Below are 72,089 nucleotides of genomic sequence, written 5' to 3'. Positions count from 1 at the left end.
CTCTGATTCTATATACTGTAAATCCCTCGACTTCCCCTGTACCTTTCCAGCACTGCTTGGTCGATAACTTGCTTTTTCTTGTACCCAAGACTGTGAATCCGAGAAACCACCAAGGAGCCGACACTGATGCAAGCGCACAAGGGTTTATTTGCAAGCTAGAGTGGGTCCAAGTATACCCGACACAGTGGAGCAGGGACTTGGACCCCGAGGTTAAGAGGCGTAGCAGTTTTATAGGGGTCAATGGCCAATGAGATTGTAACACACAGAAAGTTGCAAAGTCATGTCAGTCCACACGCAGGTGGCCAGTTGAATTACAATTTACCCTATAGTGACGGTTTGAACTAGCCCATCACTGTGGTCAGAATTGGCGCGCAGGTTTGGTGGGCAAAAGGCGGGGTTTACATTCTTTGGCGGTTAGGGGTTCCGCATTCCTGTATGAGCCGATTTCCAGTAAGGGTGTGCTCAGCGACTTGACTAGGGTGGAGGAGTGCCTTAGGCAATAAGCAGATCATGTAGGGGTTATACATGAGATGGCAGGTGTAGCACAAAATGGAGTTAGTCCTGCTCTGTTTGTCCAGGGGTAAGGGATTTTTGTTAAATTCCTTGGGTCCAACACTTTTCCCCTGTCCTTCCAGCTGGTCTTCCGGGGCAGAGGCCTGCTGTGCTGATTCTCAGGTGTGTGTGTACCTGGGGGAGCTGCCCAAACCCCTGCCAGGTACACGGTTCAGTGGGAGCTGTTTATCCTGCAAGGCTCCTTCTCAGTCCCAGGTACAAGATGACACCAGGAGGAGGAACAACAGTGGTGGCAGGCAGCTCTCCAGCCGTGGAGTCAGCTCCCGCAGTAACTATCACAGCTCCCAGTGCGCAGGGGCCTGGATGCCCCAGGGGCGGGGGCACCGATCTGCACAGCTGGGGGCCGCAGGAGTGTTATTGCTGCCCTGTGTCCTCTCCGCCTCCACCTGTGCCGGGGGGAGCGCCGGATCCTGGGCTGTGTCCCCCAGCGCCCTGGGCTCCGGGGCCTGTGCCCCCTGGGCTGCTCCCGGGCCACGCAGCCCCCTCCGTGGGGAGCCACGGTTGGAGCTGCTCTCAGGCCCAGCGGCTTGTTGCAGCCTTTTAGGGAGCAGGCCACGGGGTGTGGCGCGCTCTCCCCAGGCGCAGGTCCTCTGTTAGTGCCCCTGGGAGCCGGAGGGCATCCCCGCCCTCCTGGAGTCCTGCCCGAGCTCCCTGCGAGTGCCTTTCCTCTGGGAAGATCGGTGAAGCTCCTGCTTCTCCGGGCCTGGGCTTTCCTGTCCTGGGGGGTCTCGCTACCTGGCCTTAGCCCGGCTTCTCGCGGCCCCGCCCCCCTTGGATGCTTTTTTATTTCTTTATTTTTTTTTTCCGTCTTCCTACCTTGATAGAAGCTCGAACTCTTCTCACTGTAGCATTCCAGCTATTCTCTCTTTAAATCTCAGGCCGAATTCGTAGGTTTTCAGGATGATTTGAAAGTTATCTAGGTAAGTTGGTGGGGACAGGTGATTTGGGGACCCTACTCTTCCGCCATCTTGCCCCACCCCCTCACTCACTTTTTTTTTTAAGATTTATTTATTTACCTATGACAGACATAGGAAGAGAGAGAGAGAGGCAGAGACACAGGCAGAGGGAAGCAGGCTCCATGCCAGGAGCCCGATGTGGGACTCGATCCCGGGACTCCAGGATGGCGCCCTGGGCCAAAGGCAGGCGCCAAACCGCTGAGCCACCCAGGGATCCACTCACTCACTTATTCTTTCACTTACCAGAAATTGTTGAGAGTCTCCAATATGCTTTGTACCATAATGGGCCTGGAGGATACATCAATGAATAAGACATTGCCTCTGACCCTAGCAACAGGCTAATTACCATGCAATGTAGTTATTTTGGGCTATAGTAGTGATCATCAACTCTATTAGGCCCAACATCCCTTTCTATGTTTTGTAATGCACCCTTTACTATCCTGAAATAAAAGCTGTAAGTAATATATCCTATCCATACATATACTTTTTTAAACATTAATATGCCCTAAATATAATTAACATAAAAGGAAAATAAAAAGGAGAAAACATATAATAAAAACAGATGCATCTTAATATGCAAATGTTCTAGCAAGACCACACTAGAAAATTTTATGAATAAATTAGATAGTTGCATATTTCTATCATACTCTTAGTACTAGGGACTGAATTGTGCACATACACACATACCTCCCCAAAATTTACATGTTGAAACTCTAATTGCAATGTGTCTGTATTTGGATTAAGGAAGTAATTAAGATTACATGAGATCATAAGGGTGGAGTTGTGACCTGATAGGACTAGTGTCCTTATAAGGAAAGACATCAGAGGGCTGGCTGTCACTCCTCTCCATCTTGTGAAGACACAGCAAAAAGGCAGTCATCTACAAGCCAGGAAGACAGCCCTGACCAGAAACCAAATCCTCTGGCACCTTGAATTTAGCCTTTCCAGCCTCTAGAACTGTGAGAAATAAATATGTGCATTTAAGCCACTCAGTCTATGGTATTTTTTTTATTGCACCCTGAGCTGACTAATACACTTAAAATCACCATGAAGGAAATAGCTACAAATGTAGACTTATTCAGGTATGTTGCATTTGCTTCAAAAACCATAAGCATCATTTTCTGAAATGAAGAAAAACTCTAAGGTAAGTTCCCCACAACGACAACAAAAAAACAGCATCATCTTCACTAGATTTATTTAAAAGCTACATTTCTAGAAAATTCAGTTTATTTCAATGGTGCAAAACTACATTGTGTTTATATGTAAAATGAGTCCTGTTTAGGTTAGGTACCTATAAATATTTTTTAACTATACAAATGTCCAGCAGGACATTCAAAATGCTTACAAATATAAGTCAACTCTTTATTATGTGAAACTGTCCTTTAAATTGCAAGACACCAGAGCCCTGGTGGCTTAGCGGTTTAGTGCCGCCTTCAGCCCAGGGCGTGACCCTGGAGACCCGGGATCAAGTCCCATGTCAGGCTCCTTGCATGGAGCCTGCTTCTCCCTCTGCCTGTGTCTCTGCCTCTCCTTCTGTGTCTCTCATGAATAAATAAATAAAATATTTTAAAAATAAATAAATTACAAGACACCAGCATACTGGTCCTGCTCACAAAATCCCAGTAACATCTCATCATGACAACCAAAACCAGCTCCATTAATTTCAAACTATCCTTCAGGTGGCAGTACTGCTCCCACTGAGAACCACTATTCCAAGGTTTAGTAAGGGGGCATTCAACACAGCCTCAGGGCCTTAAGAAAAGCTAATGGGGAAAGCTACATTTTAATTGAACCGCTAGGAAGTGAGGGTGATTGCACAGTGGTGAAAGGGATAAAGATGAAAGAGAGCACAGAATATCCAGGATACTACATATATTTCAGTATGGCTGTGACATTGTCACATTAATATTTACTCTGCTACTAAAAACCATGAAGAAAAAGAATCAGCCTAAAAATAAAGGTTTGAATGACACATAAAAAAGAATTTTCTGATTTCCTTCCAAAAGTTTACACACACTATTAAGCAGGCAACATTGTACAATCCTCAACTTAAAAATTTTATCAGAGAACATCAACAAGAAACTGACCTTTCAGGTCTAGAAATTATTTGAGTTTTTCATTGAATTAAACAGCAAAAAGTGGCAAGTCAAAGTTAATAGTAGTATCTTTCTTCCTATCTCAACTGGCATTAGATTCATCACTCTCTCACCTTTAAGGTGAGAGTTCTCTTCTCTTCTCATCAGAGCCGCTCTCTGAGCATCAGACTATAGACAACAGGTCACAAGCTGGCAGTTTGCCACATCTGACCAAGGATAGGTTTGATCTTCCCACAGTATTACTGCTTAAGCATATTTTTTAGATTTTAATTATTTCCCAACACATAAAAAAATCTGGATTTCTAGCTTCTCTGAGGATATCAGAAGAACTGGCAACTATGAGTCTGTATGTCCCCATGTCAATAGAGGAGGGGCTGGCCACTTTAGATAGGGCATGTGTGCTCTAGTCCTCCACTCCTCTCCTCCCTATTACCCAACATCTAAATTTGGTATCGGTTGTCATTTGTCATCTGATTGTATAGTGTTCTTCTTATATCTAATGTGGTGAGTTGAATGATAACCCCCAGAAAGATATTGTCCATGTCCTAATCCTCAGAACTTGTGCATCACCCTCTTTAGAAAAAGGGTCTTTGGGGTGCCTGGGTGGCTCAGTGGTTGAGCATCTGCCTTTGACTCAGGACATGATCCCGGAGTCCTATGCCTGAGTCCCACATCAGGCTTCCTGCATAGAGCCTGCTTCTCCCTCTGCCTAGGTCTCTGCCTCTCTCTGTGTCTCTCATGAATAAATAAATAAAATCTTAAAAAAAAAAAAAAAAGAAAGAAAGAAAGAAAAAGAAAAAGAAAGAGAAAAAGGGTCTTTGCAGATGTAATTTAAGTTAAAAATCTTGAGATGAAGAGATAACCTAGATTATCTATCTATTAGGTGGGCCCTAAATCCAATGGGATTGTCTCCCACACATAGAGGAGACAAACAGAAGAGGAGACACACAGAGAAGGCCGTGTGAAGACAGAGGCAGAGATTGTAATGATGTGGCCATAAGTTAAGTAAGCCAAGGAATGCTGACAACTACACGAAGTGGCAAGAGGCAAGGCTCTCCTCTGGAGCCTTCTAAGGGAGTGAAGCCCTGCTGACATCTTGATTTTGGACTTGTGGCCTCCAGAACTGTGAGACAGTACATTTTCATTTTTTTAAGCACTAAATTTCTGGTATATTGTTACGTCAGTTCTAAGATGTCTCATAGATAATGGAAAGAGTCATAGCTGGGGGGTCCCTCGGCACCGCAGCCATGTCTGTTATGTCCTATAATGGAGGGGCCATCATGGCCATGAAAGGGAAGAACTGCATGGCCATAGCTGCCGACAGGCGCTTCCAGATCCAGGCCCAGATGGTGACCACGGACTTCCAGAAGATCTTTCCCATGGGTGATCGGCTGTACATAGGCCTAGCCGGGCTCGCCACGCATGTCCAGACTGTTGCCCAGCGTCTCAAGTTCCAGCTAAACCTGTATGAGCTGAAGGAAGGCCGGCAGATGAAGCCCTACACACTCATGAGCACGGTGGCCAACCTCTTGTATGAGAAACGGTTTGGCCCCTACTACACAGAGCCAGTCATCGCTGGGTTGGACCCAAAGACCTTTAAGCCCTTCATCTGCTCTCTGGACCTCATCAGCTGCCCCATGGTGACTGATGACTTTGTGGTCAGTGGCACCTGCTCCAAACAAATGTATGGGATGTGCGAGTCCCTCTGGGAGCCCAACATGGACCCAGAACACCTGTTTGAAACCATCTCACAAGCCATGCTGAATGCTGTGGATCGGGATGCGGTGTCAGGCATGGGAGTCATTGTCCACATCATTGAGAAGGACAAAATCACCACCAGGACACTGAAGGCCCACATGGACTAACCCTCCGTTCCCAGAGGCTACTTTTTTTTTTTAATAAATAGTTTTTCTTTCAAAAAAGAAAAAAAGAGTCATAGCTAATGATAAAGAATGTGGGTTGCAACCACATAATTAAAGTAAAATTAAAGTAAAAAATATATTGTCTCCAAAAGAATAAGTTCAGTAAGAGAAAAGAGAAAAAAGGGAGAGATGAGAGCCAAGTATTAGGGGTAAGGAATACCTATTATTAGAAAGGATGGGAAGACAACAAGGATACATCCAAGGATTTGGGAAAAGAAGACCCTCACTTTTGTTGAGAGCTGACATGGTACAAAATGGGGATGAAAATAAGGTGTAAACGAAATCAAGCATATTTAATGGGTTCAAGATACATAAACCATTCATTTGAGGAGTTTGCCACCAAAGGAAGGAAAAAAACTTGACAGTGCCTGGAAATGGCAGTAGTTTCACAGGAATGAGTGGTATACTGGCTTTGGCTTGTTTTTGTTTTGGGCTTTCTTTTTCTTTTTCCCAAATATAAGAAAGGAAAAGTTTGGTTGAGGAAAAGGAAAAGTTTTCTTTCCTCTTTTCTATTTTATATTCTCAGAGTCTGGTACAAATATTGACTAATAATTGAATTGTGATCATTAAAATAATGGATTTTATCAAATCTTTCAAATTATTGGGATGTAGTTGGTACAGTTGGTAATTAAAGTTGGAAACAAAGTTAATATTAGAAACAAAAAGTAGAGGTGTCATTTACCAATCCAAGATTAGGTATTATTTGCCTATTATAATTAGTGAGGCAGTTAGTGAGTTGCATCATTTTTACTTACTATTTATAATTAGAGGGATACTCACATAGTACAAATAAAGACATAATGTCCTTTGTTCCTCAAAGGAGAAAACACAATGGAAGAATTTCAAAAGGACTATCATCTCTACCTAGTAATACAGTTATATAAGTACAAAAATTTTTTAATCATAGTTTAGTAATTATGTATATTAAATTTAACTTTGATAGCAATGCACAATGTCTATTTGAGATTAGTAATAGTAGCTAATATCTTTTAAGTGTATACTATGTGTTAGGCCTTATATAAATTAATTCATTCAACTCCTCATGATAATCCTGTTAGGTAGGTACAATTAATCATTCTCATTTTACAGATGAAGAGCAGATTTTACAGCTAATGCTGCTATATGATACATAGGAGACTTGTTAAGTGAGTAAATTCTAAGAGTTCTCATTACAGGGAGAATTTTTTTCTTTTTCTCTCTTTTTATTGTATCCATATGAAATTATGGATATTAACTAAACCTACTGTGGTAATCATTTCACAATATATGTAAGTCAAACCTTTAACCTAACCTGAAAATCATACAGTGATTTATGTCAATTATATCTCAATAAAATTTGGGGGGAAAATGTGTCAAATTATTTTGCAAGTTAAACTATATACCCCAATGCTTAGCAATGACTTTTCAGAATGTACTATACAATAGACATATCACTGTGCCTAAATCCACCCAAAAACACACACATAGAGATCTATGCTCTTGCATGATATATTATGATATAATATAATATAATATAATATAATATAATATAATATAATATATTTCTCATGGAATAAATATAATGAGCATAGAAAGTCTTCTGCTGTATTTGATGGGATTTAAATTTTTCCAGTGGACAGGTATTCACAGTTCAACAGACTCATACATTCAGCTATAGATGGAATTTGGCTCTCTATGTTAAATGCCATCCTGAGATATTATTGTCTTTGTACAGAATAAGAGCAATTTTAAGTTCATAATTCTCTAGCATGTGGTGATCCATTATTATCTTCTGAAAGCAGGCATGTGCTACATAGCTTTTAAGAGTTATAACAAAACTAATTACAAAACTGTGAACATTAATAGCTTTTATCAAGTATTAAAATAATTGCAATTACTAAGATTAATGACACAGCTAATAGCAATTAGCAATGAGATAAATATTAAAATGGAAAGCTTGGAGGAAATATCATAGTTTGTCACACCAATTAGTTGCCAAGTCCTGGTGATTCTGCCTTTATCACCTCTATCACACTCTTGCCTTTCTCTCGATTTCCTCTGCCACCTCTCTCTCTTGGGGTCCAGAGCCTCAAAACTGCCCCTCTGGAAAAGTGCACTAACCTCAACTGATTCTCCCAACATACTGCCTACAACCTTTCCCTGCTGCAATCCATTAATACATAACTCCCAGAGACCTTCCAGAGCCACACTGCTCCAAGTTTATCACTCCTCTACAGAGAACCCTACCATGACTTTGCATTGCCTGCAGAATGAATGCCATATTCTTCAGTCTATCATACAGGCACTCCATGGACTGGTCCTAATGGAAATCTCAACCTTGTTTTCCACATTTACCCTTCCCAAATCCTTCACTTAAAAAAACTTTCTCTTCTCCCCTGTGTCACTGAGTCACTATATAAAAGCTCCCTCTCCTTTCTCCTTTCCAGTCATTGGAACCATAGGAACCACTTGAATCAGAATGATCTCATCTTGAGATCCTTAACTAAATCACATCTACAAAGACCCTATTTCCAAGTAAGGTCACATTCACAGGTACCAGAGATTGAGACCCGGACATATCATTTGGAGGGACGCTAAATCACAAAAGGTATGAGGTATGAACAGGAAGAAAAGCATGGGCTATTAAGCCAGGTGTCAGGGGACAGTTGTCCCTATGTTGCCACATTCCACCAGGAACTGAAGAGTCTGAGAATTTGAAATTCAGATTTGATCTCTAGGTCATTATAAAGTTATATTTGTCAAGATAAAAGAAAGGAACACATTTTTTAAACAATCCATAATCTTGATTTATAACTTCTTAGTTATATGGTTTAGAGACCACCATTTTAATGCTTGCCCTGGGCCTCACAAAAGTTAGGAATGAGTCTGACACTGGAAAATATGAAGGTCATCAGTGACCTGAATAACAGAAATCTGACTGGAGTGTGTTGGTGAAAGGAGGTGAGGTGAGAAAGTATGGAGTGTGAGCAGAGACAAACTACTCTCTCAAGTAAGTTAACTGAAAAAAGGAGAGAGAGAAAGAGAGAGAGAGAGAGAAACAGGAAATTAGTGGGAACAAGGTGTGGAGAGCAGGGGTTTGTTTTAAGATGAGAAATATGTTTACATGTTTGTATATTGGTGGGGACAATCCAGTAGAGGGGGATAAATTAGCAACACAGGAGAGAAAAAGAGAGGGATTTAATCAGAGTTGGGAGTTTTGACAGGCAAATATGACAGAGGGAGAAGTGCCAAGGGAGTTGAGAGCTTTTAAGAAAGTGATTATAGTGATAGATCTCGGGATCTAGGCTGGACAAGGAGGCAAATGAGGCCATGAGAATGGAGTGGACAATGAGATGCAGATGGGGCCACAGAAGGGTGATGATGGGGTAAGAGTGGGAATCTACTAGTTCAACGCCAAAGTCATACAGGAATGGCTTAGCTGGTGATCAGAGTTTGATATTAAGCTTTTGTGATGAAATACCAATTATTGTTAGCACTTTATATCTTTAGACACTTTAGAGATATGATCTCATTATCATCTTCACCCAGCTAAGAGGAAGCAAAAACGGATAATGGGCATTGCAGAATTCCACTGTGCTCAAAAATCCACCAGTGGGTATCATATGGCTTCTGTAAAATCATGTTGTTTGGAGGTTGGCAGAAGAATGAAAGAAGAAACAGTGTGCAGTTACTTGCCCAGGAGAGCCTAGCTGAAGAGGTAAATGAAGACTGGACTCCAGTCCAAGTTCCATGCATCAAATCCTGCAGGGGGTATCCAGAAGGAAGGGCTAGCATGGTCAGGGGTAGCCTGACAACTGCAGCCTGTTAGAGATTCTTTGAATTTCTTATAGACTTTCTATCCAGCCCAAAGAGAAAAATGTAGTAACAAAAAATAATGCACCTGGACTTCAGCTACCAGCCTTTAACCCTCTAGACCCAGTAAAACTCACTTCTTGCAGGCTGATGAACTACGGAAGTTCAACCTTATGATATTTAGAAGACCCAGAAAAGTAGCACTTCTGAATGCCAGAGTTGACTTCCCTCCAGTCACCTCTCAATCCAGCTGAAGACATTCATATCCTTTATCAGCAATGTAAATGTTTATTTTACCAAATATCTATGTCTCAGAGCCTTAGTAATGGGAGATAGCTCATAACTCTTATAATGTTCCCTACAGGATTGAAGAGAGAGAATAAGAGAAATAAAAAATGAAACATTATAATGACCAGAGGGATATTGAGCATATTCCTTTTTTTAAAAGATTTTATTTATTTATTTGAGACACAGAGTGTGAGAGAGGGGGAGCACAAATAGAGGGGAGGGGTTGAAGGAGAAGGAGAAGCAGACACCCCACTGAACAGGGAGCTTGATGCAGGGCTAGATACCAGATTCTGGGATCATGACCTGAGCCAAAGGCAGACGCTTAACCGACTGAACCACCCAAGCATCTTGATCATATTTCAACTTTCTAAAAATATTTCACATTGTGGTTTTGATTTGTATTTCTCTGATGGCAAGCGATGCAGAGCATTTTCTCATGTGCGTGTTGGCCATGTCTATGTCTTCCTCTGTGAGATTTCTGTTCATGTCTTTTGCCCATTTCATGATTGGATTGTTTGTTTCTTTGGTGTTGAGTTTAATAAGTTCTTTATAGATCTTGGAATCAGGGAAATACAAATCAAAACCACAATGAGATACCTACCACCTCACACCAGTGAGAATGGGGAAAATTAACAAGGCAGGAAACCACAAATGTTGGAGAGGATGTGGAGAAAAGGGAACCCTCTTGCACTGTTGGTGGGAATGTGAACTGGTGCAGCCACTCTGGAAAACTGTGTGGAGGTTCCTCAAAGAGTTAAAAATAGACCTGCCCTACGACCCAGAAATTGCACTGCTGGGGATTTACCCCAAAGATGCAGATGCAATGAAACGCCGGGACACCTGCACCCCGATGTTTATAGCAGCAATGGCCACAATAGCCAAACTGTGGAAGGAGCCTCGGTGTCCATCGAAAGATGAATGGATAAAGAAGATGTGGTCTATGTATACAATGGAATATTACTCAGCCATTAGAAACGACAAATACCCACCATTTGCTTCAACGTGCATGGAACTGGAGGGTATTATGCTGAGTGAAATAAGTCATTCGGAGGACAAACAGTGTATGTTCTCATTCATTTGGGGAATATAAATAATAGTGGAAGGGAATAGAAGGTAAGGGAGAAGAAATGGGTAGGAAATATCAGAAAGGGAGACAGAACATAAAGACTCCTAACTCTGGGAAACAAACTAGGGGTGGTGGAAGGGGAGGAGGGCGGGGGGTGGGGGGGAATGGGTGATGGGCACTGAGGGGGGCACTTGACGGGATGAGCACTGGGTGTTTTTCTGTATGTTGGCAATTTGAAAAATATAAAAAATAAATTTATTATTAAAAAAAGAAAATAAATAAAAATATTTCACACTACTAGCCATCCAGGCAGTCATGAAATATATGTACTTAAACATACATCTGGTTTCCATTCATTTCCCCTCACCTTTTCTTGTGAATTCTCAGAGAAAAAAATAGTACTTCATAAGGCAAAAGAGAATTTGTCCAATAATTCCTGGAATAATCTGTGCTTTTAAATTTGGGCCAAGAACACTGGCATCTACTAACTTAGAAATTCCCTAGAGCCCTAATACCACACAGATGTGAAAAAGAAGGAAGTATGGGGGCTTAAGCTCCTCTGCCATTTTTCATAGGATTATGTACGCTTGGCACAGCCCAAGGGGTCACACTGGATCTTTTGCTGATATCAGTGTGAGTCAGATCACAGCCACATAGACTTATGTTTAAATTATTCCATGCAAAAAAATAAAAAATAAAAAAATAAATTATTCCATGCTTGCATATTCAAATTATCAATCAAAGCACTACTCTTACTTATATAAAATGAAATAATACAGGGAAGCCTGGGTGGCTCAGCGGTTGAGTGTCTGCCTTAGGCCCAGAGTGTGATCCTGTGGTCCTGGGATTGAGTCCCTGCATGGAGCCTGCTTCTCTCTCTGCCTATGTCTCTGTCTCTCTGTGTGTATGTCTCTCATAAATAAAATCTTTTTTAAAAAAAGTGAAATGGGGCAGCCCCGGTGGCGCAGCGGTTTAGCGCCGCCTGCAGCCCAGGGCGTGATCCTGGAGACCCGGGATCGAGTCCCACGTCAGGCTCTGCATGGAGCCTGCTTCTCCCTCTGCCTGTGTCTCTGCTTCTCTCTCTCTCTCTCTCTCTCTCTCTCTCTCTGCATCTCTATGAATAAATAAAAATCTTAAAAAAATAAAAAATAAAAAAATGAAATGATACTTGTACTGTGTTCTCTCTGTAAAATGCCACGTATGCACACTTGCCTTTTAGCAGTGTGTGAGAGATCCTGAATAAGAATTACATTTTGCCAAGGACTGGTGCCACTCCAAATCCATGACCTCGGATTGCCACTGAGCCCCTAGCTCCTGCTGTCTTTCTCATGTTACTTTTCAGCTTCCTCCTACACTTCTCTCAGCAGCTAATCCAAACCTCTACTTTTCCCAAACCTTCTTTCCCTTCACCCTCAGCCAATCGCTTCACTTTCTACACAGGAAAAGAAAAAAGAAAAAAAGAAATCCCATAAATATTTTCTCCAAGTCCCACTGTTATTTATTCTCACACCCACTTTTCCTTCTTTCTGATGCACTAGAAGTATCCCTCTTAGGCCTAAGTTGTTCTCACCTCCTTTGTTCTTGAGAATATTGACTCCTTCCAGGCTACGTAGAGCTAAAGAGAAAATGATGGGATAATTTTCATAATTCTCTCCTCCACTACATCTCCTACCTCTCCCTCTCTACTGGCTCTGTCCCTTCAGCAGATGAGTATATTCAAGTCTCCCACCTTCTCCCAATCCATTCAGGTATCTCCAATGGAAAAAGAAAATTCCTCCACTCCAGTTTGTAGACTAGGGTCTGAGGTTTTCAGAAGCTTTCTGAAATTGTATTTAATATTGTGTCATTGTATTATGCATGTTTTTTGCATTTTTATAGAAAGTGGATTGGTGATTTTCCTGAGTCTTAAATAAGCTGGTAACCCAAAAAAGGTAATGAGTCACTCTAGATCTCTCTAAAATGTAATCTGCTTGTGTCACTCCAATTAAAATGCTTCAATAGCACTCCATTAGCTTCAAGTTACAATTCAAACACTTTGACATAGTCTGATCTGACACCTGCTGTACTCTTTTGAGCATTTATGATGTGCATGGGTTTTATCACTAGTGAGCTGGAGACCAGAATTCATGCATCTCTTTGAATTCAAAACCCATTTCTTTTTTTTTTTTTTAATTTTTTTTTTTTAATTTATTCATGATAGTCACAGAGAGAGAGAGAGAGAGAGAGGCAGAGAGAGAAGCAGGCTCCATGCACCGGGAGCCCGACGTGGGATTCGATCCCAGGCCTCCAGGATTGCGCCCTGGGCCAAAGGCCGGCGCCAAACCACTGCGCCACCCAGGGATCCCCAAAACCCATTTCTTAAGTAAAGTGACTTACAGAAAATGGTTTACATTTGTTTAAAGTCATCCCCTTAATAGGACCAATTCTTCAGAAATTAATAAAAGGCATTTTCTCAGCCTTGTTTAGGATGGGGACTCTACTTTTAACTCTACTTTTGTCTTATCTCCAGGAAGGACAAGCAGGCTGTTTTGTGTCTCTAATGGATTTTCAAATTCTTTTTAATGAGTCCTCGAATTCTGTTGTAGGAAAAGATGGGGGATGAACCCCACGTTAAAGGATTAAAAGAAAAAATCTCTTGCATAGAACTAAATATGGAGACAAAGGAAGGGAGGGAATGGGGAAGGGATAGAAAAATGAATACAGAAAAAAAATAACTGGAGAAATCTGAGTAAAATCAGTGCAATGTATCAATGTCAATATCCTGGTTGTGATATTATACAGTAGTTTTATAAGAAGCTACCATTGGGGAAAACTGAAAAAATAGGACAAAAGATCTCCCTCTCTATATATTCCAACTATATATCCAATGTGAATCAATAATTACGTTAAAATAAAACATTTAATTTAAAAAAAAAAAACAGTGCCAACATCCAAGGTAGATCCCAAAGAATAAAAATGGAAATAATGTCTTCAGTTTCTTCACAGAACACAAACCTGCTCTCACACTGCACCTCTGATGTAGTGGAACCTCATCACTCTATGAGGTATCACTCTATGAGGTATCTGAAATGACTGGGCACCAAGAGATGTGGCCTTGGGCACCTGGGCATGAAGTCCCTGCACTACAGAGATTTACTTGGTTTTCCTGGTTTGAGGATATGTCTACTTGAAATATATTTTTTAAAGATTGTATTTATTTATTTGACAGAGAGAGAGAGCAGAAGCACGGAGAGCAGCAGGCAGAGGGAGAGATAGGCTCATCAGGGGGCCCAGTGTGGGGCTTGAGCCAAAGACCCAAGGATCATGACCTGAGCCTAAGGCAGATGCTTAAACCACTGAGCCACCCAGGCACACCGAGGATGTGTCTACTTCAGATTAAAAGCTGATATAAGAGTATTATCTATACAGGAATTCACTACACTATCTTTTTATAACAGGGATAATTGAATAGTGTCCCCCCTAAGAAATGTCTGTCAAAACTTCACAATATGAAGTTATTTGGAAATAGTCTTTGCAGATGTAATTAAATTAAGGATCCTGAGATAGGATTATTCTGGATTTAGAGTAGGCCTAAATCCAAGGACTGGTAAACTTTTTTTTTTTAATTTAAAGACTTTTTATTTATTAATAAGAGAGAGAGAGAGCCCGTGTGCACAAGCTGCAGGGAGGGGCAGAGAAAGAGGGAGAAGCAGACTCTCCACTGAGCAGAGAGTCTGATGCAGGGCTAGATCCCAGGACCCTGGGATCATGACTTGAGCTGAACGTAGATGCTTAACCCACTGAACCACTCAGGTGCCCTGGACTGGGATCCTTCTAAGAAGAAAGGAGTACATACAGAGACACAAAGAATAAGCATATGAAGGCATAGAGGCAGAGACTGAGTTACATAACCACAAATTAAGGAACACCAGGAGCCATTAGAAGCTGGAAAACGCAGGGCAGCCCCAGGTGGCTCAGCAGTTTAGTGCTGCCTTCGGTCCAGGGCGTGATCCTGGAGACCCAGGATCGAGTCCCACGTCAGGCTCCCTGCATAGAGCCTGCTTCTCCCTCTGCCTGTGTCTCTGCCTCTCTCTCTCTCTCTCTTTCTCTTTCTCTGTGTGTGTGTGTGTGTGTGTGTGTCAGAAAGAAAGAAGAAAGAAGAAAGAAAAGAAAGAAAGAAGAAAGAAAGAAAGAAAGAAAGAAAGAAAGAAAGAAAGAAAGAAAGAAAGAAAGAAAAAAGAAAAGAAAAGAAAAAAAGAAAAGAAGCTGGAAGAAGCAAAGAGGGATTTTCCCCTTGAGCCTTCAAGGGGGCAAGGCTCTGCTGACACCTTAATTTTGGACTTCTGGCCTCCAAACCTGTGAAAGATTAAATTTCTATTGCTGTAAGCCTCCAAGTTTATTGTAATTTGTTGCAGTATCTTAAGAAACAAATACAGCAACTCTTCCATAAATCTAAAATTATTATGAAATACAAAGTTTACTTTAAAAAAAAAACTGATATGAGGTCTGATACATCATCAGCAACATGGGGCCTACCCTGCAAAGAAAAAAAGGCAGAAGCAGAAGATATTTGACTATAGGGGTGGGGAGAAAATAAGACAGAGGCAGAAATTGACTTGAATATACAGCTCTCGAAAGAATATCTGAGGTGTCATAAGGACAGTGCTGCTCCCAGAAGCAGTGGAACTGAATCATTCAGGCCATTGGGACTGGTATCCAAGAGATTGCTAAGAATTCAGGAGGTAGAGGAGGTTTTGGCAGCAGGAGATGCTAACATTTATGTTACATCCATCCCGTGTAGAGTTCATACAGTTTACCTATGATATAGAAACATTCTGGAGGGTCTACAAGAATGCTATGCAGCCCTATAAGGGACTGATTGGAACTGGGGGTCTTTATGGTCCAGAAATAACCAAACTGAGCAGGGGTTCAGACAGAACTCCAAACAGATCATTTGTTTCCTTAAACAGTTGACATGGCAAAATCAGCAGAAAGGCAGTCATAGAATCAGGACCTATGAGGTGGGGAAGAGTGATGGGAATAAAGAAAAGAGTTTGGTAGTATGGGACTATACATTTCTTTAACAAATATTTACTCTTTTTTGTGTGTTTAGGATACAGAACTAAGTGAAATATGGGTCTTATCCTCAAGGATATTTCAGACATTTAGGGCTGCAGCTCAAGTCTCAGGGCTGTGAAGAGACACAGGACTTTTTACTACTTTCTGTAGTTTGGTCACTTCAAATGCAAATGCTCTGGTCCTTCTAACACAATTTTTCTTCATTGACAAAACAATTCCCTCACCTTGTTCATACTCTGTCTCAAGTGATGGAATAAGATTTTATAAATGAGAGAGAAGAAACAATTCTGTACCATTTGAAAGGAGCACTGTGTGAATTGCTCATTTTGCAATACTTATCTCTCTTCACACAATCAAAAATAATGTGTTATTAGTATAAATTGATAACATATTTATGGGGGATCCCTGGGTGGCTCAGCAGTTTCGCGCCTACCTTTGGCCTAGGGCGCAGTCCTGGAGTCCCAGGATCGAGTCCCATGTCGGGCTCCCAGCATGGAGCCTGCTTCTCCCTCTGCCTGTGTCTCTGCCTCTCTCTCTCTCTCTCTCTCTCTCTCTCTGTCATAAATAAATAAAAATTTTAAAAAATTAAAAATAAGATAACAAATTTACCTCATTTTTAAAATAACTGCAGAAGGAAAAGGAAACACTTCCAGAATTAACCTTACCCTGCTATAACCTAGGTTCTCTACTGAGGAGGTCATTTTCATTTGCAAATCTTCTCTATTTATGGGGTGTTCCCAATAAATAAATACATCATTTACTCCCTGGTGCTGATTCTGAACTCCTTGAAGCCAGAGTGAATCTTATTCATAATGACTAGATCCAGACAGACTCTTAAAGAGATCTATAAACCCCTGAAAGTGGAAGTGAATTTTTTAATAAATGTTCATATTTCCAGCAAGAGGGTCTGTAAGTTTTATCATATCCTCAAAGATTTTAAGCCAAACACTCAAGCAGCTTGGAATCACATACTACAAACTTAATTAATCTTTGCTGAACAAACTAATGACTTAATTTATTTATATATTCTGGCAATGCCCTCAGGTCAGAGAACCACCAGAAACAAACCTAAGGCTGAACAAGTTGGGTTTATTGCTTTATGCAGAGAGGGAGAGTATAACCCATTGGAGAATCATGAGGTATCTCAGTAAGAATGGTAGAAAGCACCAATTATAGGATATGGACTTTAACTAGGTGACATGGGGAAGAGTATATGATTGAGGATCTCAATCAATCTTATCAATCCTATCTAGCACAAAGATAAAGCTATAATTAGTAAAGAAATAGCGGGGGGGAAAAAAAAGAAATAGCGGCCACTCACTTTTTTCCTTTCTCAATTCCTAATAGTGGAAAGGTTTTCTGCAATGTAAAGTAACTCAGTAAGGTGTTGATAGAGCTTAAAGTTTTATTGAGTTAACTATTGTTGCTGGAATCTAAGGTAGAGAATTATATCTATGATAAAACATACATCAGTTTTCATATGCACTTACTGAATTTACATCCACACAAATAAGGCACCTTACTCAGTATTTTTTCTTGTGCATTTCACAAATAGTTTTCTATGGCAGGTGTACCAAGAATTAGTTTCACTTAAAGCTAAGAATTTTATGGGTTTGGGATTTTTAAAATTTTAAGGCCAAAGTAGGCATCTAATTATACATAACTTAAAAGTAATTCTTTTTTGGGGGGTGCCTAGGTGGCTCAGTCAGTGAAGCGTCTGCCTTCAGCTCAGGTCATGATCCCAGGGTCCTGGGATGGAGCCTCGCATCGGGCTCCCTGCTCAGTGGGGACTCTGCTTCTCCCTCTCCCTCTGCCACTCCCTGCTGCTTGTGCTCTCTCTCTCTCTCTCAAATAAATAAATAAAATCCTTTTTTAAAAAGTTATTTTTTCAAACTTTTTTAAAAAGTTATTTTTTCAAACTAATTTTTTTAAAACTATACTTTTTCAAACCAAATATATTCTGGGAAATCCATGAATTTATATGTTTATATTTTCATTTTGTTATAATTTAAAGAACAACAGTATAAACACATACGGGATAACTATCTCACCACCAAGTACTATACCAGGTGATGCCTGCCCATGTGTGTATGTCTATAAGTAGAATCTTCTTTGTTCCAGGTAATACCAAATGATATCACTGGATACTATGATAATGAACTAGTACTAGTTAAACCAGAGGAAAATGGTTGGGAGAACTGAGTTCATGACAAAGCACGTATGTACACAATAATTCAGGGGCAAGAGACTCAATAGAACCTGCATGTAGCACAGGGAATAGCAGACTGTAGGTACTTCACAAAATAAGAGATATTTACTAGGATGTGAATAGAGATGGTGTTGGGTGGTGGGACTAATTAAAGACTACTTTTTCAATTACTATCCTTTTTAACAGTCTGAAATGTTCTTTAATAATCATGTACTTTTGGGGGTACCTGGGTGGCTCAGTGGTTGAGTGCCTGCCTTTGGCTCAAGTCGTAATCCCAGGGTCCTGGGATCGAGTTCCAAATCAAGCTCCCCACAGGGAGCCTGCTTTTATCCCTCTGCTTGTCTCTGCCTCTCCCTGTGTCTCTCATGAATAAATATTTTTAAAAATGTTTTTTAAAAATAATCACATACTTTTTAAAATAAAACTGTATTTTTAAAAAATCTTTATATTGTTCAATACAATGCTATTAGTTAGTGATTTTTAAAATATTTGAGGTTCTTGATGCCCTTTCAATACTATGAATCTGGGTGGCTCAGTGGTTGAGCATCCGCCTTCCGCTCAGGTCCTGATCCTGGCATTCCGGAAGTATTCCAGGATCGAGTCCCACATCAGGCTCCCTGCAGGAAGTCCACTTCTCCCTCTGCCTATGTCTCTGCCTCTCTCTCTCTCTCTCTCTCTCTCTCTCTCTCTCTATGTGTGTGTGTGTGTGTCTCTCATGAATAAATAAATAAAGTCTAAAAAAAAACACTATGAGTCTTTCAGTTTCTAGTCTGACATATAAAGAGCTTGGACATTGTAACTTCCATTCTCACATCTGTAAAATGCTGAACAAACTAAAAATCAGCATCTTGTTTCATCCGAAAGACAACTGAGAGCAAATCATCATCCTGAAAACTGGAAAGACAGGAGAATACAAAGAATCACAACTTACTGCAGCAAAAGCCACTGTTAGAGACTGGAAGGAATATTTAAAAGATCATTTATTCATTTCTGTAGACTGCATCTGGGCTAGCTTGACAGACTGAAAACTCCTGGGGGTCCAGTTTCAGGAGGGTTTCACACTCTCCTCCCCCTCTCATAAAGGAAATAATTTTGAATAAGTTCAGAGGACTTTACTATCCTAAACAACTGCCTGTCCCCAAGGAAAACAAATATATGTCAGTTGCTTTCCTATATACCAGCAATGAAAAATTGGAATTTGAAAATAAAAACACATCATTTACTCTAGCACCAAAAAAGAAATACTTAAGTATAAATCTAATGAAATATGCACAAGATCTACATGAAAAAAATAACAAAACTGATGAATGAAACCCAAAAACATCCAAATAAATAGAGGGAGTACCTGGCTGGTTCAGTTGGTGGAGCATGCAATTTGCGACTGTTGATCTCAGGGCTGTGAATTCAAGCCCCTTGCTGGAGATAGAGATGGAAAGAAAGGGAAGAAAGGAAAGGAAGGAAGGAAGGAGAAAGAAAGAAAGAAAGAAAGAAAGAAAGAAAGAAAGAAAGAAAGAAAGAAAGAAGAAAGAAAGAAAGAAAGAAAGAAGAAAGAAAGAAAAAGGAAGAAAGAGAGAGAGAGAGAAAAGAAAGAAAGAGAAAGAAAGAAAAGAAAGAAAGAAAGAAAGAAAGAAAGAAAGAAAGAAAGAAAGAAAGAAGAAAGAAAAAGAAATTCCATATTCATGAATAGGAAAATTTAATGTTATTAAAATCTCAGCTCTTCCTATTTTGATGTTTAGATTCAATGCAACCCCAGCAAAGTCCCAGCTAGTTATTTTGTGCATACTGACAAAGTGATTCTAAAGTTTATATGGAAAAGCAAGACTCAGAATAGCCAACACAATACTGAAGAAGAACAAACTTGGAAGACTGATACTACCTGGCTCCATGACTTACCATAAAACTACTATAACCAAGACAGTATGATATTGGTTTAAAAAAACAGACAAGGGGGATCCCTGGGTGGCGCAGTGGTTTGGCGCCTGCCTTTGGCCCAGGGCACGATCCTGGAGACCCGGGATCGAATCCCACGTCAGGCTCCCAGTGCATGGAGCCTGCTTCTCCCTCTGCCTGTGTCTCTGCCTCTCTCTCTCTCTCTGTATGACTATCAAAAATTAAAAAAAAAAAAAAAAAAAAAAAAAAAAAAAAAACAGACAAGGGAATCCCTGGGTGGCTCAGCGGTTTAGCAATGCCTTTGGCAGAGGGTATGATCCTGGAGACCCCCGGATCGAGTCCCACGTCTGGCTCCCTGCATGGAGCCTGCTTCTCCCTCTGCCTGTGTCTCTGCCTCTGCCTCTCTCTCTACCTGTGTCTTTCATGAATAAATAAATAAAATTTTAAAAAAATAAGTACGCAAAATATCTGGGACAGACACCTCAATAAAGATATATAGAAGGCAGGGGCACCTGGGTGTCTCAGTTGGTTAAGCGTCTGCCTTGAGCTCAGGTCATGATCATCCTGGCATTGAGCTCCACATCGGGCTCCCTGCTCAGTGGGGAGCCTGCTTTTCCCTCTGCCTCTGATGCTACCCCTGCTTGTGTTCTCTCCCTTGCTCACCCTCTCTCAAATAAATAAAATCTTGTTTTAAAAAAAAAAAGATATACAGAAAGCAATTAAGCACAGGAAATGCACATGTCCTTGGGGAAATGAAAATTAAAACAATGAGAAATCACTATACACCTATTTGAATGGCTAAAATTTGAAAACAAAATCAAATGCTGGCAAGAATGTGGAGCAACATGAATGCTCCTTTTTTGCTGGTAGGAATGTAAAATGGTACAGAAACTTTGGAAGAAAATCCAATAGTTTCCTACAGAACTGTACATGCCTTAGCCATACAATCCAGCAATCATGCTCTTGGCTACTTACACAAATAAAATGAAGATGTATATCCACACAAAAAAAGTTTGCACACAAATATTTATAGCATCTTTATTCATAATTCCAAAACTTGGATACAACCAAGCTGTCCTTCAGTAGGTGAATGGTTTAAACAAACTGTGGCATATACATATCCTGGAATATAGCTGAGCAATATAAAGAAATGATCTATCAAGCCATGAAAAGACATGGAGGAGTCTAAAATGCATTTTCTAACTAAGTAGCCTATCTGAAAAGGCTAAACACTGTATGATTTTAGTTATTTGGTATTCTAGAAAAGGTAAAATTGTAGAGACAGTAAAAAGATCAGTGATTGCCAAAGGTTGTGGGAGGGGTGAATAGGTGGAGCACAGAAGATTCTTTAGGATAATGAACTATTCTATAAGACACTGTAATGCAAGATACATAACATTACCCATTTGTCAAAACCCATGGAACTATATATACAACATTACTATGAACTAAACTGTAACCTCCAAAATTCATATGTTGAAGCTCTAATCCCTAATGTGACTATTTTTGGAGATAGGGCACCTAAGGAGATAATTAGGGTTAAATGAAATCATATGGGTAGTATACTGATACACTAGGATTAGTGTCCTTATTAGAAGAGACACTAGGGGGCTCTGTGTGTGTGTGTGTCTGTCCCTTTATCTCTGTGTTTGTGCCTCTACCTATATATGTTTCTGTTTCTGTGCTTAAGCACAGAGGAAAGGCCATGTGGCCACAGAGCAAGAAGGTGACTATTTACAAACCAGGAAGGGAGCTCTCCCCAGAAACTGAATCTACTGGACATTGATCTTAGACTGGCAGCCTCCAGAACTGTGAGCAAATAAATTTCTGTTGTTTTAAACATCAAGTCATTCATCTGTCATAGTCTGTTAAAGCAACCCAAGCAGACTAATAAAAAAAAAAAAAAGAAAAAGAATAGTAAAAACTCATTGAGGGGTGGGGGATATATATTTTTTGTTCTATTTTTCTGTAAATCCAACAGCTACTGGTTAAAAAAAAAATCTATTAATTAAAAAACACTTTAACAGAGAACATTTGGGGCTTTCACGATACAGTATGTGTTTCATAAAGATTAGAATCTGACCATGCCGGGATGAGCACTGGGTGTTATGCTATATGTTGGCAAATTGAACTTAAATAAATAAATAAATAAATAAATAAATAAATTTGACCATGCCCTATAGCTATAAATATATCACCACAAATTGAGAGCTATTAGTTGTGTATGTTCATCAAAAGCTTTTATCTTTTTGGTCTTTAAGGAAAATATAACTTTGTTGACAAGGAAGAAACTGATAAAATATTTATATTTGGCCTTTTTTTCAAGTTTTTATTTAAATTCTAGTTAATATATAGTGTAATATTAATTTCAGGAGTAGAATTTAGTGATTCATCACTTACATGTAACACCCAGTGCTCAAAATGTTAGTAACAGTCAAGGTTCAATCTGAAAAGCAGAACCACAGCTCCTCTACTCCTACCCCATAACAAAAAACTATCCAGTCAAAAATCCTGCAAATTTCTTAATCTCCAAATGTAACATTTTTGGACCAGATAATTCTATGCGTATGTTGGGCACAGTGGGGCATGCTGACTTGCACACTGCAGGATACTTAGCCATATATCTGAAGTCTGCCAACAGGGTGCCAACAACTAACCTCTTGCCTGCACCACTATTCCTCCCACTCTCTCATTCCCATCAAGATAATCAAACCTGTCTCTAGGGATCACCAAATGTCCCATGGGGTTCAAAACTGCTCTCCATTGAGAACCACTTCTATGAAGGGATTTGATATAGGGACTGTAAGAGCTGGTTAAGCAGGCCCTATAAAGGCTAGTGTCCCCAAATCTGATGAAGGAACGTGAAGTCCCCAGGGCAAGCAGACAGGAAGGGAAGATGGGTGTATAGTGGGGACGAGCAAGAACAAAGTGAACACACATCTGGTGAAGAGTCAGAGAAACTGAAAAAGGACTTGGAGGGAAGGTGGAGTGGTTGCAGGTCCAACAATGTGAACCAGCATATAAGTGGCAAAGTGTATGAGCTACAAAATGGTTACTGCTTCATTCTCACTCTACTAAACTTGCACAAGAGTATCTCTTATGACCTACACTAACTGGAACTACATAGGAAAAGTAATTCTGGGAAATATAGTTCAACCTAGTCAACACATTACAAAGCCATCACAAAAATATTCTCACTTTAATACTATAAAATGAAAGTGTTCAAAGCTGATCAAGTAATCTCATCATAGATTTTATTTATTTTCAAATGATCTTCAAAGAAAAATATAGAAATACTCCAGTGAATCTGCAGGGACCTTCAACAAACTATACATTTTCTACAGAATATCAGTTTTGTCCAGTTGATAATCAAATTTTGTTCATATGTCACCTGCACTGTAGCCATATATAAATCAGACTTTTAAAATCAGTTAAAAACAATATAATACCTGTGGACTATTTACAATTTATGGTTGCAAAGGCTAGATGTTAATGACAAGGAGGACTAGTATCAAAACATAATCTAAATGAACCTCTCATTTTCTTCCACCCTTCCCCCTCTCTGCTGAGTATCTAACTTTATCTCTTCAAGGTAATTTTCAATGGCCCATTTTTACATAATGCATTTGCTATTGATTTTTTCATTGCCAGCTAATCAGTTTAGAATCCATCTGCCAGAGTCTGAAGGTGTCCTTGCTGGGGCTGGTTAGAGATTCTTCCTTGTGAATGATCACATATATTAGGGAAGATGAAGTGTGTCCTCTGATATATAAAATCTCAGTAATTTAGAAGTTTTCTCATAATGATCTATTTAGAATATTAAAAGATAAAACAACATCCCTGAAAAGAATAGCACAGTCTCTCTTGCTGCCCCTTTGTTATGGTTCCAAGATAATGGGGACTAAAGGGTAATTGGAAAACAACTTAGAAGATATTATCATATGGGTTCAATAAAGTCTTCATGAAGGTGTTCCTATCTGAATCAGACTTGGACTGGGGACTGCCTGATTCACATTGGGTGGACATCCATGGGGTTAAAAATGCCTCCTCTAAAATCCTATGAGCCCAGAAGGATGTGTGCTGACCTAGCAATATATTTTATAGTGATTAGGTCCATTTCTATCAAAATCATATCCTTTATCCATCTGCCAGTGAGACTGTAAACTTCCACATAAAAGTATAAAAAGAATTCCAAATGTACATGTCCTCATCTCCTTAACTGCTTGAAGGAAATCATTTCTCCTCAAGAATTTCCAGGAAGAATCAAGGGTGCTTTCACCAGCCAATGGGTCAGTCTTAATTTATGGTTAGCCACTACAAATGGCCATCCCAAGAACCCACAGCCTCAAGCCTCAATAGTCTCTCAGAGGCATCATTCTGAGATGGAACTCTTCTCCTAACACCAGTGCCCAAAACTAGTTAATCATTCTTTCTCTTTTTTTTTTTTTTTAAGATTTATTTATTTGAGAGAGAAAGAGCAGGAGGGAACGGCAGAGAGACTCTCAAGCAGACTCTGCACTGAGCACAGAGCCCAACAAAGGGCTCAATCTCACAACCCTGAGATCACGACCTGCACCAAAACCAAGAGTCAACCACTCAACCAACTGTGCCACCCAGGCACCCCAGTAACCATTCTATTGTGGGTAGAACCAAAACACCACGGCTCACAAGAGATGGCGCCAATGCTTATGCAACACATAGAAACCATTTTTTTCTGTATTACACTGATGTAAAGTATCTCACGATAAACTTACTTGAGTCTCAAAGTTACTGTTTCATTACAATTAGTAACACGGTAGCTCAGTAAGTGTGTTAGCAATTAGTAACACAACCACTTTCTCCTGGGATATACAAACCATGTTTTGACCTCTGCGTTGTTGCTGGAACCTGTTCACGATGTGTGTGCTGTTCCTGAGCATGACCTAACCTGTCAGACACCCTCCTCTCTTCTAATGAATTCTTTCTCAGAGTCTTGGTCATGCTCTCTATAATCTAAGATTCCCATGGTGGTCCACTCTTTTGACTTGAACAAAATATGTGTCTGAATTCTTACTGAATGGTGGAGTTTACATCTTTTCCCTAGAAGGAACTCAACTTTTATAAATGGTTTAGGGGTGAAGAGGCATGTGCCCTAATAGGGGTGAAGAAGCATGTGCCCTAATTTCATTCATCAGAGTCTATTTGAACCCCAGATAACATAACTTGTTACACTCCTTTTTATTTCTACCCTCTTCCTCAATAAATGCCAATAACAGAGATTCATAAATTGAATCTAGGTTACTGTTAAGGAATTATTTGTATCTAAAAGTAGATACAAAATTGTAATCTCATGATGTGACTTTTCCTGCCATTTTTCCATAAGCATAGGTAGAGATTTCTGTGGATTAAAAAATAAGGCAAATATGGCAAAATATGAACAAATTTTAAATCTAGATGATAGGTATATAAGTATTCCTTATATTATTACTTCATCTTTTCTATATAACTAATTTTTTTCATAATAAACAGTAGAGAAATGACAAAATTTAAAGTATATCTTATAGTTATTAAAATCTAGGGAAACCCAGGTGGCTCAGTGGTTTAGCACCACCTTCAGCCCAGGGCATGATCCTGGAGACCTGGGATCAAGTCCCACATTGGGCTCCCTGCATGGAGCCTGCTTCTCCCTCTGCCTGTGTCTCTGCCTCTCTCTCTCTCTCTCTCTCTCTCTCTCTCTCTCTCTCACACACACACACACACACACACACACTCTCTCTCGTGAGTAAATAAATAAACCTTTAAAAAAAAAAATCTAGACTAGGGTGCCAGGGTGGCTCAGTCAGTTAAGTGTCCAACTCTTGATTGTGGCTCAGGTCATGATCAGGTTGTGGGATCAATCTCCATCGAGCTCTGTGCTTAGTGGGGAGTCAGCTTGAGATTTCTCTCTCCCTTTCCCTCCCCCCCTTCTCTCCTTCCTCTCACTCTCAAATAAATAAATCTTTTTTAAAATCTAGACTAATACGGCTTTATTTTTTTTAAGATTTTTTTTTATTCATTCATGAGAGAGAGAGAGAGAGAGAGAGAGAGAAGCAGAGACACAGGCAGAGGGAGAAGCAGGCTCCATGCCAAGAGCCTGACACAGGACTCGAACCTGGGACTCCAGGATTGTGCCCTGGGCCAAAGGCAGGCGCCAAACCACTGAGCCACCCAGGGATCCCCAATATGGCTTTATTTTTTTTTTAAGATTTTATTTATTTATTTGAGGGAGAAGAGAGAGAGATCATGAGCTAGGGAAGGGGTAAACAGCGGGAGAGGAGAAGCAGAACCCACTGAGCATGGAGCCTGATGCAGGGCTCAATACCAGGACCCTGAGATCATGACCTGAGCAGAAGTCAGAAGCTTAACCAACAGAGCCACCCAGGTGCCCCAATATTTATGGCTTTTATATCTATAATGTTGTATATTGTTAATCAACATCATAAGAATAACCCTTATACACTGTAAAATCTTTATGTCTCCTGAATCATCAAAGATTAATGATATTTAAATGTTAAGAATAAAAGTAAAATAAATAAACAAGTTTGGGTATTGTAACATCATTCAAATAACAAAGAATTGGAAACCTCAAGTCAACAGAGAACAGGATAAATAAATGATGGTATATTGATAATATGAAATATTATACATTCTTCAAACAAGAATGAAGAAGCATTATATATGCTGATATGACAAGAATGCCAGGATATATTGTTAAGTGAAAAAAGAAAGGAATGGAACAGTGCATATGGAATACTGTTTGTCCAAAGAAAGGAAAGAAACATATATATGTATATATATATACACACATATAATTCTTACATGTATATTTAATAGCTAAGGAAGGATATCCTAGACGTGAGTAAATTGGAAGGAATTGGGAGACTGAGAAATAAAAGTGAGAGGAAGACTTAGGATATACTCTCTTGAAAACTTTTGAATTTTATGCTGTCATTATATCACTTATTTAAAAATAAATAAAGCAAACATTTTAAAATAAACATTTAAAATAAATAGAAAAAAGATAGGTGAGCAGCATATTTTAATCTATACTTGGGAAAGTTACAAAATTAACATGAAACTAATATGTTAAAAAAAAAAGAGGGGATCCCTGGGTGGCGCAGCAGTTTGGCGCCTGCCTTTGGCCCAGGGCGCGATCCTGGAGACCCGGGATCGAATCCCACATCAGGCTCCCGGTGCATGGAGCCTGCTTCTTCCTCCGCCTGTGTCTCTGCCTCTCTCTCTCTCTCTGTGACTATCATAAATAAATAAAAATTTAAAAAAAAAACTAATATGTAAATGATCGAGTATCAGAATACCACAAAATTGGCAAAATCCATCCATTCTTTTTGCATAAAGATGAGGAATTAACAGATCACTTTGTAATGAAAGCCTGGGAGAAAAACTAGAAGTCTGTTACTTAATAAAATCACCAAGATCCTTGCCCATTTTCAAGATCTCAGGAGGTTCTTTATATATATGGGTTTCCCTCAAGAGTACAGGAAACACCTCAGAGTGGTCATCTGACCTTTGCCTATTCCATATCAAACCATGGCCCAGGCTTGCCTTGGCCAGAGAACATGGAATCAAAAACCAGTTCCAGGGATCCCTGGGTGGCGCAGCGGTTTGGCACCTGCCTTTGGCCCAGGGCGCGATCCTGGAGACCCGGGATCGAATCCCACGTCGGGCTCCCGGTGCATGGAGCCTGCTTCTCCCTCTGCCTATGTCTCTGCCTCTCTCTCTTTCTCTCTCTGTGACTATCATAAATAAATAAATATATTAAAAAAAAAACAGTTCCAGTACCATCCAGTCCCACCATATTGTCAACTCCAAATCCAACATTTTTTTTTAAAGATTTATGTTTTGAGAGAAAAGAGCACTTGAGAGCATGCGTGAATAAGAGCGGCAGAGGTAGAGAATCTCAGGCAGACTCCCTGCTAAGCGGGGAGCCAAACTTGGGGCTCAATCTCACCCCCTATGACCTGAGCTAAAATCACAAGACCAATGCTTAACCAACTGAGCTAACCATGCACTCCTCCAAATCCAACATTTTAGGTTCCATTTTCTTTCAAATTTTAGCAAGTTTTCAATCATTTTTGCTATTTGCTTATGCCAGACACAATCTTTAATTAATAAAGAAATTTTTTCAAAACTTGAATACAAATTTGAATATTTGTTTTACTCAAGTCCTGCTTAAAATGTTGAGTATCACAACTCTGTCATGTCCAAATTCATCCACTGACAGAGTAATAATCCTGGGGAGATTTCTGTCTTTACATGGCTCATACTTATTTAGCTATGTAGTAGCAGCCCCTGTGCTGATTTCCAGTGACACTAATCTCTTGGTATTCATTCACACCCTGTGTAAGGGGATTCCCTCCCATTTAGTGTAGATGGATTTAGACTCATTTCTAATAAAAGATAGCAGAAGGATGTCACTTCAGAGATAGGTTATAAAAAAATTATGGTCTCCATCTTAAGGACGCTCTCTTTCTTACACGTACATCACTTGTTGAGGGAGAGGTCAATCGTCATGTTGTAAGTCTGCTCTATGGAGAGGACCAGATAAGTGAGTTTGGAAGCAAATGTTTCAGTCCCAATTGAACCTTGAGACGACGGCAATCTTGGCCAAGAGCTTGACTGCCATCTTGTGAGACACCCTGAGTAAAAGGCACCCTGCTAAGCTATTCCCAGATTCCTGACGCTCAGGAACTATGAGATAATAAACGATTGTTATTTTAAGCTACTAAATTTGGGGATAAATAGACAACAATAGATAACTAATACATACTAAAATTATTAAAGCTGCAATTTAAATAAACTGATGCAGCATCTGATACATTCTCTAAAATACAGTCAATCTTTTGTCCAAAGAAGTTAAATAACAAAGAGTAGATGCTTAAAGTGTTGAATGTGTGATAGATAACTGGAAACCTCATTTCAATAATTTGTAATTAATAAAATAATCAAATTTTAAAATAATGAAGACCTTGAAATGACTCATCAAAAAAATGAAATATTGTTTACCATGGCAAGTTTTGCATGTTTTTATACTCTGTGTAATACTAATGTATAATATTAATGTATTAAGAATCTCTGTATTTGCATAAGTGTAATCACTAATCCCCAGTTCTACCAGATAATAAACAGTTTACTAAACTTGAAATTCAGTTTGTAGGTTGAAATTTTATTTCAGTTATAATTCCTCTCGAATCAATGTCTGAAACAGTACTTGATATAAAGAATGGGGCATGAGTGCCCTCTTGTGATAGAATAGGCATTTAAATGCATGTGTAAATATTTTTCAATTGCATATGAAATAATTTGAACCAAATCATTTCACAAACACAAAATGCCCTTTAATGCTAAGCCAATTTGTATCAGTATTTTTCAATGTGGGGAGGACCAGTACCTGAAGAACTTGGTTAATGTTAATATGAATAAATCACACTAAATTCCATTCCTTCAATTGTTCTTACAGCTACAACAAAAGCTGAGAATGATAGATGCTCTTTCAACCAATCATCACTTAACTGCTCACAGATGCTCTCCATTCCTGCTTAGTAACTAGTCAGGCTCGCAGAACAAGAGTCTCAGGACCAAGCAAGTATGCTCCAGTAATGCCTCCACTCTCTAGCTCTCACTGGGTGAGGTGTTTACATTCTAAGGGTCATTGCTTGATCTTGAACCTATTTATGTCGACTGTACTTCTATTCAAATTATGTAATTAAACTATATTATGCAAAATAATGTTTTATTAAAAGGAAAGGAAGTGTTATTAGGTAAAATAATTAAGTTGGATGCTTTGTAATGACTTCAGAAAAAGCATTCAAGAAAAAATTTTGAAATTGTACACGAATAAGAAAACTATAAAAAAATTAAAAATAGGGGGCACCTGGGTGGCTCAGTGGTTGAGTGGCTGTCTTTGGCTCAGGTCATGATCCCAGGGTCCTGAGATCAAGTCCCACATCGGGCTCCCCATGCAGAGCCTGCTTCTCCCTCTGCCTGTCTCTGCCTCTTTCTCAGTATCTCTCATGAGCAAATAAATAAAATCTTTAGAAAAAAATTAAGAATGGAAGTCATGAAAACCTAAAGGAATTCTAAAATTAAAAAAAAAACTGTTAATAAAAGCTTTGGCCCCAAATCAAAAGACTGGTACAATATTCATTTTTATATTTTATACTAAAATGAAATATTTTAGCTACATATTACCTTTTTGAATGATTTTCTATTTTAACTAATTTGTTTATTTATTTATTTATCCACAAGAAACACAGAGAGAGAGAGAGGCAGAGACACAGGCAGAGGGAGAAGCAGGCTCCCTCTGGGGTGCCTGATGTGGAACTTGATGCCAGGGCACCGGGATGATGCCCTGAGCCAAAGGCAGATGCTCAACCACTGAGCCACACGGGTGTCCCTATTTTAACTAATTATTTTTAAAGATTCTATTTATTTATTCATGAGAGACACACACACACAGAGAGAGAGAGAGAGAGAGAGGCAGAGACACAGGCAGAGGGAGAAGCAGGCTCCATGCAGAGAGCCCGACATGGGACTCGATCCCGCGTCTCCGAGATAACACTCGGGCTGAAGTCAGCGCTAAACCGCTGACCCACCCGGGCTGCCCATTTTAACTAAATTTTTTGATCACTAAGTCTGAAGGATTTTTTCCCCAAATGCTTGTATTTTACATATATTTAGATAAAAAATTGTATAGGATATGGATTTGGCCAGATTTTAAAATGAATTGGGTCTGTGTGACCTGAAATACAGGAAATGTGCCTGCCATTAAATATTGCAAAATGAATGCCTTAAAAGGATCATTCACCATGATTAAATGAGATTTATCCATGGGATCCAAGGATGGTTCAACATATGCATAGCAATCAATATGATACATCACAGTAATAGAATGAAAGAAAATCATGATATCTCAATAGATGCAGAAAAATCATTTGGCAAAATTCAACACCAATCATAATACAAACTTTAAAAAATTAGGCATAGAAGGAATACATCTCAACATAAGAAAGGCCATATATGACAAGCCCATAGCTAACATCGTACTCAATGGTAAAAGAATGAAAACTCTAAGATCAGGAACAAGACAAAGATGCCCACTTTCACTGTACTATTCAACATAGTACTAGAAGCTCTAGCTAGAGCAGTCAGACAAGAAAAGATACCAGAATTAGAAAGGAAGAAGTAAAATTGCCTTGATTTGCAGATGACATACAATATAGAAAATCTTAAAGACTCGACCAAAACTCAAAAACTGGGCAGTTCTGGTGGCACAGCGGTTTAGCGCCGCCTGTAGCCGGGTGTGATCCTGGAGACCCAGGATCGAGACCCACGTCAGGCTTCCTGTATGGAGCCTGCTTCTCCCTCTACCTGTGTCTCTGCCCCTCTCTCCCTCTGTCTCTATGAATAAATAAAATCTTAAAAAAAAAAAAAAAACTCAAAAACTGTTAAACTTAATGAATTCAGTAAAGTTGCAAGATATAAAATTAACATACAATAAACATTGATGATTCTATACACTAAAATTCCATTTCTGAAAAAGAAATAAATCAATCCCATTTACAATAGTACGAAAACCAGCAAAATTCTTAGGAATAAATTTAAGTAAGGAGATAAAAGATCTCTATGCTGAAAACTACATGTCACTGATGAAGTAAATTGAAGAAAATACAAGTAAATGGACAGATATCCTGTGTTCTTGGATTGGAAGAATTAAGATTATTAAACTGTCAATACAACTGAAAGTTATCTGTAAATTCAGTGCAATCCCTATCAAGAATCCAATGGTATCTTTTACAGAAGTAAACAAAATGCTCCTAAAATTTATATGGAATCATAAAAGACCTGAAAAGCCAAAGAAATCGTAAGGAGCAAAGCCGGAAGTATCACTCTTCCTGATTTCAAGCTATCCTATAAAGCTATAGTCACCAAAACTGTACACTACTGGCATAAAACAGACCCAAAAGCCAATGTAACAGAATCGGGAACCCAGAGATAAACCCAAACATATGGCCAACTAATATTTGAAAAGGGAATCAAGAATGGAGAAAAGACAATTTCTTCAATAATGGTACTGGGATAATTAGATATTCACATGTAAAAGAATGGAACTAGAACCATATCTTGCACCACTTACAAAAATTAACTTGAAATGGATTAAACACTTAAATATAAGACCTGATATAATGAAATTCCTAGAGGAAAATATAGGGAAAAAAAGCTCCTTTACATGGGCGTGGTAGCGATTTTTTGGATGTAACACCTAGAGCATACGCAATAAAGCCAAAAATAAACAAATAAGACTAAACAAACTAGAAAGCTTCTGCACAGCAAAAGAAACCACCAACAAAGTGAAAATGCAACCTATGGAATGAGAAAAAATATTTTCAAACCATATATCTGGTAAGAGATTAATAACCAAAATATATAAAGAACTCATACAACTTACTAGCAAAAAATAAATAAATAATCCAATTGAAAAGTGGGCAAAGGACCCAAAAAGGCATTTTTCCAAAACAATATATGAAAGGCCAACAGGTATGAAAAAGTGCTCAACATTACTAGTCATTAGGGAAATAAAATTAAAACAACAATGAGATTTCACCTTATGCCTGTTAGAATAACCATCATTAAAAAGACAAGAAAAGAAAGGCTGGCAATAAAAAAAAGAAAGAAAGAAAGAAAGAAATGTCAAAGATGTGAAGAAAAGAGAAACCTTGTATGCTGATGTTGGGAATGTAAATTGATACAGCCACTATGGAAAACAGCATGGAGGATTTTCAAAAAATTAAAAATAGAACTACTGTATGATCCAGCAATTCCATTTCTGATAATATATCCAAAGGAAATGAAAACATTAATTTGAAAAGATATCTGCACTTCCATATTCATGGCAGCATTATTTACAACAGCCAAGATAAACAACCTAAGTATCCCTTGATGAGTGAATGGATAAAGTTATGGTATTTATATACAATAGAATATTATTCAGGGGATCCCTGGGTGGCACAGTGGTTTGGCGCCTGCCTTTGGCCCAGGGCACGATCCTGGAGACCCGGGATCGAATCCCACATCGGGCTCCCGGTGCATGGGGCCTGCTTCTCCCTCTGCCTATGTCTCTGCCTCTCTCGCTCTCACTCTGTGTGACTATCATAAATAAATAAATATATTGAAAAAAAAAAAAGAATATTATTCAGTCATTAAAAAAAGAGGAATCTTACCACTCGTGACAACATGGATGGACTTTGAAGGCATTATGATAAGTGAAATAAATCAGACAGATAAAGTCAAATACTGTATGATCTCATTTATATGTGAAACCTAAGGGGATCCTTGGGTGGCTCAGCAGTTTAGCGCCTGCCTTCCACCCAGGGCGGGATCCTGGGGTCCCAGGATTGAGTTGGGACTCAATCGGGCTCCCTGCATGGAGCCTGCTTCTCCCTCTGCCTGTGTCTCTGCCTCTCTCTGTGTGTGTGTCTCTCATGAATAAATAAATAAAATCCTTAAAAAAAAAAAAAAACTAAAACAAGTAAATTCATAGGAAAAGAGATTAGTCTTGTAGTTAAATAGAGGTGGGGGTGGGGAGTCCATGTTTTTCCTTTATTTTTCTTTTTTTGTGTGTGTGCGTCTATTTGAGAAGGCGGATGTTAGCTAAACCTATTATGATAATCATTTCACAATGTATGTAAACTAAACCATCATCCTGTGTACCTTAAACCTATACAGTGATGTATGCCAATTATTTCACAATAATACTGGGGGAAAAAATCAAACCATAACATTTGGCACTGACATCTGGGAATATTTGTATAAAGTTTTGACCCCTAAAACTACACTTTTACATTACTGGTATCAATATTTGGTATAAAATATTGATAAATATTGATAAAATATCTGCTTACACAGATAACAAATGTCTGGAATCCTCACCAAATCCTTAGCATTTACAAGTCTGAGCAGTTTTTTGTGGTGATATAACCAATTACAGCATCAGATAAAAGGACTTCTACCTCATTTTTAAAATTATTTTTTAATTACTCATGAAATTGTGAATATAACTAGCCCAAACTAATGTAAATGGCCAATATTTCTCTGTATTAACATTAATATTAAAATTTCTAAGCACCTACTATGAGCTCCTTCCGTTTTTTTTCCCCCCTGAACTTATACAGTAAGTTTACACACAGTAATCGTCACATTGATTAGCAGATTTTGATATACAGTTGTCCCACTTTGGAATCCATGAGAGAAAACAACAGCTAAAGTGCCATAAGACATGTATTCACATATCAGTTAATCAATAATTATTTAGTATCTGCTATGTGTGAGGCTCTGTTCTTAGCCAAAACAAGAATAAAACAGATAAAAATTCCTGACCTTGTAGTGCTCACATTTTTTAGATGGAATATAAGAAAACCAAAAAACATAAAAGTTAGATAATGTTCTAGAAAGTAATTTATGCTATAGAAGAAGAAGAAGAAATGAAAGAAGAAGAAGAAGAAGAAGAAGAAGAAGAAGAAGAAGAAGAAGAAGAAGAAGAAAGAAGAAGAAGAAGAAAGAAGAAGAAGAAGAAGAAAGAAGAAGAAGAAGAAGAAGAAGAAGAAGAAGAAGAAGAAGAAGAAGAAGAAGAAGAAGAAGAAGAAGAAGAAGAAGAAGAAGAAGAAGAAGAAGAAGAAAGAAGAAGAAGAAGAAGAAGAAGGAAGAAGAAGAAGAAAGAAGAAGAAGAAGAAGAAGAAGAAGAAGAAGAAGAAGAAGAAGAAGAAGAAGAAGAAGAAGAAGAAGAAGAAGAAGAAGAAGAAGAAGAAGAAGAAGAAGAAGAAGAAGAAGAAGGAAGAAGAAGAAGAAGAAGAAGAAGAAGAAGAAGAAGAAGAAGAAGAAGAAGAAGAAGAAGAAGAAGAAGAAGAAGGAGGAGGAGGAGGAGGAGGAGGAGGAGGAGGAGGAGGAGGAAGAAAGAAGAAAGAAGAAGGCAAATGGGGAGTGTTGGCTACAATTCTAAATAGGCTGGCCTGGAAACCATACTGACAAGGTAACATTTAGGTTAGGACCTATAAGAGGTGAGAGAATAGTCAGGAAGAAATGTGGAAGAAAACCAATCCATGCTAAGAGAGGCATAGCTTTGACAAAGCCTAATCATAAGGCAGTTCTACCCATAAGTAGAATGACAGTATAATTTATGTTTAAAGCAAGATATACGTATATGTACTGGTATGAGTGCTGGTATGAATTCCAGGTGCTGGTATGAGTGACATAGCCAGCCAGTGGCCTGAGCTCTCTCTTCTGCGTTTCTTTCTATTAAAACAAAAACAACAACTTATCTGCTACCCTAAAGTAAAAAAAAAAAAAATGTGCTTTTTTTCATAAATTTATAACAGCATGATAGTGATTAAAGGGCTTTGGGCTCCATACTTGAAAGCCCAGCTACAACTCTGCTCCACCCTACACACCATATTAGGTAGTAACAACAAGCTAATGAACGTGAAAATAGAGAAATAAAGGAACCTAAATTAAAATATTTGTCTATTTTCATCCAAGTCAGGTTTAAAAAGAAAAAAAGAGTACCCACAGTTTTGCCAAGTTGAGATTCACCTAGTGAAAAAAATGAATAATCTTTGAACCTCACTTCCTGGATATTTTTCTGTCCCTGGGAATTTTTCTGTCCTGGGTACTGCTTTTCATAGGTACGTGTTTACTAAGTCACAGCTATTAAAGTCATGATTTTTTTTTTTTTTTAGAACACAATGAATCGCTTTTATTTCGGTATGCATCCACATCTCAGCATTTAGTGGTCCTGAACAGAAAAGTGGAAAAACGCAGCAATTTGCCAGGAAGTCAAGCCCGCCAATTTCGGGGACCTGCTGTGCACACTGAGTTCTTTCTCAATCCCTGCTGAGGACCATGAGACACAGCAGCACCAAAACCAAAGTATGCACCGAATCCAAGGTTCTTTTCGTTCCAGTTGTCAGATTCCAAACTAGACCCAAATGGATTGTAAGATGACCACATGAGAACCCTGTTTAAAACTTCAAATTGTTAAAAGCAAAAGCAATTACAGGAAAAGAAAACAATTCATTCAAAGGGATCATGTGTGCTTACAAGTGTCTTCTGTGGCCTTTCTCCAAGTTTTACCACCAAGCACTTTGAGAGCTGGCAGGTCTGAGTACCCCTGGTGACTGTTCTTTTCGCTTTATCAAAACCTGAGCTAAAAAAACGGCATCAGCTGATGATGACAGCAGAGGGTGGCAGAGCTGAGGACCCAATATTCATCCCCAGGCTGGTGGAGAGTGAGTAAATGTGGTTCCAAACTAAATGAGGGAAGTCACAGACTCTTTCCAACCTTACCTGATGGCTTCCGGCCAAAGCAAGGAAGTATTGGGTGGTCATGGTGCAAAAAGGGACTTGAGGAGGAAGGAAAAAGCAGCACCCCTCAATTAAGGTGGGGGAGAAGATATGGGAAAAGCCCTGAATTCCTCACCAAAGGCCAATTTCAGAGGGGAACAGAGGGGGTTACAATCTATGCTTCGGCCAAAGTCATGGGAAGTGGAGAAAGGATGATGGCTTGGAGGGGGGAGGGCATCATTTAAGACTTTAAAAAAGAAACCAGGGGTGCAGCTGGAGCACCCCTGCACACCCAGCAGTAGTCCCACAGGCTGCGACCTGAAACCTTCACGCCTGTTTTAGCAAGCCACCCCAAGCTGGAGGGCTGTTGCAGGGACAGAGGGGTGGGTGGAGGGAGGGAGGGAGGGAGGGAGGGAGGGAGGGAGGGAAGGAGGGAGGAAGCCAGCAGGAGGAGAAGGGGAGAAGGCAGAGACCCCAGGCCATGTAATCAGCAGCAAAGTGATTGTGTGATGTGTCTTTTCACAGTTGAGTTAGATGTGCCCCACCGGTTATGATGAGAATCAATTTAAATGTACTTTCTTGATCCCAGAAGTTCAACTATGTGGACAGTGGTTACACTTGACAGGATGATTTGTTATAGCACAACTTATATATTTCAAATGGACAAAAAATTAGTATCGCTTATAGTATCTTAAGATAAATTGCCTCTGAATGGGAGCTTCCTTTCCAGTACTTTTGAGGTCTACAAGACGTATCTAGAAAATGTACTTTCGTGGAAAATGACTGCTTAAATCGAATGGGGGGAGGAGGGGGAGGGCCTGTGGTTTCTCTTTTTGATTAATTGCTGTAACACTGTCCTTCAGGCGGCTGAGGGAGTTTCAGGTTTTCTTTAGACATCTTTAGGCGCCGGAGCTCTTGCAGGACAGCTTTGATGCTATATGAATTCTGCCATTTTGCTAGCACGGATATGGCTCTTGGGTCCACCACTCCATTAGAACTATTAACTCCATTCATATTAATTTTTGTTACAAATCTTACAAAGGGGGGTGCTTCTGGGTATTTAGGTCCACATTCTATTTTAAGGCTGTATATTCAGTTTTCATAAATTGTTCTTGGAGGCCCAATTATCATCCCTGTCCATCTTGTAAGTGTCATGTCTTCATCATCTTCTAGACCCCAGCTAACTGTGCCATCTCCTACTCCTTTCTGGCCTTCTTCCAGTTCTTCCAACAGTAGAAAATTGCAAGGGACTTTTACTCCTGAGCCCGTGGTGGCTGCCATCTTGTGTCGCTGTCGCTAAAGTCATGATCTTAAATGAAAAAATGAAACACATGATAAATTCTTTTAAAATGCAGTAAGCAGGGGACACCTGGGTGGCTCAATTGGTTAAGGGTCTGATTTCAGCTCAGGCCGTGATCTTGGGGTCTTGAGACCAAGCCCTGCTGTGGGCTCCCCAATTGGCAGGGAGTCCTGCTTGATCTTCTCCCTCTGTTCATCCTCCTATTCACATGCTCCCTCTCTCCTTCTTTCTTTTCTTTCTTTCTTTCTTTCTTTCTTTCTTTCTTTCTTTCTTTCTCTCTCTCTCTCTCTCTCTGTCTCAAATTAAAAAATAAAATACAGTAACCTATAAATTCTTGTCAAGATACCAGGAAGCTTTCTGTCTCTTTCTGGCATTCAAGATTTCAAAGTAAGGACGTGGCAGGTCTTCTGGTGTGAAATTCTGGATTTCCCTGGGTCTTCTGGTAGCAGCTGTGACCAGCTGTGCTGACAGCACAGGAGCCAAAAAATCTGTTTATCATTTTTGTGAAGGGGATCAAGGAACAGTGAACAGACTTTGAGGTGCTAGTATGAGTGATATGCTGGTGGCCACAGTGAAGAAATGCAAACCAGAGATCAGAAAGAAGATGCATTCAGCAGTGGTAATTCCACAACAAAGTTCATACTGAAGAAAAGATGGTGTGTTTCTCTATTTTGAAGATAAAACGGGGGTTATAGTAAACAATAAAGGTGAGATGAAAGGTTCTGCTATCACAGGACCAGTTGCAAAGGAGTGTGCAGATTTGTGGCCCAAGATTGCATCCAATGCTGGCAGCATTGCATGATTCTTTGGTGTTTAAAGATTTATTTATTTTGAGAGTGAGAATGAGAGAGTAAGGGAGAAAAAGAGAGTGCATGTGGGGTGGGAAGAGCAGAGGGAAAGAGAGAATCCAAGCAGACTCCTCCCTAAACGAGGAACCCCACTGCAGGGCTCAATCTCACAACCCTGAGATCATGACCCGAACCAAAATCAAGAGTCAGACACTTAATGGACTGAGCCACCGAGGCATCCCTTTTTGGTGTATCCTAAAAAAAGTAAAAATTATTAGTTCTCCTCTGCCCCAAAAAAGCAATGACCAGCCAGCCCTTTGAGGAAATATTCCTGTAAGTATGAGAAGACAGCTTAACCATTAATTTATTGGATAACTTTACATAAATCACTTGCCTTTTTGCATCTACTTTCCCTTTTTTTTAAGGAAATGATAATATATGCCTTATCCACTGTACAATGTTAATGTTAGGTAACATGTTAAAAGGCTTTGGTTAATATAAATTATTATGTGTCATCATCACGATCATTAATCATTTACTGCTTATCTACTATAATTAAAGCAATACAATATATGTTTATTGGAGACTAAGAGCCAGGATACAATAAAAAAAAACAAGATAAAATTTAATAATACCTGCCCTACCCATGGAATAAGATTAGAATTGGATGAATAATGTATGTGCTTCGTAGAAATGTCTGTAAATGCTAATACTGTCTGAAATAAAGTCAAGCACTTAGCAAAGATTACAACTGGAATAAATTATTGGGTAGTGCTGAGTTTTTGGAGATTACCTAATAATGATGAAAAAAATGCCAAGAACATCCACTGAAAGGAAATGAGTCTTGACAGAAAGATGACACAGCATGTAAATAACATGCTACTAAACAATAAATAGGACAGGAAATCAAAGACAAAATTAAAAAAAAATATATATATATATATATATACAAATGAAAATAAAAACACAATGGCTCAAAATCTTTTGGATATAGCAAAAGTATTTCTAAAAGGGAAATTCATAGCAATACATGTCTACCTCGAGAAGCAAGAAAAGCTCAAATAAACAACCTAACAACCAAAAATCCCAAGCCAGTAGAATGAAGGAAATGATAAAAACTAGAGCAGAAATAAATGATATAGAAAGTAAAATAACAATAAAACAGGTCCATGAAACCAGGAGCTGGTTATTTGTACTGACCAGCAACATTGATAAACCTTTAACCAGATTCATGGAAAAAAAAAAAAGAGAAGACTCAAAATCAAAAATAAAAGAGGAGAAATAACAACCAATAGCACAGAAACACAAAGGATTTTAAGAGAATATATGAAAAATTATATGGACACTCTAGAAGAAATGAATAAGTTCCTAGCAACATAAACCTCCCAAAATTGAATCAGGAAGAAATACAAAATTTGAACAGACCTATTATCAGCAATGAAATTGAATCAATCAATCAATAAATAAATAAATAAAAGAAATGGAATCACTAATCAAAAAATTCCCAATAAACAAAAGCCCAGGACCAGATGGCTTCACACATGAATTCTACCAAACATTTATGCGACATATGAGTCGCTCAGTCAGTTAAGCATCTGACTCGATTTTGGCTCAAGTCATGATCTCAGGGTCATGAAATCAAGTCACATGTTGGGCTCCATGCTCATTGGGGAATCTGTTTCTCTCTCACTCTCTCTTCCTCTGCCCTTCTCCCTGTTCACACTCTCTCTAAGAAAATAGATAAATAAATCTTAAAAAAAAAAAAAGATGAGTTAATGCCTATTCTTCTTAAACTGTTCAAAAGAAAAAAAAAATAGAAGAGGAAGGAAAGCTTCCAAATTCATCCTACGAGGCAAATATTACCCTAATAACAAAACTGGATATAAAGACATTATGAAAAAAGAAAACTACAGGCCAATGTCCATGATGAATATAGATGCAAAAATCCTCAACAAAATACTAGCAAAACCAAATCCAATAATATATTAAAAAGTCAAAGTCATTCACCACAATCAAATGGGATTTATTCCTAGGTTGCAAGAGTGGTTCAATATTTGAAAATAAATCAGTATGATACATCACATCAACAAGAGGACGGATAAAAATTATATGACCATTTCAACAGATGCAGAAAAAGCATTTGACAAACAAAGTACAACATACATTCATGATAAAAACTGTCAACAAAATAGGTTTAGAGAAAACATACCTCAATATAATAAAAGCCATATGTGAAAACCCCACAGCTAACATCACATTCAATGGTGAAAAACTGAGAGCTTTTCCTCTAAAGTCAGGAACAAGGTAAGGATATTCACTCTCACCACTTTTATTCAACATAGTACTGGAAGTCCTAGCCATACCACTCAGACAAGAAAAAGGAAAAACCATCCAATTAGTAAGGAAGATGTAAAACTTCCACTATTTGCAGATGACATGGTACTATATATAGAAAACCCTAAAGACTCCATCAAAAAATTACTAAAACTGATAAATGAATTCATGAGGTCACAGGATAAGAAATCAATGTACAGAAATCCATTGCATTTCTATACACTAATAATGAAGGAGGAGAAAGAAAAATTAATAAAACAATCTCATATACAATTGCACCAAAAATAATGAAAAACCTAGAAATAAGCTTAACCAAGGAAGTGAAAGACCTGTACTCTGAAAACTATAAACATTGATGAAAGAAACGAAGACAACATAAACAAATGGAAAGATATTCCACGCTCATGGACTGAAAGAAGAAATATTGTTAAAATGTCCATACTACCCAAAACAATCTACACATTTAAAACAATCCCTATCAAAATACCAACAATATTTTTCACAGAACTAGAATAATCCTAAAATATACAGATGACCAACAAACACATGAAAAGATGCTTACATCACTCATTATCAGGGAAATGCAAGTCAAAATCACAATGAGATATCACCTCAAACCTGTCAGAATGGCCAAAATCGAAAACGCAAGAAACAATAGGTATTGTCAAGGATGTGGAGAAAAATGGAACTTTTGCGCACTGTTGGCGGGAATATAAACTGGTGCAAACTGGTTTTCACTGTGGAAAACAGTACAGAACTTCCTCAAAAAACTAAAAATAGAATTACCGTATCATCCAGTAATTCCAGTATGAAATATTTACCCAAAAAATACAAAAACCTTAGTTTGAAAATGTATGTACACCATGTTTATTTGCAGCACTATTTATAATAGTCAAATTATGAAAGCAGCTCAAGTGTCCATTGATAGATGAATGGATAAAGAAGATGTGTGTGCATACAATGGAATATTAATCAGCCATTAAAAAAAAGTAAAGTCTTGCCATTTGCAGCAATATGGATGAATCTAGAGAATATAATTCTACATGAAATAAGTCAGTAAGAGAAAGACAAATATCATGTAATATGACTCATATATGAAATTTAAGAAACAAATGAATAAACAAAGGTAAAACAAAAGAGAGAGACAAACCCCAAAACAGATTTTTAACTATAGAAAAAGAACAGATGGTTACCAAAGGGGCAGTAGGTAGAAGGATGAATCAAATAGGTGATGGGGATTAAAGGGTACACTTATGATGAGCACTAATGTATAGCATTGTTAAATCACCACACTGTACACCTGAAGTTAATATAACACTGTATAGGGGCACCTGGGTGGTTCAGTGGTTAAGCATCTGCCTTTGGCTCAGGGCATGATCCTGGAGTCCTGGGATCAAGTCCCACATCGGGCTCCCTGCATGGAGCCTGCTTCTCTGCTTGTGTCTCTGCCTCTCTCTCTCTCTGTGTCTCTCATGAATAAATAAATAAAATCTTAAAAATATATATATAACACTGTATATTAACCACATTGCAATTAAAATAAGAAAAGAAGGGAGGGAGGAAGTGAGAGAAAGAGAGAGAGGAAAGAAGGGAAAAGAAAAGAGAAGAAAAAGTTAACCTACTACAAATTTCTTCTGGTGTACCTGGGTAAAATGAAATGAGATTAAAATATTTTTTTTTTTTTTGCTGTACCTTCCTAATAACATATAATAAGGTCAATAGGTAAATCATTACAGAGACTTATCTTCCTTTCATCCATTTTATAAATACCAAGCCTCTGCCCAACTCCTGGAGCTGGAAGAGCTTGGTCAGACATAGTTTCCATTGTCCCTCTTGCCCATTATCCATTCTTCCTTCTGGACTCCACCCCAACTGGGCATGTTCTTTCCTTCCAGATGTCTATTTTGGCTTTTGGCTCATTATTTCTTTTGAACTACGTACTATCCCTTGTTCTTCAAAATTAGCTGCCAAATATAAAAAAAAAAAATTGTTCCATACCTGGTCTGGGATGGTACTTTTTAGTTGATATAATCAACAACCTCTTTTTTTTAATTTTTTTTATTATAAATTTATTTTTTATTGGTGTTCGATTTGCCAACATATAGCATAACACCCAGTGTTCATGCCATCAAGTGTCCCCTCAGTGCCCGTCACCCAGTCACCCCAACCCCCCCCCCCCCGCCCACCTCCCTTCCCACCACCCCTTGTTCGTTTCCCAGAGTTAGGGAAAATTCTGTCATGTTCTGTCTCCCTCTCTGATATTTCCCACTCATTTTCTCTCCTTTCCCATTTATTCCCTTTCACTATTGTCATGTTCTGTCTCCCTCTCTGATATTTCCCACTCATTTTCTCTCCTTTCCCATTTATTCCCTTTCACTATTTTTTTATTCCCCAAATGAATGAGACCATATAATGAACAACCTCTTTCTTGGAAAAAATGAGCATTCCTGATAAAATGGGTTAAGCAATTTTCAGATAAACATTATAGAATTAAGACTTGTTCTAGGAAAGTCAGGTTAGGTAAGAGCTGATATGAATCCAACCAGGAAGTTATTGGTGATGAGCACAGCCTCTATAGACATATAATACAAAAGCCAAACCAAGCCAAACCATAGTGAGGTGAGGAATAAAGGAAAAGTAAGGAATTAGAGACCATGAATATGGATGACTGTTCAAATAAGTTTGTCTGGGAAAGGCAAGAGATGACAAGGTGGCAGCTTGTTTTCAAAGATGATGAATACTTGATCGTGTTTACATGTTAAGGAAGGGAGCATTATAACTAGATGTGGTTTTCTGTTTCTGAATAAAAACTTTTGACTCTCATTACAAATAAGATAATGTGCTTGGTTTGGTTTCATTTCTTTGAATATGTAAGCATTAGGTATTTAGAGATAAAGAAAAGCTTATTTTTATTACTTAGCATTAGAGAGTGCAGAATAGGACAAGGTCTAATAAATTCTTCTGCCCACTAGACTCACACAAGGATCTTGATAAAAATAGAGATTCCAAAGTTCTGTGCCAGAGCCAGTGAAGCAGAATGTCTAAGAGAGAGGCCTAGAAAACTGCAGTTTTAACAAGTTCTTCTGAGCAAGCAAGGCTGGAGGGGAAATGGTATAGCATTGGAAAGCACAGGCTCAGAAATACCTGGGTTCAAACTCTTCTCCACCACTATACAACTTTGTATGAATTATTCTACCTCCCTCAATAGTTGTATAGATGAAAGGAGATAATACTTGTAAAGTGCTTGGTATACACAAATGTTTGGCCTATATTTAGTATCTTTATTTTTAAAAATAAAACTTGTATGAAACTCCACTCTTCTAACCCAGTTAACTGCCAGAGAAAAGTCTAGTGATCTCTAGTGAGCTAGATTTTTTTTTAATATAGCTAGTTTAAGGATTATATAATCAATCATTCTCTTTTCCTTAAAATGGTCTTAATAGTGAATCTTTGGATTAGCCTACAAGGGACCTTTACTCTTGCAGAAAATTTGAAATAAAACTTTGACTACCTAAAATGTTTAAGAAGACTTCTCTATTACAACACTTTGAGTCTGTTGGACTTTTCCAAACTCTAGACCATCCTTACTTCCTCACAGTAATGTTTTTACTTCGGCACCATTCTACCTATACTGATCTCACTAAAAAATAGCCTCTCAACAGATAACCCAGCTGGAAAAACAGGATTGCCTAGACTTTAATTAGAGGAGATCAGTGAATATGAGGAATGCCACATTGCCCTCTCAGGAATAGGAACTCGAGACCAGGGACTGTGATTCACAGGGATGTTATAGCAAAGCAATTGACAGGAAAAAAAATCCAGTAATCCAGATACTAGAAACCACTGTAAACCAGATACAGAAGAAATGTAAATAGGATCTTTCTAAAAATCACTGTAAACCAGAGACAGAAAAAAATGTAAATAGGATCTTTCTTAAAAAAATGTAGAGTATCATTTCATACACCAGGGATTGAGTAAGGTGCTAAACAGAAAAAAGTGTGGTACACAAAGGTTGAAATAAAAGATAAGAGCTGAGCAAGTAGTAATTGGATCGATGGGATATCTTTGGCCTGAGGCCACCTTGTTGAATTTAAAAGGGACTCACTCTAGGGAGTAATGCAGAATCTGACATAGCTTGAGGTTGTTTCTGAGTATCAGTAATTGACCTGGCTTTTGGCTTTGATTTTCTTGATTTCCCTCTTGTTTATTTATATAATTGAAATGTCTGCAGTCCTCTATTTTCACTCAATAAAGAGGGATTAATTTGATCACTTTACGAGATTCAGCTTCATTTTGAACAGGCTTTGATCTAATGGGCTCAGTCTTGTATTAATATCGTTACAGAAGCTGGGTAAGGAATACCTCAGCAGCAGTCAGGGACCAACCAAGATGGCAGAACCACAGAGAGGCCGGGCCAAACCAAACAAATGGATAGTAGCCTGGGAAAAGAGATGGAAATAAAGGCTTAAATGTGTAGATTACCCCCAGAATCCAGAGAGGGAAGCTAGTGAGCTAGGTGAGGAAGATGGAGGATCAGTGAGTAGTGATAGAAGACAGATCTAAGCAAATAGGTACCCAGAGATCTCCAATAACTCAAACACTAGAATCATTGAAAAAAATACTTTGGACAGTGATACCTTCCCCCTGCCCAAAATGCTCTTCTTTGAGATATCCACAGGACTTACTTTCTCACTTACTTTAGACCTGCATCATCTGACGTGTCCTTCAAAGCCTTCTCTGATCATTCTGTCTAAAATGGCAACACAGACACGCGCGCACACACACACACACACACACTCATCTTCAACCCTAGCTCTCTTATTTTTCTTCTTAGTTCTTATCAGTATCTATTATATACTTTATTTATTTATCTTGTTTAGTCTTGCCCATGTAAGCTCATGACAGAGATCTTTGTTCATTGCTGCATCCCCTATACCTAGAAGAGTGATGGGCACATATTATTAGTTGATACTCAACAAATATATTATAATAAATGTTGAAGAGTTTGTTAGCTAATTGTAAAGATTACTTGTTAAAAATAATTAGAAGTACCAGATCACAATTTATACATCCTTTTTGGAGGAAGTGGAGGAAAGAGATAGTACTGAGAATAATCATTTCATAAAGAGTATCATGAAATCTTAGAACTGTAAAGAGATCTTGGAAATAATCTAGTTGAAAACTATCCTTGTTATGAATTGAATGTCTGTGTCCCCTCAAAACTCATATATTGGAAGTCAAAACTCTCAATGTGATGGCATTAGGAGGTATAGACTTTGGGAGGTACTTAGGTTTAAATGAGGTCATGAGAGTGGAACCCCCATGGTGGGACTAGTGCCCTTATCAGAAAGAGACAATAGGGACACCTAGGTGGCTCAGTGATTGAGCATCTGCCTTCAACTCAGGGCATGATCCCGGGGTCCTGGGACTGAGTCCCACATCAGGCTCCCTGCAAAGAGCCTGTTTCTCCCTCTGTCTATGTCTCTGCCTCTCTCTGTGTCTCTCATGAGTAAATAAATAAAATCTCCAAAAAAGAAAAAAGAAAAAAAGAAAGAGACAATAGAACTTCCTTCTCCACAATGTAAGAATTTACAGAAGGTAGCCATCTGCTAGCCAGGAAAAGAGTCTTCATCAAGGACTGAATCTACCAACCAGCACCTTGATCTTAAAATTCCCAGCCGCCAGAGAACTGTGAGAATTAAATGTCTGTTGTTTAAGCCACTCATGTTGTGGTATTTTGTTGTAGCAGTCCAAGCTAAGACAACCCTAATGTCTGGGTTTTGGGTTTTTTTTTTTTTTTCAGGTTTTATTTATTTATTTGAGAGAGAGAGAACACATGAGCATGAGAGAGGGAGGGGGCAGAGGGAGAAACAGACCACTGAGCAGGGACCATGGAGCTCAGTCCCAGGATTCTGAGATCATGACCTGAGCCAAAAGGCAGACACTTAAGCAACTAAGCCATCTAGGTGCCCCAATCCTAATGTCCTTTAATAGAAGACCGGTTAAATAAATAAATTAGGGTCAAATAAATAACTATATGATCAAACACTATGCAACTGTTAAATAAAGAATGAAGAACTACATGGTGCTATAGAATGATCTCAAGATTAAGAAAAAAAAGTGAAGTGCAGAACAATAAATATAAGTACTGCTTTATCAAAAGGGAGTACAAACAATAATGTGTATTTGTATATGTTTGTATAAGCATAAAGTGAGTATACGTAAGAATCTAAGAGAGGAGAAAGTAATGTAGGAACTAGACAGATGCAGGACAAGAATGGAAGAATTTGCACTTCATAACATTTTACATTTAGATTTTTGAACTATGTGAACAAATTGGTTTTTCAAAAAATTTTTTTCAAATGTAAACCCCTGAGGCACCTGGATGGCTCAGTCAGTTAAGCATCTGGCTTCAGCTTGAGTTGTGATCATGGGGTCCTGGGATCAAGCCCCACATCAGGCTCCCTGCTCAGCAGGAGCCTGCTTCTCCCTGTCCACCCTCCTTGTGTTCTCTGCTACTATCTCCATCTCTTTCTCTCAAATAAATAAATAAATGAAATCTTAAAAAAAAAAAAAAAAGTAAACCCCTGACCTCTCTTTGGAACACAAGACTACTTGCCCAATATCTTTGAAATGTCTAACAGGCTTCTCAAATATGACATGTTCAAAACGTTTGATTTTTTTCCTGCATTGAACCTGTTCTTCTCCCACTCTTCTCTAACTCAGTAAATAATACTACCATCCACCTGTTAATCAATTCCAAATCTGAGAGCTATTCTGCATTCCTCTTTCTCCTCTAATGTGCCTCCTTCTTACCATCTCTACCATTACCATGCTGGTACCAACAATTTTTATCTCTAACCTGGAACTAGAGGTGTAACTCAGTGAGGACCTGCACACAAGAAATGCTTGTTTCTAACCCACAACAATGTAAGAAACTTGCACTAAAATGAAAATCAACTACTTCATTAAGCATATGTTAGTGCAAACATCTTTTTTTCCATAAGAAGACTTTCTTGATGATAGAAGGGATGCATTAATGCATGCCCTTTATCTCTTTGTAGATCAGCACTTTGAGTAGCACTCTTGCTGGTCTCACTGCTGCCCCTCTTGCCCATTGGAATATATATCCATTCTTTCCTTAGTGGTCAATTATTATTTTTAAAACATTAATTATATCATATTTTCCCCAGCTTAAAATCTTCCAAAGCCTTCCCACACCAACTAGAATAAAATCTAAAATCCCTCACCAGATTTGCCTGACCTGGCCCTTTCTTTCATTACACTCCAGCCAAATTCTTTCCCATCTGTGGGCTTTTGGGCTCTCTGCTTGTAATTCTCAGCCCTTGTATCAGTGTCATCATTAGGTCTTAGCTGAAATGAATGGTGATATGGTGAAGACTGAGTGATTTATCCCCCTAGTTTTTTATTTCTTTTTTCCTTTAGGAATTATAGAACCAAATGTATGGCTCCCCTCTTGCAACTGGACAGAATCTTATGCTATAGAGTACTGTGTGTTACGGGCTGAATGTGTCTCCCCAAAATTCACATATTGAAATCCTAACCCCAGTGCCTTAGAATGTTAATGTATTTGAGATAGGATCCCTCAAAAGATAATTAAGCTAAAATGAGGTCATCAGGGTGGGTCCTAATCTAATCTGATTGGTGTCCTTACAAGAAGAGGCAATTAAGACACAGGTATACAGGGAAAACATGTGAAGACACAAAGAGAAGATGACTATATACAAGCCGAGGATAAAGGCCTCAGAAGAAACCAACCCTGATGGCACCTTGATCTCAGATTTCTAGCTTCCAGAACTATTAAAAAAAATAGGTTTCTGTTGTTTAAGCCACCCAGTCTGCAATATGTTGGTATGGCAGTCCTAGCAACTAGTACATCATTATTAACTAACATATCCCCTTATTTTGAGTATATTCCATCCTAATTTTTCTTTCCCTCTGATATTTTATTCATTTTTCTTTTCTGTGTGTGTTTAAGTAACTACCTCAAATCCTTTCTGGAATCCATCTATCTCCTGAGGTGTGAGTCTAAAAATCCTCTCTAAAAAAAGTTGGATTAAGATTAATTTACCAAAAAAAAAAAAAGATTAATTTACCATCACTAGTTCTTAGTGAATCTTCCTCAATCCTGATTAACACTACTTCCTTTTCTAAGTGATTGCATGCCAAATGAGTAATGATCCACTCAAGAATGTTGATAGGGATCAGCATCAGGTTGATGGGGAGAGGCAGTTAAGAAGCATCTAAAGAGTCCAGGACTAGGACTCTGGAGTTGGTATTAATACTAAGGACTTGAGGAATGACTTTCGAATCTGGGCACTGTTTTTAATAAAACTGATCAAAGATATTATTTGATAGAGCCACTTGTACAGTTAAATGAGTATATACTACGTACTAAACACATATGTTTACTTCATTTCTCACTGCGATCCTATGAGGTAAATACTAATATCTCTAGTTTAGACATGAAGAAATTGAGGCACTGAAGAGGTTCAGCAGCTTCTTCAAGTTCACACGACTAGTAAGTGATAGAGCCTGTTTTGATAACAAGTGGTCTGATTGCAGAGCCCGTGCCTTTGGCTGCTGGATTATACTGCAGAAGACAAATAGTAGGGGATCCCTGGGTGGCTCAGCAGTTTGGCGCCTGCCTTTGGCCCAGGGCGTGATCCTGGAGTCCCGGGATGGAGTCCCACATCAGACTTCTGGCATGGAGCCTGCTTCTCCCTCTACCTGTGTCTCTGCCTCTCTCTCTCTCTCTCTCTCTCTCTCTCTCATAAATAAATAAATAAATCTTAAAAAAAAAAAAGACAAATAGTACAAAATCAATTGAGCTGAACAAACACTTATTGATTGAGCAATTACTATGTCTGAAGCAGTGCCCTGCAGATACTTAATAGGACATAATTCGCTCTCAGAGTTCTTGGTCTTGCTAGGCAAAACCAATAGGTATGCAAATAAATGAATTACAACATTGTATGACTGAAGAGTGGGAGAAAAAGAAGTTTACATTTCAGAAGTATTAGAGTAGAAGAAATGATTTGGTTCTAGGGACAGTCTTCCAGAGAAGTTAACCTGTGACCTTGGTTTTGAGGAAAGAGCTGGCATTCACCACGCAGCTAAAATAAATAAGGACATTCTAAGCAAAAAGCATGACATGTAAAAACAGTATGGTTAGTCTAAGGAACAATTATATACTGTAGTCTGATACTGCTGGAGATAAAGTGAGAGGGAGGAGACGGGAAAGGCAGCTGGACATATTAGTGCTATGTTTCCCTGGGTGTCTCACATTTCACCTGTACCCAATCTTCATCATAACTTCTTTAGACTTTTTTTTTTAATCATCTCATCTGGGCAGATGATATGCTTTACCCTATCTGGAGCTGATCTCCTTCTCTGATTGACTGGATTCAATGAATCTCCTTATTGCCTGACTGGATTCTGTATCCTTTTTATATTTTCTTTGCATGGCATCAATTCTATAGCTACTTAACTGACAGGCTAGGAGAGACACATATGAACAAGTAATTGCTATTCAGTGAAATAGAGCAGTCTTCGAGTTATGTACCTGGCACTGTGATAGCAAGAATCAAGATGTGTTCTATTCCATTTGAGTAGGAGGCAACAAAACTGAGTTTTGAAGGATAAGCAGATATTCCAAGCAGAGAAAATAGCATGTACTGTACAGACGCATAAAGTACAGCCTGTATGAGAAACATGAACTACCTTAACCAGAGGGAAATGATGAAAAGTGAGCCTGACCAGATAAGCAAATACCCAAAAATGAGAGTTACAGTTTCTATACCAAGGAGTTTGGGTTTTTCTGGTAAGTAATTGGGAGTCACTGATGAAGAAGCACAGTAATACAATTAGAGTTTCATTTTAGCAATTGCCTCTGGCAGCATCACAGAGCGTGAATTCAAAGCAGAGAGATCAGTCAAAGGACTACTGCAAAAGATAAATTGAAGGGCAATTTGACAACATCTGTCAGCATTAAAAATCTGCCTATAATTTGACTCAGAAATTCCACTTGGAGGAATTTATCCTATAGGTACAGTTGCACATATATAGAAGGTTATACACAAGGTTATTCATTGCACCTAAATGTTCAATAGACATCCAGAAAGTGAAATAATTTCTTTTTTTAAGATTTATTTATGAGAGACACAGAGAGAGAGGCAGAGACACAGGCGGAGGGAGAAGCAGGCTCCCTGTGGGGAGCCCGATGTGGGAATAGATCCCAGAACCCCAGGATCACAACCTGAGCCAAAGGCAGATGCTCAACCATTAAGCCACACAGGCATCCCCAGAAAATGAGATAATTTAAAGCTATAAAAAATATTATGCACTGATATAAAATGATCTCCAAAAGGTATTATTAAACTACAAAGACAAAAATCGCAGAACAACACAGTGTGTGTGCCATCATTTAAGTAAAAAAGACAAACAAAAGTAGTTTATGATTTTAATATACATTCACTACATGAAAAAATGCATATGCATAAAATATCTCTGGGAAGAAACCCTAGAAACTGATAACATTAATTGGTTCTGGAGAGGTGAACCAGGTGGATGAGAAGTAAGAGTAGAGGGCCACTTGGTTGGCTCAGTTGGTTAAGCATCTGCCTTCAGTTCAGGTTATAATCACAGAGTCTTGGGATGAGCCCTGCATTGGGCTCCCTGATCAGCAGGCAGTCTGGTTCTCCCTCTGCCTCTGTCCTTCCCCGCTGTTTATGCTCTCTCTCAATCTCAAATAAATAAATAATCTTTTTTCAAAAGAGAAAGAAATAGTAGTGGGAACAGACATTTCTCTGGAATTTTTGAATCTCGAACCATTTGACTGTATTGCCAATTCCTAAATAAATAAATTCAAAGTTAATTTAAAGGGGTGGTGATCTTAGGAGTCTAGGATCAAGCCCCACATCGGGTTCCACAGGGAGTTTATTTCAGGATTCTCTCTCTCCCTCTACCCCTCCTCCTGCTTTCTCTCTATATAAAATAAATAAATAAATCTTTAAAAAAATTTTCATGACTCTTTAAAAATGACATGTAAGGGGTGCCTGAGTGGCTCTGTTGGTTAAGTGTCTGCCTACAGCTCAGGTTATGATCCCAGGGTTCTGGGATTGAGCTCCAAGCCAAGTTCCCTGCTCAGTGGAAAGCCTGCTTCTCCATCTCCTCTGCCTGTTTTCCCTCTCCCTCTGCCTGCTGCTCACCCTGCTTTGCTTTTTTCTTTTTAAATGGCATGTAAGAGAGAAGAGTTTATAATAACCCCAGATTTCTGAACTGGGAAATTGAGTGACTATACTGGTGCTACTTATCAAGATAATGAAGGCAGAGGGAATAACAACTTTAAGAAAATGAGTACAACTGTGGATAGGTTATGCCTGAAGTGTTGCAGAACCACATATCTAATTGCATACTAGGTGACTTATATAATCAACTGTGCTAACCACTGAGAGCATACACATGGTGTGAAAGTAGACCTATCCAAGAGGTATTGGCTATATTGCCTAAAGCTCAAACAAGGAGTCTAGATGAGAGATATGGTTACACATCTTTGAGTCATTAAAACACAGATAATTGATATGGATGAATTGTGTCGCCCTAAAATTTATATGTTGAAGTCCTAAACCCTAATACTTCAGAAGGTGGGGGCAGCCCAGGTGGCTCAGCAGTTTGGCACCTGCCTTCGGCCCAGGGCGTGGTCCTGGAGACCTGGGATCAAGTCCCATGTCGGGCTCCCTGCATGGAGCCTGCTTCTCCCTCTGCCTATGTCTCTGCCTCCCTCTCTGTGTCTCTCAGGAATAAATAAATAAAATCTTTAAAAAAAAAATACTTCAGAAGGTGACTGCTTTTGGACATAAGGTTTTCAAAGAGTTATTAAGGTCATAAGAGTGAGCCATAATCCAATATGACTACACTACCAGTAATAGAGGGAAATAAAGAGAAGCAAAGTGCTGCTGATTGACCTGAGAAGCCCAAGAAAGCCAACAGATGTTCACTGAATAGTTCAAGGAGTCAATTTAAAAATAGCAGCCAAGCGCAGCACAGGTGGCTCAGCAGTTTAGTGCCACTTTCAGCCCAGGGCATGATCCTGGAGACCTGGGATCGAGTCCCATGTCGGGCTCCCTGCAGGGAGCCTGCTTTTCCCTCTGCCTGTGTCTCTGCTTCTCTCTCTCTCTCTCTCTCTGGTCTCTCTCTCTCTCTCTCTCTCTGGTCTCTCATGAGTAAATAAATAAAATCTTGAAAAAAAAATAGCAGCTGAAACTAGGAAGGGTTTTACAGACTCTTACATCAGGGGTCCGTATTAAGTTCTGAAGGAAAAGGAGCAGTCTTCACCATTATCTCTCAAAACTAACCAGCGAAAGAATCTCTCAAGTATAGCCCTACACTGACGAAATCATCTGAGATAAGAACCAAATTGAACAGCATAGTGATAGTAGAGACAAAGGAAAGAAAAGATTCAGGTAAAAATTGGGGAGGGAAATAGAATACAGAGAGCTCAAAAAATAAGCCATTATGTTTTCTAACACTTCATAAGCATAACAGAGAAGGGAACACTAGGACAAAGAAGTTAGAAAACCCATCCTGGGGCAGCCCCAGTGGTGCAGCGGTTTAGTGCCACCTGCAGCCTGGGGTGTGATCCTGGAGACCTGGGATAGAGTCCCAAGTCGGGCTCCTGGCATGGAGCCTGCTTCTCCTTCTGCCTGTTTGTGTGTCTCTACCTCTGTGTGTGTGTGTGTGTGTGTGTGTCTATGAATAAATAAATAAAAATCTTAAAAAGAAAAATCTTTAAAAAAAAGAATACTTAGTGTTAAAAAAAAAAAAGAAAGAAAGAAAACCCATCCTGCAACAGCCTACTTTGAAAAGCTAGGCAGATTAATTTTTCATAAAAATAAAAAACAGAAAATAATCATAGTCAAGTTTCATACATACAAAGATACTATAAGCAAAAAGGAGGATAAGAAGTAGAATACTATGCCCATAGAAAGCACACAAAACAGATGAAACTATATTCTACTCTTTCAAAATGAGTTAAAATATACTAAAGTATGAAAGACCAGCATAGAGTTAGAAAAACTCATAAATGAGGTGATAAAACTCAGAAAAGAATTAAAATAAAAGAAGATATTTCAGAAATGAATATTAAACTGGAATATAAAAGTGAATTAAAAAACACAGTGACTTAAGAGCATCACCTAGGTGGCTGAATCAGCTAAGCATGAGATTCTTGATTTGGCTGAAGTCATGATCCCAAGGTTGTGAGATCAAGCCTCCTGTAGGGCTCTACACTGGGCAAAGAGCCTGATTAAGACTTTTTCTCCTTCTTCCCCTTCCCCTCTAAAAAAAGTAATGACTGAAAAAATGAGTAGAAAAAAATGAGTAGAAAGGGTAGCATTTTTTAAAAAAGAAACTGGGACACTGGGTGGTACAACCAATTAAGTGTCAGACTCTTGGTTTGGGCTGAGGTTTTGATCTCAGGGTCATGGGATTAAGCCCCTGTGGGGATCCATGCTCAGTGTGGAGTCTGCTTGGGACTCTATCTCCCTCTTTCTCTGCCCCTACCCCATGCTCTCATGATCTCGCTCTCTAAAATTAATTAATTAATTAATTAATTAATTAAAAGAAATACGATTCAGTAGCAAGTAACAAATACAGAAGCAAAGACTCCTGTAACAATATCTATTATAGGAATCACCAAAGAACAAAACCAAAGCAACAGAACAAAACAAATACTAAAATATATAATTCAAAAAAATTTTCCTGAAATAATAAAAAGGAAAAAAAATTGAAATACATAATGTGAAGGCATAATAACTGAGAAAAATTGATCCAGAATGCCCAATACCAAGAAATACTGAACAGGTGGTCTTTAAAATAATGACATAGAAGGCTCCTGGACTCCCGTCCTACCATGGACACACCAAATGTACAGCTATCCATGAGAAATTCCCCCTGAAAGAAACCCAGAAACTAACTGAGGGCCTCTTACACATTGGGTGAAAGAAAATATCCATATCAAAATGGGTAGAAAAGGCTGAGACACTCTCACCATAAAAACCATTCAAGCAAGGCACTATACCATCAACTCCCCATTTCCCCCTGAGGAGCAAAGAGTTTGGACCTTACATCTAGCACCACAGTATTTAACACTCCCTCCAAAAGGACAGGCCCAAAAACACCTACCCCTTAAAGTCAATAGGGCTTACATACAGGAGACCTGTAAGACCGTGGCAAACAAAAAAAAGCAATTCTTAATGGGCACACAATACTCACCATAACTCAGTAAGAGGGAAAAGGAAAAATCACCCATCTCCTAGTCTTTCCCTGAATGGGATTTATTTACACACTTTAAAAGATGATGCCTAAGAATCAGACTTCTAATTTAGCATACATCTAGTGGCTGACTGAAATCCTCCCTGGGCCCCAAGGAAGCTGGCAGACACTTCCCCTGCTCTCTCCCACTAGCCTACTCCAAGTGGCCAGTATTTCCTTGGATAATGCTTGATACACATCTGGCACCCCGGCTTTTGCAGCTGCCATCTGAGAGACAAGCCACTAAACTGCCTGGCTCTTTAGGCAACAGAGCTTCTATTCAGCTTTCCCATAAAACTTTAACGAACAAGAAAGTTCTTAACAGGCTCAGGAACACCTTTCATAGCTATACATCCAGGTTGGTTTGGTTTTTTTTTTTTTTTTCATATGACAGTTTATTCAAGACTGGTAGGTTTTTGTTTTTTGTATCTTTTTTTAACTTTTTTTTTTAATGGCTAGTGGAAAAGATTTCTGCTTGTGATCAGCTCTTAACTTCAATTTTTACATCGAAGCGTCCCTGAAAACGGTCTTTCTCACTGTAACCCATGTTCTCCCCGTAAGCCTTACACTCAATGCAAATTTCAGTGTCCATGGTGAGGTTGGTGAACTGCACAGCGAGCAGGGGCTGCAGGTACTTGGGCTAGAACAACTTGCCATAGTAGGGGTAATATTGCAGGGGAAAGCCCGGGTAGCCACCCAGGCCAAAATACTCCATGTTTCCAACTGTAGTGCAAAGGGAGCAGGAAAAATGCCCAATCCTAAGTTTCACCCTGGAAGGGGCCCATCTACATATATTCCCAGCTCTTGCCTGAGATTCCAGCTTCTCACTAACCTACATCTAGTTGCTGATGTATTCCTCTCCTTTGGGACACTGACAGTTCTTGGCATAGCCTCAACTACTGGGAGCCACCAAAATCAAAGAAGGCAGCTTGGACAATCAAAGGTTTGAAAGACAACCAGGAGCATGGGCTGTGCTGAATAACGTTCATCTCCTACATGAGACCACTTTGTTAAGACTATGAGTGATGGCTATTCTATATTATAAACAGAAACCATACAGAGAATTAGGGAAAGTGAAGAAACAGAGGAATATGTTCCAAACAAAAGAATAAGATATAACTCCAGTAACAGATCTTACGGAAACAGAGATAAGTGCTTTACTTGATAGAGAGTTCAAAATAATGTTCATAAACATGCTCACCAAGGTCAAGAGAACAATGCATGTAAAAAAGTGAAAATTTCAACAAAAAAATAGGAAATATTAAAAAGTACCAAACACCCACAGCTAATATCATCCTCAATGGGGAAAAGCTGAGAGCTTTTCCACTATGATCAGGAATAAGACAGAGATGTCCACTATCACCTTTGTTTTGTTATTTAACCTGGTACTGGAAGTCCTATCCTCAGCAATCAGACAACAAAAAGAAACAAAAGGCATCCAAATCAGCAAGGAAGAAGTCAAACTTCCACTATTTGCAAATGACATGATACTTTGTGTAGAAAACCCAAAAAACTCCACCAAAAAGTTGCTAGAACTGATACACTTCAGTAAAGTCACAGCATACAAAATCAACATACAGAAATCTGCTTCATTCCCATACACCAATATACACTGAAAACTATAATATATTAATGAAAGAAACTGACGAAAACATAAATAGAAAGATACTCTAAGCTCATGAATTGGAAGAATTAATATTGTTAAAATGTCCACTCTATGCAAATTCAATGCAATGCCTATCAAAATTCTAATGGCATTATTCATAGAAATAGAAAAAACAATCCTGATCCAAGTCCCTGCTCCGCGTGTGGGGTATACTTGGACCCAAGCTCGAGCTTGTAAATAAACCCTCGTGTGCTTGCAAAAAAAAAAAAAGAAAGAAAGAAAGAAAGAAAAAGAAAAGAAAGAAAGAAAGAAAAGAAAAGAAAAGAAAAAAGAAAAGAAAAGAAAAGAGAAAAAACAATCCTAAAATTTGTATGGAACCAAAAGACCCAGAACAGCCAAAGAAATCTTGAAAAATAGGAACAAAGATGGAGCCATCATACTTCCTGATTTCAAACTATATTACAAAGCTAAAACAATCAAAACAGTATAGTATTGGCATAAAAACAGACACAGACAAACAGAATAGAGAACCCAAAAAAAAACCACACATATACAGTCCATTAATTTAAAACAAAGGATACATGAATATACAATGGTAAAGATAGTCCCTTTGTTAATGATGCTGAGAAAACTGGATAGACACATGCAAAAGAATGAAACTGAACCATTATGTCAAACCATGCACAGATCAGCTCAAATTGGATTAAAAACAGTAAAACTCATAGAAGAAAAACATACTGGGTAAGCTTCTTGACATTGACTTTTTGGATTTGACACCAAAAGCAAAGGCAACAAAAGTAAAAATAGAGTGAAACTACATCAAACTAAAAAGCTTCTGTATAACAGGACCCCACCAACAAACTGAAAAGGTAGCTTTTCTCTCAAATAAATAAATAAAATCCTTAAAAAATAAAATAAAAAATAAAAATTACTGGTTTTAAAGAAAAAGAGAGGGGAGTCTAGGTGGCTCAGTCACTAGGCATCTGCCTTCAGCTCATATCATGCCCTCAGGGTCCTGGGATGGAGCCCCGGACTAGAAGCTTGCTCAGTGGAAAGTCTGCTTTTCCCTCTCCTTCTGCCCCACCCCCTACTCATCCCTGCCCAAGCTCTCTCTCTTTCTCAAATAAATAAATAATATCTTTAAAAAAAAAAAAAAAGAAAGAAAAAATTCTTTTGGGCATAGACATAAGGCAAAGTCACTTAAATGGGAAAGAAAAAAAATGGGAAACTCAAATGAATTCAACAGAATAAAATGGCATAATTTACATAAGGTACTCAAGAAAAGAATGTCTCAATGATTTTATATTTGAAAGTCAACCAAACTGACTTTCAAAATTAAACGCCACAGAAAACTGTTATCAATATACAAGAGTTCATACTGTTCACATGGACCCTTCCTATCAAATCTACTAGGGAATGAGCTCCAGATAGCATAATGACTAAAGAAACATTGACATAAGAACTACTGGTGAATATTAAATATTTATTTAGTTGTAGAACTAAGATTAGATAAGGATAATGAGAGAATATAGTATACAATGGTTATATGAGTTTATATTGTAGATACAGTACAGCTGTACTATGTATCTTTTTCTTAAGGTGAGGAAATGAGGAAAGCATACACAAAAATAATTTGTTTTCAGAAATCATGAGTGATGGTAGTATTGGTATTGTTTTCCTGAGACTATCATGTATATAAAGTGTAACAAAATAAATAATTATGTGATATAATAACATGCCAATATCTTGAAAACTGGGATTATTCTTGATGTGGAAAAGAGATTTAGAAATCATAATGTTATAATTTCTAAAGCATTGATGGATTTAGGCATTGAGTTTCAATGTCATCTAGCATCAAGAAAGAAAGACAATCAGATATTACCTACTTATTAAATCTATGTAAGACTGAGTAATGTCTTAAAATATACTATGAGAATATAATCCACAAAATCAAGACTGTAAGAAACAATATAGGTCAAATGACTCAATTTCCTCAACAAATAAAATATGAGGGGAAAAACAAAAAGAAATGGAGGAGGAACTCACAGATTAAGAGAGACTTAAAAGAAAGAACTAAACAATGATGTTTAGGGATGCATACACAGCTGATAAAATTATAATGAGGGCAAGGAATTGATTACTATAAAATTCATGATAGTTATTACTTTTAGGTGGGTAGAAGGAGTTTGTTATTAAAATAAGACATATTTAGGGCTTGTTGGTTAGCTGGCAAAATTCTGTATTTTAACCTAGGTGGGACTTAGAAGGATGTTCAACTTTTAACAATTCATTAATGTATGCCTTGGTACTATACAGTTTCCAGCCTCTATTACAGTAGGTGTAAAAAAGATTAAAAATAAACAAAAGTAAATTTTTAAATGTAAATCATATGTTGCTGCTGAACCCTCCATCACATTCACAACAAAATAAAAATTCTTTCCTTACAATCTCAACTCCTTCCATTCTCCACGTTTAAAAAGCATCCTAGTCAGTGGACCTGGCTGGCTCAGTTGGTTAAGTATGGCCATTGGCTCAAGTCATGACGCCAAGGTCCTGAGAGTGAGCCCTGCAAGCCCTGCAAGCCTGTGAAGAGCTGCATGCCCAGCAGGGAGCCTGCTTCTTCCTCTCCTACTGCCCCTCCCCATCCTTCACCCCCCATGCCCTGCTCATGCTCTCTCTTGCTTTCTCTCAAATAAATAAACAAAATCCTTAAAAAAAAAAAAAAAAAGGCATTCTAGTCACTTTGGCTTTCTGTTTCTTGGTTATGTCCATTGCATTTTACATGAATTCTTCTCTGTCTTGGGACTTCACACTAACCGTTTCCTCTATTGAGATCAATTTTCCCCTTCTGCTCTGTAGAATCCATTCTCTATTAAATTGAATCATACTGTTTATATTCTTTCTAGTACTTATCATCTGAAATTACCCTGCTAATTATTTACTTTTTCTGACTGTATCTTCCATTAGAACAAAAGCTCTTTGAGAGGAAGGACTTGTCTGACCTGGTCACTGCTGCAACCCTTGTTCCTAGAATAGTGGCTGGCACATAGAAGATACTCAATGAATTAAATCACTCAGAAAGAATGAATAGTATGAGAAGAGAACCAAGGACAAAACCATGGGGAATGCCTACATTTAAGAGACAGATAAAGGAAGAGAAAATAATGAAGTAATCTTTTGAACCAAGGAAAACAGGTATTCCAGGAACCAGACAGTAAAGAGTCCTGGTCAATTTGGTTCTTTAATCCTTACATCATTTACTGCTTGTAGCTTAGAACTTGCTCCTTGGACCTGATGCTTGATATTCTCCAGCTGGTAAAGATTTCTGTTCTCCCACCTATTCCAATTACCTCTTGAAGTGAGAAGTTTCCAACTATTCCAGGAAAAGCTCATCAAACCCATTCCTCTGAGACTTCACCCTTGGGACAGCCCTTTGCAGCTGGAATTCCTGCTAGATTCACCTCAGGAATGTGGACTGAATAGAATCAAATTGATTGTATGGTAAAGGACACAGAAGCAATTTCTCAAATGTCTCCATAATCATAATCATTATCAAGGAAACAAATCACCAAGGGTAAAGCTCAAAGATAAGAGTTGGAGAAAGAATTGCAAACACAGATGAGTTCAAAGAAACTGGAAGTGACAATTTAACAAAAAAAAAAATTGTTGAAGAATTAGAAATACTAAGTATCAAACACAAACTGAAATGAGGAAGATAAGATCTGAAACATCACGTCCAAAAACTGCCATAGTTGTCAAATTTCATACTTAACAAAAACCTGTATTTCAATAGGGAAGAATCAGGATTCTAAAGAAGAAATCATGGAAAATAATGACAAAGGGACCTGTACAAAACCAATAACGGAAATGATGAGGAAACATAATATTCTGTAGACACATGACAGGATAATCCATTGATATATTAATTTGCTCTCTCAGCTGAAAGTATTTTTCCCTCCTTTATTCTAGTCAAGTAGCCATAAAAACTTTGGAATTTGCTTCTAGGATACAATCTCAAGTCTAACTTCTCTAAAAATCTACGTCTTCCCTGACAGGGAGATGTGGAGGCTAATGCTTTAAGTGAATGAGGCAATATTAGGCAAACCAGAAGACTGGAGGAGATTCTCTAAGACAAGGGAAGGGACACAGTATGGAAGTGAGATTAAATATGGAAGAGAGTCGGCCCATATGGCTGAAGGATTGCATGGGAATTCCAACAAGATTCCTACAGAAGAAAATAAACACCAAGCACCACAAACTTGAGGGCAACAATAAAGTTCTTTTCAAGAAAATCTATGGACATTGTGAGAAGCACCTGACTCATCTCAAAGAAATAGTTGAAACTACAGGCCACTTTCAGAAAAACCACATCAAGTAGCAAAGTAATTCCAGTGACACTGCCAATCACCTTGAATTAACTAGTCCCTCCCCAGTGTGATGATCAGACTAGTTTATTTTTGTATAAACTAACAGAATGGAGAAGGGGATCCCAGAGGTGAATGCGATGCTGTAGCTGGCAGTTTAAAGCAAATTTTAGTCTTAGAGAAATTAAGGAATGTGACATTCCTTGCACGTCAGTATTTTGGACCAAAATTCATAACCATCACAGACATTTAAATAAAAGAAGATAGAGGAGTTCCTTATGAATACAACACAAGAGATTGCAGAGCTTTGAGGTGCCTGGGTGGTTCAGTTGGTTAGGCACCAACTCTTGATTTTGGCTCAGGTCTAAGAATAGATAACTATATAAATTTCTATATGTATACAGAAAGAGAGAGAAAGTGAGAGAGAGACCTACAGAGTAGGCCAGTAGATTAGAGACCCAGAGGAGTTGCAGTTCTAGCCCAAACGTAGAACATTTTTTGTTCTGGAGACAATAGTTTTTGTTCTATTAAGGCCTTCAACTAATTAGATGAGACTTACACACATTATTGAGGGTAATCTACTCAGAGTCCACTGATTTAAATGTTAATCTCATGCAAAAAAAAAAAAACATATTCATAGAAACATTCAGAAGAATGTTTCATGAAATATCTGGGTACCATGGCCCAGCCAAGTTAACACATAAAACTAACCATATAGCATATATCCCCTGAATGCCAGGGCTATTCCATTTATGTATGTAAGATACCCTCAGCTGTAAATATCTGAGAATGCACTTTAGAGATCACTTGATATGTAAAACAGAGGAAAAGATGTTAGGTTATTGCATATATTTCGAAACAATAGGTACATCTATACTGAAGGTTCTACAGCAAAACTTTAAAGGATGAAAAATGAAAAACTGTCAAATAGTGAGAAAGTCTGAAAGCTGATTTTAAAAGGATGTATCTTATAAAGAGTTTGTGTGGGGATGCCTGGGTGGCTCAGCGATTAAGCATCTGCCTTCGGCTCAGGGTGTGATCTTGGAGTCCTGGGATTGAGTCCCACATTGGGCTCCCTGCATGGAGCCTGCTTCTCCTTCTGCGTGTGTCTCTGCCTCTCTCTCTCTCTCTCTCTCTCTCTCTCTCTCTGTGTGTCTCACGAATAAAAAAAATTTTTTTATTTAAAAAAAAAAACAGTTTGGGGACCCCTGGGTGGCGCAGCGGTTTGGCGCCCGCCTTTGGCCCAGGGCGCGATCCTGGAGACCCGGGATCGAATCCCACGTCAGGCTCCCGGTGCATGGAGCCTGCTTCCCCCTCTGCCTGTGTCTCTGCCTCTCTCTCTCTCTCTCTCTGTGACTATCATAAATAAATAAAAATTTAAAAAATAAAAAATAAAATAAAATAAACAGTTTGTGTGAAGTTATTCTTTTTTTCCTAAAACTAGGGACAAGGGGCTAGAAAGTAGTCAAGAGATTATAGACTAACACAAAAGAGATCATTCACTCCCACCTCACTGTGGGGTTTTTTTGTGTTTGTTTTTGTTTTCGTTTCCGTTTTTGTTTTTGTTTTTAAGTAAGCTCCATGTGCAGCATGGAGCTCAAACTCACAAACTCAAGACTCCAAGTTCATGACCTGAGCTGAGATCAAGAGCTGGATACTCAACTGACTGAGCCACCCAGGCACTCTTCCCACCTCACCCTTTTACCATAAACTAACTTGACCATCTCTTCTACTTCCCAGAATCTAGAATCTCAGTGACCATCTCTTCTACTTCTCAGCATCCAGAATCTTTTTTTTTTAAGATTTTATTTATTTATTCATGAGAGACACAGAGAGAGAGAGAGAGGCAGAGACACCGGCAGAGGGAGAAGCAGGCTCCATGCAGGGAGCCCTACGTGAGACGGGATCCCAGGTCTCTAGGATCATGCCCTGGGCTCAAGGCAGCGCTAAACCGCTGAGCCACCCAGGCTGCCCACCAGCATCTAGAATCTAAGAGTCAGAGGGAATGAAACTAACCCACTGTACTTCACTAAGGTGGCACCTGATATTTAACAAGGGTCTAGAAACAATCTTTGCTGGATATAATGAGCCAAGTAGCCTCAACTAAGTCCCCAATAACCTCAGGCCTTGAAACATGGCAAAAGTTTGACATATTAAAAAATACAGTGTGACCTTCATTAGCATTATCCCACATCTTTGTTCTAATGAATAAAAATTGGTAGAATGGCTCTTAATGTGTGAAATACTCTAAGAAACATCTCCATCAGATTTGTCTCCACATGGCTTCCTTGAACTGCCAAAAAGTTATAGTTTATATTATTGTTCTTTAGTTTTTTTATACAGATTTTAGATTTGCTCAAGCAGGTCCCCTAATACTCAGAATGATATGAATGTGTTTGCTTTATCTTCAAAGCATGAGGTATATATATATATATATATATATATATATATATAGTCTATTCAAAATGTATATCATGGTTAGTGAATCTCTGAATTCAAACTCTTTCCAAATAAGTTTATTTCCAATGTGTCTTGCTTAAAAGGTTATCTTTCATTTTCTATTCTTTTTTTTTTAATCTTTATTTATTTATGATAGTCACAGAGAGAGAGAGAGAGGCAGAGACACAGGCAGAGGGAGAAGCAGGCTCCATGCACCGGGAGCCCGACGTGGGATTCGATCCCGGGTCTCCAGGATCGCGCCCTGGGCCAAAGGCAGGCGCCAAACCGCTGCGCCACCCAGGGATCCCATTTTCTATTCTTATATATAAATATCTCTCAGAAATAAAATCTGAGTTTCTTTCCATTTCAATACCCTCATTGTAAAATCATTTTACAAAGCTGACAAGCTCTAATTACCTACACAATATGAGTTAGGAAAATTCTTTCTATGACAGACCATTAAATAATACTTCTGAGATAAAGGTTTCTGATCCATGGCCTTGCCCTGCAACAATACATGCATTTCAGGCTCCTCCATATACCTGAGGCAGACCGTTGAGAACATCACAGGAAAGTAGTGTGAGGAGAGCAAAGTAAACATATACATCTAGATAGCCATACACTAGCCAATTCCCAACTCCACTTGAATTCCCACCCCCTCAAAACTGCTCAACCATTCATGATATTTGATACTTAATAGCTAAAGTACTTAGAAAATATAGTGAACCATTATATTGGTTGTATGATAAAAGATAAGTGGCAAAATTTTGTAGTGTGCTGGGGAAATTGTCTTAACAACAACAACATACAACATACAATAACCAAGATTTCATCCTTTCGAAATATCTTTAAGAAATCTGTACTAACTGGGACACCTGAGTTGCTCAGCGGTTGAGCATCTGCCTTCGGTCCAGGGTGTGATCCTGGAGTCTCAGGATTCAGTCCCACATCGGGCTCCCTGCATGGAGCCTGCTTCTCTCTCTGCCTGTGTCTCTGTCTCTCTCTTTGTGTCTCTCATGAATAAATAAAATCTTTTTAAAAGGGATTCTTTGTAATTTAAAGAACAAGGCCCTAAAAATATCCTTAAAATAAAAAAAGAAAATTGTACTAGCTGTTTGCCATTTAGGTGTTTGTCATTTAGAGAATTATTAAATTCTCTAAAACCAGAGTTTAAGATACATAACACATTATTGTGTATTATAAAGCTAAAGCATGAAACGGATAATATAAACATCTGCTTACAAACCTTACTTTGAAAATTTAGGATACTAGGACTTATGTCCCTGAAGTTATAATACAATGATAGCTAACAGCATTTGTACACAATTTACTGACAAGGTATATAATTCAGTTATTATAAGATTTCCCAATCAGTTTCTAGGCAATCATTTGCTTGCAGCTATTCTTAACTATGCTTAGGAATTACCTGAACATCTCATTTAATATTGACTACAATTTATTTGTAAGGAGCTACAGTACAATGAGCAGTTGTACTATGCTTCTCATAGATGCACTGAAAGCTTTAATTTAGACAATGTTACATAATCTTGAAGAATTGGGTAAAAAGGGCAGCCCAGGTGGCTCAGCGGTTTAGCACCACCTTCAGCCCGGGGTGTGATTTGGGAGACCCGGGATCGAATCCCACATCAGGCTCCCTGCATGGAGCCTGCTTCTCCCTCTGCCTGTTTCTCTGCCTCTCTCTCTCTCTCTCTCCGCCTCTCATGAATAAATAAATAAAATCTTAAAAAAAAAAAGAATTGGGTAAAAAGAGAGAGAGAGAACTAATCACTAGGTAAAGCTGATATACAGAAACCAAAATATTAATTCACTTTTGCAAAATTGACAAGACTAGAATATCCTTTATTATATACATTAGTGCATGGGTACTTTCAAGTGTACTTAATCTTTGTTTATTAAAATAGTATTTTGGGACTCCTGGGTGGCTTGGCGGTTGAGCATTTGCCTTTGGCTCAGGACGTGATCCCGGGTCTGGGGATCGAGTCCTACGTCAGGCTCCTGCATGGAGCCTGCTTCCCCTCTGCCTGTGTCTGCCTCTCTCTGTGTGTCTCTCATGAATAAATAAATAAAATATTTTTTAAAAATTAAAATAAAATAGTATTTTATGTGTAAATTTTATTCAGGGTCCCAACAGAAAACATATGGGTAATTTGAGAGAAGTTCAATAAATAAGCTTTATAAGATGGGCACGATGAAGGAAAACCAAGAAGATAGAAACTATACTAGGCTAATTGAGCTTTACTGCCCTTGCTTCTAAAGGGGCAAGAGAGGATAAAGTGGACCACTTTAAAAGAAGCTAGCCCTTTAGTGGAGGCCAACAGCAACTCCCTCTTCCCTCTGATCTCTTGCTGGAGTTCCCTATTGGCCCAAACCAATGGAAAACCAGAGGACAAGGAATTCATTAGTGCATTTAATTCCACTACTAGGTATTTACCTTAAGAAAACATAAACACTAATTCAAACATTTATACACACACACACACACACACACACCTCCATTTACTGTAGCATTATTTAAAATAGCCAAGATATGGAAGCAACCCAAGTGTCCATCAATAGATGAATGGATAAAGAAGATATGGCATATATACACACAATAGAATATTAGCCATAGAAAAGAATGAGATCTTGCCATTTGTAACATGGATGGACCTAGAGGATATTAGGCTAAGTGAAATAAGTCAGAGAAAGACAATTACCACACAATTTCACTTATATGTGGCATCTAAAAAAATAAACCAACAAAAATGCAAAAACAGAGCCATAAATACAGAGAATAGACTGATGGTTGCCAGAGGGAAGGGGGGGGGTGGATTGGGAGATAGGCAAATGGGTAGAGTAAGGAATACAGGTTTCCAGTTATGGAATGAGTAAGTCATCAGGATGAAAAGTACAGCACAGGGAATACAGTCAATGGTATTGTATGGTGACAGACTGTAGTTACACTTGTCATGAGCATAGTACTACATGTAGACTTGTTGAATTACTATGTTGTGTACCTGCAACTAGTGGAACATTACATTTCAATTTTTTAAAAAAGAGAGATGGTTGTAGCACTCCCAGATTTCACATCCTCTATGCTCAATATACAATAGGACTTTTTCTCAACAGTTGGATAAAAAAGTCAAATCTGACTTTCACTAGCTCAAACTGGGTTGTTCCTACCTGCAGACCAATCAGCGTAGCCAGGTGGATTGGAGTGGTTAAGCCAATCAGGCCCTACCCTAGAGCTTAGAATGACCAACTGCATCCAAATAGTATGAGCTGAGAGTAAATGAAAGATGGATCCACAAATAATTAAGAGAACTTGGAAAAGGATCACTGGGGATGCCAGGTGGCCAAAAATGATAAATTTGTAGTACAAATCCCAAATGCGTATCTCTACCCTTCAGCTTTCTCCCAAATTCTAAGTTTGTTTATTCAATTACATACTTGGTATTTTGTATAGGATGTCTCCAAACATCTCAAACTTTATTTTTTTTTAAGATTTATTTATTCATGAGACACACACACACACACACACACACACACACAGAGGCAGAGACACAGGCAGAAGCAGAAGCAGAAGCAGGCTCCATTCAGGGAGCCCGACATGGGACTCGATCCCGAGACTCCAGGATCACACCTTGGGCCAAAGCCAGGTGCTAAACCGCTGAGCCACCCAGGGATCCCCACATCTCAAACTTGAAATGTCCCAAACTGAACCAGCTACAGAAAACAGGCCTAGAACTGGAGTGCTCCCTTTGTTCTTTGTTGTAGGTCCCAAATTCTATCCCCACTCTCCTCTTGCCAAAGTCCCATAATCTTTAAAGTAGGCCAATAGATTTTAACACTAGCTTCTTGTCCTTGTTACTCTTTCAAACCCCTGCATCACATCCCTTCTTCGCTGATGACTCTAGCACCTATTTCACAGTCTTTATTACCACCACTACTCATCACTTACAGTGTCCACAGTGATGATTCACCTAATACCATACATTCTGTTTCTCAACCTCCTTGCATCCAATGATCATTTCATTCTTCCAGCTCAACTACCCACTCCTTTGGTAACACTGTTAAATTTGGTAACACAGTAAATTGTCTTTACCAATAATTATACTACCTCTAAAATCTCAAAATCTAGAACCCTATTCTCTAATGCTCCCATTTCCTGTCATTTCTAGTCTTCTCACTGCAGCTCTTCCTTGGACTTCATGAAATCTCCAGTCCACAGACACCATCACTTCCTCACTACAAATCATCCCCTTACCCAGTTTATATTTCCTTGTTTATTGTTCAAACCATTTCCTTCAAAACACTCTTAACTCTTCTAGTCCTTTCTTACCTCGTTATCTTGCCTGGCAAAACTTGAACCCTAATTAATTCCATATATTCTATACCTGCACCCAAGTGTCTGAATATTTCTAGAAAAGGAAAGCTTTTAGCTTTCCTTAAGACTTTATTCATGATAAATTTATGGCCATAAATGTCATGGGCACAGGACTCTGGCAGCCAATCCTACTTCACTTCCTTGGTCTGCCTTCTTTTTTTTTTTAAGTGTGCATACTGACAATTTCACATATCCTTTCTCCTAAACCTCTTGTACCTCATTATTTCCCATTCTCAGTTGATGACTTTGCCTCATGAGTACTTGAGAAAATTCAAGCAAGGAGTCAGGACCTGCATTATCTATACCTATACTTCCTGCCATGGAGCAAGTGACATCTCTTGCTTACTACCAGAAGTAGCAGCCCCAGGATATCAACCACTGCATGATTTGCAAGTATCAGGATCACCAAGAAATATGACTCACACAGGCACTGGATCTAACACTTTACTCACACAAGCAGAGCAAAATCAGCCTCAATAATGAGCATCTGTTCCCCACGGCCAGCGCATCTTGCCCCACAGTTAATGCACAAATGATCTGCACAAACCCTTCCTGTGCTGCAGGTGAAGGATCCCCATCTATCCCTGCCAGGAACATGTATAGCAGTGGGGTTGGCCAGGTGCCATAAGATGCACACACTTTAAGCATAACAATGAAGTACATATCAAATCAGGAATAGGGAAAGATATTCCTAAACAAATCTATATGCCCAGCACAGGGTATGAGAGCCTATCTCCATGTAAGGAAATGTTCCAGACCCAAGGCACACTGCTGTGCAGCCACACAAGGGTCAAAAGACTGCATGACTGCCTTTCCCAATGGTCCATCCCCCAACCATTGTTCAGCTGCTTAAATAGCAGATACAGTGCAAAAATCTCGTAGGACCACTGTCTGCCCCAAATTTGGAGATAGAGTGGAGTCTAATGGGGCCCCTGAAAAATCCATAGATGCAGTTTGTCTGCACAGCCTACCTGTCATTTTGAGACAGAACCAAACGCAGGGTGATGATCAGGCCTATCCTTGAGGATGGTCCCTAATTAGGAACCCCAAGTGCCTGGATTAAGCCAACTAAGGAATTAAAAAAATAAGTCTGGGAGGGACTGCAGGTATATAGTTCAATAATCATCCCACCTGAGCATGGATGTTCTTTAGTTTTTACCTTACCTGAAATATTGATATATACACAAGAGTTGTTGGCAATCATACCAATGCCTCACTGTTCTGCCAACAGATAGTCAAGGCTATTGTTATTCATCCCTACCTTAGCTAGTGAATTCAGTGAATCCTGTTGGTTTTGGATAGCTTGGGGTCTGAGTCATTCTGTACCAGTCAGGACATCACAATGGAAACATGAGATTAGGACCTTAACCTCTAATTTGGAGGGGCTTCTCTCTACCACATAGCATGGGTGTAATTCTATAGGAATCTCATTTATTTCTGTTTTATCTATCCAGTTTTACCAACCAAAGCCATATTGCTCTGTGGATCAACCCTGTTCTCTTTTTTTCCCACCTTTATAATCTCTTGAATTCCCCTTTTGGCCCTATGGACATGGATTCCCCTTGTTTTCTATCTGAAGCCATTGAAATCAGTTTATTGTTTTTATCCTAAGCAAGACTTTTCAGTGGAGCTTTTCCACTGCTTCCCCCACAGTCATTTCAGAGACAACGGTAGTGATAGCCCAGTCTTCCACTGCAACAGGGAAGGGCCCTGTTGCATGAAGGCCTCTAATTCATCATCCATGTCCCAGAAGCAGGGTCATATAATCAATTACCTAAGGCTTTTACTGAAATGAGGGCTTTAAGAATGACTTTCCAGGAGTCTTAGTCTTAGGAGACTCCTCATAGTTGGGAATACTATTCTCATACTCCTTGCAATCTACGTCAAGAGTGACACGAGGGGCACCTGGGTGGCTCAGTGGTTGAGAGTCTGCCAATGGCTCAGGTGTGATCCCAGAGTCCTGGGATGGAATCCTGCATCAGGTTGCCTGCAGGGAGCCTTCCTTCTCCCTCTATGTCTCTGCCTTTCTCTGTGTGTCTCATAAATGAATAAATAAAATCTTAAAAAAAAAAAAAAAGAGTGACATGGACTTACCTCTGTCCTGTCGGTTGCCCTATTCGATATAGGCAAAAAATGCACTGCAGCAAGGGGTCCGTGGTTAGCTTAGACGGCACCACTCAGCCTAAGACATTGGGTCTGCAAGGCCTTCTCATCAAACAGGGGCACCAACCAAGCTGCACAACTCCCCTTGCCTCTGTCCATATCTTTGTTTTTGCTTTTCACTCTCCAAAAAGGACCTCATCAACTTCATTTTCAGCAACACCACTGGTGGCTTGCATTTAGTGAAAACAAGTCCAACCTGGATCAAGCAGAGCTTCCTACATAGGGGCCTTTGATTTCTCTTGGGTGTCATCTGTAGCTTCTGGCATGTGGGAGTTAGAGGACAGTGTGGGAGTGTGAAGGTGGCCAGAAACCAGGTTAATTTTCCATGTAATTTCTTGCATTTCTGCCCTTATCCATAATACCAGTTTATCCTGTTGACAAGGAAATTGTGTACATTTCATTTATTCCCATTCAGCCAGAGAGAGCCCTGTACTCAGTCAGCCCATCATCGCCCCCGCCCCCCAGGGGGCTGACACTACCCTGGAATGGCTGGACTGATGAACACCATGCATCTGCACCATGCACTAACACTGTTGTTGACCTTGCTCACTGCACTAAACTATTGAGTAACTAACACCTGTTGCCAACCACTAGGAAAAGCAATAGCAAGATGTCAGCCTACTGCAGAGTTTGCAGGTGTTGGCGTTGCCAACAAAGACATGACTCACACAGACACTGGATGGAATAAGACTTTATTCACAGAGAAGAGATCAAGCAAGATGAGCTTCAATAGTGACTGCCAGTCCTTCATGGCTAGTGTATATTGCCCTGAAGATGACACAGGGAAGTGGTCTGTCCTCAATCCTTTGATGCGGCAGGTGAAGAATGTTTTCCCCTTCCCACCAAGGAATAGATATAACAATGGGGTTAGCCAGGTGCCATATGATGCACATGCTTTAAGTAAAACAAAGAGGTACATATCAAATCCTGAATAAGGAAAGATAGTCCCAGACAAGTCCATATGCCCAGCGCAGGCTGTTAGGACTTCTTATCTCCATGAAAGAAAATGTTCCAGGCCCAAGGCACACTCCTATACAATTATGCAAGGGTCAATGGGCTATAAGTAACTGCCTTCCCCAACAACTGCTTTTTCTTTTCACAGATGAAGTGTTCCTCTTCCAATCAAAGGCCTCCATCTGTAGTCTGGAAAGGATCTCCCCTTGTCTTCTCAAAGATTTTGCTCCTACAACTTTTGCCTTAAAAAGCAGTCCCTTGGGACAGCAGAGTGGCTCAGTAGGTTAAGCAACTGCCTTCAGCTCAGGTCATGATCCCAGACTCCTGGGATTGAGCACTACAGCTGGCTTCCTGCTCAGGGGAGGGCTTGCTTCTCCATCTCCCCCTGCCTTTCCCCTCACCACCACCCCCATGCTCTCTCTCTCACTCTCACTCTCTCTTAAATAAATAAAATCTAAACAAACAAAACCAGTCCCTTGACCTTATGACACTCTCCAGCTACTGACCCATTTCTGCCTTCTCATCTCATTTTCTCTTCAATCCTCTTCAATCCGGTTTCCATCATCACTATTTCGCTGAGACTGTTCACAAGATCACCAGTGATCTTCATGTTGCCAAATCCAATGGTCATTTCTGTTATCGTACCTGACCTTTCAGGAGCATTCCAAATGTTTTATCTCTCTCTCTCTCTCTTCACTTCATTTCTGAGATATCACGCTCTCTAGTTTTATCCCGAATGGGTTCTCCTTTGCTGGCACGTCCTTTTCTACTATAACTCTAAACTAAGCAGTGCACCAAGGCTCTGCTCTGTCCTAGGCTATCTCCTATTTATACTCTTTCCCTGATGATCTCAGTGTCATGCTTTAAATATCTTACTCATGCCAATGACACTCAAGCCCTGACCTCTCCTCTGAACTTTAGACTCATGTATTAAACTATCCTTGACATTTCCACATATACAAGATTTTCCCCTAATTTAAGCTCTTTAACTTTATTTCATGAACTTAACACTTTATTATTTCACAGAGTACTGACAAGATTTTCAATTCACAATTGTCTGTTCTGCAATCAAACCCAGAGTTTACTGGCTAGTTCAGTCTAGAAATTGGAAAAAAGAACATTATACTAAGATTCTTTAATTCTAATTTTTGAAGCCCAATTTTTTTTTCTGCTCTAGAATAATCATGCTGGGATCCCTG

The 72,089-nt window shown here is 38.9% G+C and overlaps 1 protein-coding gene and 2 pseudogenes across 1 annotated transcript; 2 read left to right on the top strand and 1 right to left on the bottom strand.

The window, feature by feature from the left end:
- The first annotated feature begins 4,855 nt into the window (after positions 1 to 4,855).
- LOC112926352 (proteasome subunit beta type-3 pseudogene) lies at positions 4,856 to 5,522 on the top strand (annotated as a pseudogene).
- Positions 5,523 to 37,058: 31,536 nt separating this feature from the next.
- LOC112926351 (ubiquitin-conjugating enzyme E2 variant 1-like) lies at positions 37,059 to 37,502 on the bottom strand. The gene is made up of 2 exons (XM_026007366.2): positions 37,333 to 37,502; positions 37,059 to 37,206 (listed from the first exon to the last, which is right to left on the bottom strand). The coding sequence occupies exons 1-2, from the start codon at positions 37,500 to 37,502 to the stop codon at positions 37,059 to 37,061; spliced, it is 318 nt and encodes a 105-aa protein (XP_025863151.2).
- Positions 37,503 to 37,903: 401 nt separating this feature from the next.
- On the top strand, positions 37,904 to 38,323 carry LOC112926433 (large ribosomal subunit protein uL14-like; annotated as a pseudogene).
- The last annotated feature ends 33,766 nt before the right edge of the window (positions 38,324 to 72,089 follow it).

The sequence above is a fragment of the Vulpes vulpes genome, chromosome 1, assembly GCF_048418805.1.
Source record: "Vulpes vulpes isolate BD-2025 chromosome 1, VulVul3, whole genome shotgun sequence".
Lineage (NCBI taxonomy): Eukaryota > Metazoa > Chordata > Mammalia > Carnivora > Canidae > Vulpes > Vulpes vulpes.
This window is presented reverse-complemented; position numbering and strand designations above follow the sequence as displayed.

Coding starts and splice junctions, on each gene's coding strand:
- LOC112926351 (XM_026007366.2), bottom strand. CDS start 37,502: ATGGCAGCCACCACGGGCTCAGGAGTAAAAGTCCCTTGCAATTTTCTA. Junction 37,207..37,332: donor ATGATAATTGGGCCTCCAAG/AACAATTTATGA, acceptor TTCTAATGGAGT/GGTGGACCCAAGAGCCATAT.